Raw genomic sequence first — 72,089 nt, 5'->3', positions numbered from 1 at the left:
CACATCCAACCTGCTATAAATCCACTCACAAACTTATACCAATCGTTAAATTACCTTTAAACAACCCAACATATAATAAACGAAAACAAAAAGAACATGTAAAATAGCTTATGTGAGGTACGAGTATATGCGTATCATGGGTGTAGCGGGGAAAATCTGATATCGAAGCCATGGGACTGACTCGAATCAATATTCCGTTTTGAAATCGCCACCGCGCTTTATTTTTTCAAAGAAAAGGGAAAAGAACGAAAAACCCAAAGTTTTGTTTTTTAAAAAAACAAGAAAGAGAACTCAGGTTCGGGTGTTGATTATACAAGGGGAAGGTTTAAAGCACCCCTCATATCTGTGGTACTCCACAGGAACCTTTTTGAAAATCTGTGTTGTGTGTGTGCTAAAAAAAACGGTTTGTTTTATTTTTAAAATAAGCTCGGCAAAGCGTTAAGCTTTGGGCCTACATACCTCCTCGGTGCAATGGAGAAGTCAGAGCTAATGTAGTTCCGCTTTTGGGAAAAACGTTTTAAAACGAATAAACACTTTGTTGTCGTTAGAGAGAAATACTCAGCCATTGATCTTGAGCATGAGAACAAACAAGTTCTTTGCATCGCAAATGAAAGAAGGGCGCCAACTCGGATAAAATCAACGAGTATGCCACTAGCTCTCTCACGCGGAAAAGATCTCGTTATTATCAATCAATTTCAAAATCGTGGGGTATAACCACTCGTTTTGACAATTAACGGTGTCTAAACTTTTGAAGAAAAGCCACTAAGGGCGAAAGATATTTTTAAGAAAAGGTTTTGAAAAGGTTTGCAAACATAAGAATATTTTGGAAAAAGGGAGAAGATTTTGAAAATTTAAGAATGGGAGGAGATGAAGAGGCTAACCTAATGCATAAAATAAAAGCTAAGGAAAGAAACGGTCTAACCGAATAAGAAGCCAACACTTGACATTAAGAGCCAAGGTAGTTTTCCCATCCTTTGGATTTATCAATACCAACACATTAACACTTGGGGATCCAGATGAACTTATTGTCTTAGCACCATTTTTTCATTAAGCACATTAAGATTCTGACAAAAATTGGGCAGAGTAACGGCTGTTTTTGGGTAAAATCCTTATCTCAATGCCTTGGAATTAACCATCAAGGGCTTTCAAGGAAATACCTGCACACATAAACATACAACAGAACAATGCCAGACAGACAGAACAATCACAGGATAGTAATAGAATGAGTCCAAGGTACTAGGTCCATAAGTCCGAATCTCCAAATTGCTAGGGATAGTAACTGATAGTCCAAATAGAGCCTTATGTATTTTTTAGATTTTTGATTATTTATTAGTGTTTTAGCGAAAAAATAAAGTATGGTCCAAGTGGACAAAGAGAAAATGACAGAAAGTAAATATGATGAAATGATAAATTAAAGCGATAAAGCGAGAAATATAAAGAGCAGTAATATAAAGAGCGGTATAGTAAAGGTGCGGAAATTAAAGTTAGTTGTTAAATGTTAAAGATAACCATCTTGAAACTTATCAAGTATGTTATCAAAGTTAGTAGGAGATCGATGGTGAGTGAATGATGTACTCGGATTTAAATTCAATGGGGTTTATCAGAAGCTTGATAAAATCATAGCGACTACACGATAAAAACCTCCACAAGTCTTAAATCAACCGCATACAATTCTCTTCCATATTTGATCTTTTTTATTCGGGACACGAAATATTGCGCTATGTTAAGCAGATCGCCAAGTGATTTATATAGAAATCACCCTACAACGAGGCCGGTCAAAACTTTATGTGCTAATGCATGCGAGAAGAACGATATGTAGATCGTTTTCCGAAAGCAATACCGCACGAAAAGAAAAATGGTGAGTGATCTAGTCTTCACCAAGAATCCATAAGAATTCTCAAGGCATTAAGACTTTCATCGATCAAAATAAAGAGAAGTAAAAGATGGAACCACATTAAAAGCTCCTTTCATCCATAATTTCAATCACATAATTTTGCGGATTTGGATTCTCATCCTATCGACGCCCTAAGTCCATTGAAATTAGAGAGAAATTAGGCCTCTAACTTGTGATTCAAAGAAAATATCAAAAGAATGGAGTAGAAGATGAGTTAGAACCAAAAACAAGTCAAAAACCACAAAAATCAGCATTCTGCCCAGTGTAAATCGATTTGCACAGAGTGTAAATCGATTTGCACAACTCTGTTTTCAAAATCTGCGCAGTTTTCAGTTGTGTAAATCGATTTGCACAGGATGTAAATCGATTTGCACAACACAGTTTTCAAAAAAACAGCAAATAAAGAGAAGAAACTTGTTTAAACATAAAACCAAACACCTTGTGATCTTGGATCAATTTGTGCACGAAAATGTATCAATTAAGCAAGCAAATCTCATCAATGTAGCACCAAAGGTGCATCAAGCATAAACAACAATGGATCACATCTTGAATTATGGAATGGATCTAGAATTTTACCAAATCTTTCACAAACTTTGAATCTTCTTCAAGAACACACAACCACAAGCCTTGATCTCTCACAATTGATGAAGAAAAGTAGTGTTTATGTTGAGGTTTAGCTCTAAAGTAGTGAGGTTCAAGATGTGACTCACTAATTTGTGTGGAAGAAAAAGAGCTTTGAGTGATGGGTTTGGAAGAGGTGAGAAGAGAATTTGCAATAAGTTTCTTGGCTATCAAAGCTTCAAGAAATGAATTTGCAATAAGTTTCTTGGCTATCAAAGCTTGAAAAATGATGAGGGGAATGCCTCAATTTATAGGAGCTAGGCTTGGGAATTTTTGTGGCTTGGAGTTAGGATTGGAAAATAGAATTAGGCTTGGAAAATTGATTTGGAGCCAAAAATGAGATCCAATGGCCTTGATGCAATCACATGAGGGTACATGATTAGATGATGTAGGAAATCAAATGTAAGAACCAAGTCATGCTTCCCATGCTTGCAAATGATGTCAACACTTCAAAAAGCTGAAATTTGCCTTCATTTTTCCAAATTCGTGCTGGTGCAATCGATTTGCACATTATGCAAATCTATTTACATGGCTGAAAAAAGGCAAAATCTGGGGCAAAAACAGTTATGCAAATCGATTGCTGTCTTATGCAAATCGATTTGCACTGATGGCAGAAGCAAATCTGGTGCAGAAACAGTTGTGTAAATCGATTTACACCTTATGCAAATCGATTTGCACAGTGAAAATGTTGAAAAATGCTCCTTTGATGGGTATTTTGACTTGGTACCTACAAAACACAAACATACAAGAGCACAAGGCAATATTTTTGGTATTTTGGTTAGTAAAGGAATATATACAAACTAAAACATGGGTGCTCGATGATTCCTTTGCAGATGAATTGAGCACAGCATTGCAAGTAGAGATCTAGGTTAAAACTTCTTGATTGATGATTGGTATGCAAATGATGTGTGATCTTAGGGTCAAAAATTGGGGTATGACAGATGCCCCTATTTAAGTTTCTTCGATTTGGAGATACGATGATTGGAAATCTTCGTTTTGACAAAATCGAAGAGACTTAAATATATAAAACACAATTTTTGATCCTAAGATGCAATGCAATGTTTAATGAATGCATATGATGATAATAAAGCATGACAACACTGGGGAGTAACAGGTAATCCACTGGGGAAAACAAATATCTTGCTATAACTCCGCTGGGGAAACAAACGTCTTGCGAGTAGAAACTTCACTGGGGAAGGCAAGACTTTGTTGGAGAGACGGAACTTTGGTGGGAAAAGAAACTTCTCTGGGAAAAACACTTCGCGTCAGAGAGGTTATAGCATCACCTTTCGCGCCTCAATGGTTGACGATAGGCTACCAACTCAATAGTTGAAGGTAGAAGATAATTGAATTACCGCCTCAATGGTTGACGATAAGCTGCTAAGAACAATGAGTTGCCGCTGAGAATAGGGATCAACTTCTTCTTTAATCAAGGACATGGCTTGAGAAAAGGAACTGGATGCAAACTGTCACTTACACTGAAGCGACTTGCCATTTGCTGACTTTGCTGAGGAATCTTTAAGCAAAACGAACTGTCTTCGTGAAGAAGGCTGCCATTCGTTATCTCAAAGGGAACAAACTGTCTTCTGTTGAAAGAGACTGCCATTTGCCGACCCTGTCGAGAAATCCTTAAGCGGGACGAACTGTCTTCTGCTGAAAGAGACTGCCATTCGTTGACCCATCTTAGGAAAAAGTGAGCAAACTGTCTTCTAATGGAGGAGACTGCCATTTGCTGACTTTAAAATAAGAATTCTTAAACGAACTATCTTCATGAAGAAGACTGCCATCCGTTATCTCAAAAGGAACAAACTGTCTTCTGCTGAAAGAGACTGCCATTTGCCGACCCTGTCGAGAAATCCTTAAGCGGAACGAACTGTCTTCTGCTGAAAGAGACTGCCATTCGTTGGCCCATCTTAGGAAAAAGTGAGCAAACTGTCTTCTAATGGAGGAGACTACCATTTGCTGACTTTAAAATAAGAATTCTTAAACGAACTGTCTTCATGAAGAAGACTGCCATCCGTTATCTCAAAGGGAACAAACTGTCTTCTGCTGAAAGAGACTGCCATTTGCCGACCCTGTCGAGAAATCCTTAAGCGGAACGAACTGTCTTCTGCTGAAAGAGACTGCCATTCGTTGGCCCATCTTAGGAAAAAGTGAGCAAACTGTCTTCTAATGGAGGAGACTGCCATTTGCTGACTTTAAAATAAGAATTCTTAAACGAACTGTCTTCATGAAGAAGACTGCCATCCGTTATCTCAAAGGGAACAAACTGTCTTCTGCTGAAAGAGACTGCCATTTGCCGACCCTGTCGAGAAATCCTTAAGCGGAACGAACTGTCTTCTGCTGAAAGAGACTGCCATTCGTTGGCCCATCTTAGGAAAAAGTGAGCAAACTGTCTTCTAATGGAGGAGACTGCCATTTGCTGACTTTAAAATAAGAATTCTTAAACGAACTGTCTTCATGAAGAAGACTGCCATCCGTTATCTCAAAGGGAACAAACTGTCTTCTGCTGAAAGAGACTGCCATTTGCCGACCCTATCGAGAAATCCTTAAGCGGAACGAACTGTCTTCTGCTGAAAGAGACTGCCATTCGTTGAGCTTCTTCCATTTGGAATCAAGAAATTCATAAAGTATGAGAGATCACCACTTGATTTGAAGATAAGATTGATATGTGGAGACGCACAAACTTGCTCAAATAAAGAGGCTTCAATTTGTTTTCAACCAAAACATGATGGGGATAACACAAGTTGCTCAAAGTCAAAACCTGCCCCTTGCTTTTAAGCACAAATTCCAAGGGAGTGCAATAACATCACTGCTGGAAAATAAATCTTTCAATATCTGATAGGAACATCAATCACAAATTAATTTTCCATTGTTGAGGAAAGCAGAATCCTCAAGAGGTGCAAAATAAATGCCTTCTCAATCTAGGTTTCCCAGCCTAGAGAGGTTCAAAATAGTATTGTAAGAGACCAAAGTTCAACTCCAAGAACAAGCTGGATAGAAACGGTCAAACAAAGCTTTGCCCCTTGAGGAATAAACTCAACTGGGGATTAATTCCGTCCTGACAAATGAGCTGAGGAGGAACACTGAAGAAAAATTCTTCCACGAAGAACAAACTCAGTGGGGATTATCAATTTCTGCGAGGAATTTACAGATAATCTTCTTCTTATCAAAAAGGTTGGACAACACATCAAGCTCTAATATGGGAAATCAGAGAAAATTTCTTTGGAGAAAATCACCATTCCGAACTTGCAGAGGAACTAAGAAGTTAACATCAAAGCAAACAAGTTAACGTGCGGGGGATTTTAGTTCAAAACTCAACACAAGGTGAGAAAGAAAACCCAACAGTCAACCGTTGTCTCAAAACCTCTTGGTAGAGAGTGACATACTCTGGATTGATCATGGCAACAACCTTTGTACTTCAAGCTAGTGAGGTGATCAAGGTAACTTCTGATTCACAACTTGCCCCAGACTACGTGGTCTATGAAAGGAAACTACCTCAAAAAGGTTCATAGAGATCTTTGGCGTCATGCAGACTTGGAATAATCTGCCCCGGATAAACAGAATTTTTTGAGAGATTTGTCAAATCTTGACGTAACTGCCCCAGATTGACTAAACTTGGCACATTCTTTTACTCGACAAAGTCTTCGAGATTTGCCCCATGATGGTACTCAAACTTGCAAAAACATTATACTGGGAAAACAACATGCCCCTGGCAATGTTTTAGTTTTCTACTGATGATCAGATGTAAACTTCCTGGATGTCAAACAAATGTTTACAAGCAGAAAAAATGTTTATTCTGAGAATGATAATGAAAATGCAACAATTATGTAAGCCTTGAAGTTTCGAAAAGATGTCGCATAACTTTGTGAATGAATCACTAGTTAAGAGATGACATTGATTTTTTTTTATTTTTTATGCATATGATACCAACACAAGTTTTCAGCATAACCGATAGGAGTCAGGAACGCTTTCTTGTTTAAGTATGCTTTCGAAATAAACCCTGCTTCAATTAGGACTTTCAAGGGTTGTAACTTGGCCTGGTTCACGGTTTTCAGAAAAAAAGATTTTTAGGCTCAAAGTTTATTTAGCCCACCCCATCTTCATGATGTTCTCCAGTCCTATGTTCAGTTAACTCAACATGAGTATTCATCTCTCAAAAGGATTTTGTGTCATTAAGGACCTGATGAAGCTTTCTTGGAGTAGCAGTCACCCTTTTGTCTTCATTTTTTGTATTCACACAGATTTGTTCATTGTTGAGGACTTTTGCTTTGTAGTCCTTTCTTTTCACTTTTCACTCTTTTCTTTTCTCTTCTTTTTTTTTTCTTTTATTTCCCTAACTTTTGCCTGGACTGATTCTTTTGAATTGGTCGTCCAGCGGGATGCTCTAACTTTTGCCTAAGTCACTTGTTTTCAAGTTTTTGACTTAGCGAGCTTTTTCTTCTTCTTTCTTTCTTTTTTTTTTCTTTTTTTTTTATTCTTTTGATTTGAACAAATCGTGTGACATTGACTTTGTCTTGACTTGTTGAGAGGGTTGTGACTGCCTCGTTTCTTGGCGGATGAAGGATAACCATTGTGGTTTCACATTTTCCAGCCTTTTGATGCGCGGGGAATAACCATTGTGGTTTCCCATGATCCATCCTTTGATGTGGATATGACGTGCTTGACCTTTGGATGCACAATCCTTTTTGAAATATGAACACTCGGTCCAATTAACTGAAGACTACCCTGCCCCAGGTTAAAAATTAGGGTTTTTCGTTTAGAAAGAAAACTCCTACTTCAAGGCTCAAAGGGGTTAACAAGGGATTATCTTCCTTATATCTCCGATGTTTTGGAATTTGAAACAATGCCTGTACATCATCAGCATGGTCTTATTCAAAAGCATACAACCAGAAATTTTGCGTTTTCAGATCATCATCCTCCCTCCAATCTTTGCATAAGCAAGAGTTTGGCAAAAGCAATTGGTATCATAATGCATAAAAACAAATAAACATGAGTGAAACGAATGGATTACTTCAAGACAAACATTATCGTTGTGTTAGCATTAACATTCAAAAATAAACAAGTTTCTACATGCAAACAATGCATTGAAAAACAAGAAATATTACAAATGGCAATCAATAAGAATACTAAAAACTGAGAAAAACTCTCTCCATCTGGGCATATGCTGAACGAAACATCTTTCGAGCTTCAGTCTACCATCAATAGTGATTCAATCATGCTTTGGCAAAGAATTGGCTTGAACATCATAACCAACATCTTGGAAAGTCAAAATACCAGCATGGATTAATCTTTGAACTTCATTTTTTAGAGGCCAACAATTATCTAAGTCATGTCCAGGAGCATTCTGATGAAAAGCACAAGTGACATTAGCATTATACCACCAAGGAATCTTCTCGGGAATTGGAGGTGGTGACCTTGTCTGAACCAAATTCTTATGAACTAGAGCAGGGAACAATTCTGCGTAAGTCATGGGGATAGGATCAAAATTCCCCTTTTGAGGTTGATTTTGCTCGTTCGGTGGAGAATCTTGTTGACGAGTGCTCTGCTGATAATCTGGGATTGCATGAACTGAATTGGATACAGGAATGACATAGGAAACATTCTGATGTTGATGATGATTGTTTCCTCCCCTGATTATCTTCTTTGAAAAGTCATTACCAAACTTCTTCACACTACCAGCTGAGTTACCTTCTTCAAACAAACATTCCTTTCGGGCATCCTTTTCTAGAAGCGCTTTCATATCCACCTCTCTGTGGAAGTCAACAGGTGTACTGACTACTGTCCCTTTGGGAAAGAACGAGTTCAGAGTTTCAAGAAAGACCTTTGCCATCCTTTCTTCCATCATAGGAGGATTGACTTGGGCAGCAACTAGAGCCTCAACCAGAGTAGTCATATGCTCCATACCAGCCTTCAAAGTAACCACCTCTTCACGGAGCTCAAGAATCTCTTGTTTGATGCTTTCCATTTCTTCTTAGCACGAGCGTTGTACTGATGATACCAGGAGAAAGGAAATAAGGCTCTGGAAAAATTCTTTAGAAAGTAGGACCAAATGCAGAATGATGCATGAAATGCAATGATTTGTTTTTTTGTTTTTTATTTTTGAGTTTCAAGGAAATTAAGATATTAACTTGTAAACACTCAAACATTGGACTAAAGCTTTGATTAAGTTATCATCAAAATCAATCATCCATTTTGGTGGATTAGAGTTTTCACCCCATCAACACCCAAGATCCATTGAGTTTGATGAAACTTATGATGTTTACAAGAAAAGACCTCTAAGTTCCTTGAAAATCAAAAGAAAAAGAGTTTTCATGGATGCATGAATGCATGGTTTATGCACCAACCACAACCAAGAGTACGCAAGGTCACATAAGATCATAGTTCAAAGGTTCGACGTCACGAGCATGGAGCCATGGGTCCAACCATCCCAAAAGGTATGATCTAAGGAATTTTGTACCTGCCGATCGGGTTCTACAAAGGTTCCCAGAGTTTTCAATCTTCTATCGGATATTACCGGCACGCACAATTGCTCATGGGCGCCAATAATATGCCTAAAAAGACCTCGTCTGAGCGTAGTATCGCATGACAACAAGCTCAAATTGGTACTTGATCTTGTTTCTGCACTACATCCTAAAAAGGCTTAGATGTGTTAAAAAGGTTCTAGGCCATTCAGCTTCTACGGACACTCACTATTGAAAGTAATAGCGTTATCACGATGGTTCGTAACAACCTCTACTACCTTCCATGAGGCCTCCACTGATTGGGGTTCCACCATATGACGCTCATGGTAAGGATTGCTCCTGACATGCGACTATTGGTCTTACCACCTCCTATCTCAAGTTACTCACCAAAGTCCGGGTTAGAACTTTATCTCATCACAGAGGAACCATCGAGCACCAAAAAGAAAAAAAAAAGAAAATAAACAAACAAAGCACACAGCAATATATACAGATAAAAACACACAGATAAACAAAAATAGGCTTAACACACTTAAAACCGGGTCCCCAGTGAAGTCGCCATTTTTCTGTAGCGGGGAAAATCTGATATCGAAGCCATGGGACTGACTCGAATCAATATTCCGTTTTGAAATCGCCACCGCGCTTTATTTTTTCAAAGGAAAAGGGAAAAGAACGAAAAACCCAAAGTTTTGTTTTTTAAAAAAACAAGAAAGAGAACTCAGGTTCGGGTGTTGATTATACAAGGGGAAGGTTTAAAGCACCCCTCATATCTGTGGTACTCCACAGGAACCTTTTTGAAAATCTGTGTTGTGTGTGTGCTAAAAAAAACGGTTTGTTTTATTTTTAAAATAAGCTCGGCAAAGCGTTAAGCTTTGGGCCTACATACCTCCTCGGTGCAATGGAGAAGTCAGAGCTAATGTAGTTCCGCTTTTGGGAAAAACGTTTTAAAACGAATAAACACTTTGTTGTCGTTAGAGAGAAATACTCAGCCATTGATCTTGAGCATGAGAACAAACAAGTTCTTTGCATCGCAAATGAAAGAAGGGCGCCAACTCGGATAAAATCAACGAGTATGCCACTAGCTCTCTCACGCGGAAAAGATCTCGTTATTATCAATCAATTTCAAAATCGTGGGGTATAACCACTCGTTTTGACAATTAACGGTGTCTAAACTTTTGAAGAAAAGCCACTAAGGGCGAAAGATATTTTTAAGAAAAGGTTTTGAAAAGGTTTGCAAACATAAGAATATTTTGGAAAAAGGGAGAAGATTTTGAAAATTTAAGAATGGGAGGAGATGAAGAGGCTAACCTAATGCATAAAATAAAAGCTAAGGAAAGAAACGGTCTAACCGAATAAGAAGCCAACACTTGACATTAAGAGCCAAGGTAGTTTTCCCATCCTTTGGATTTATCAATACCAACACATTAACACTTGGGGATCCAGATGAACTTATTGTCTTAGCACCATTTTTTCATTAAGCACATTAAGATTCTGACAAAAATTGGGCAGAGTAACGGCTGTTTTTGGGTAAAATCCTTATCTCAATGCCTTGGAATTAACCATCAAGGGCTTTCAAGGAAATACCTGCACACATAAACATACAACAGAACAATGCCAGACAGACAGAACAATCACAGGATAGTAATAGAATGAGTCCAAGGTACTAGGTCCATAAGTCCGAATCTCCAAATTGCTAGGGATAGTAACTGATAGTCCAAATAGAACCTTATGTATTTTTTAGATTTTTGATTATTTATTAGTGTTTTAGCGAAAAAATAAAGTATGGTCCAAGTGGACAAAGAGAAAATGACAGAAAGTAAATATGATGAAATGATAAAGTAAAGCGATAAAGCGAGAAATATAAAGAGCAGTAATATAAAGAGCGGTATAGTAAAGGTGCGGAAATTAAAGTTAGTTGTTAAATGTTAAAGATAACCATCTTGAAACTTGTCAAGTATGTTATCAAAGTTAGTAGGAGATCGATGGTGAGTGAATGATGTACTCGGATTTAAATTCAATGGGGTTTATCAGAAGCTTGATAAAATCATAGCGACTACACGATAAAAACCTCCACAAGTCTTAAATCAACCGCATACAATTCTCTTCCATATTTGATCTTTTTTATTCGGGACACGAAATATTGCGCTATGTTAAGCAGATCGCCAAGTGATTTATATAGAAATCACCCTACAACGAGGCCGGTCAAAACTTTATGTGCTAATGCATGCGAGAAGAACGATATGTAGATCGTTTTCCGAAAGCAATACCGCACGAAAAGAAAAATGGTGAGTGATCTAGTCTTCACCAAGAATCCATAAGAATTCTCAAGGCATTAAGACTTTCATCGATCAAAATAAAGAGAAGTAAAAGATGGAACCACATTAAAAGCTCCTTTCATCCATAATTTCAATCACATAATTTTGCGGATTTGGATTCTCATCCTATCGACGCCCTAAGTCCATTGAAATTAGAGAGAAATTAGGCCTCTAACTTGCGATTCAAAGAAAATATCAAAAGAATGGAGTAGAAGATGAGTTAGAACCAAAAACAAGTCAAAAACCACAAAAATCAGCATTCTGCCCAGTGTAAATCGATTTGCACAGAGTGTAAATCGATTTGCACAACTCTGTTTTCAAAATCTGCGCAGTTTTCAGTTGTGTAAATCGATTTGCACAGGATGTAAATCGATTTGCACAACACAGTTTTCAAAAAAACAGCAAATAAAGAGAAGAAACTTGTTTAAACATAAAACCAAACACCTTGTGATCTTGGATCAATTTGTGCACGAAAATGTATCAATTAAGCAAGCAAATCTCATCAATGTAGCACCAAAGGTGCATCAAGCATAAACAACAATGGATCACATCTTGAATTATGGAATGGATCTAGAATTTTACCAAATCTTTCACAAACTTTGAATCTTCTTCAAGAACACACAACCACAAGCCTTGATCTCTCACAATTGATGAAGAAAAGTAGTGTTTATGTTGAGGTTTAGCTCTAAATTAGTGAGGTTCAAGATGTGACTCACTAATTTGTGTGGAAGAAAAAGAGCTTTGAGTGATGGGTTTGGAAGAGGTGAGAAGAGAATTTGCAATAAGTTTCTTGGCTATCAAAGCTTCAAGAAATGAATTTGCAATAAGTTTCTTGGCTATCAAAGCTTGAAAAATGATGAGGGGAATGCCTCAATTTATAGGAGCTAGGCTTGGGAATTTTTGTGGCTTGGAGTTAGGATTGGAAAATAGAATTAGGCTTGGAAAATTGATTTGGAGCCAAAAATGAGATCCAATGGCCTTGATGCAATCACATGAGGGTACATGATTAGATGATGTAGGAAATCAAATGTAAGAACCAAGTCATGCTTCCCATGCTTGCAAATGATGTCAACACTTCAAAAAGCTGAAATTTGCCTTCATTTTTCCAAATTCGTGCTGGTGCAATCGATTTGCACATTATGCAAATCTATTTACATGGCTGAAAAAAGGCAAAATCTGGGGCAAAAACAGTTATGCAAATCGATTGCTGTCTTATGCAAATCGATTTGCACTGATGACAGAAGCAAATCTGGTGCAGAAACAGTTGTGTAAATCGATTTACACCTTATGCAAATCGATTTGCACAGTGAAAATGTTGAAAAATGCTCCTTTGATGGGTATTTTGACTTGGTACCTACAAAACACAAACATACAAGAGCACAAGGCAATATTTTTGGTATTTTGGTTAGTAAAGGAATATATACAAACTAAAACATGGGTGCTCGATGATTCCTTTGCAGATGAATTGAGCACAGCATTGCAAGTAGAGATCTAGGTTAAAACTTCTTGATTGATGATTGGTATGCAAATGATGTGTGATCTTAGGGTCAAAAATTGGGGTATGGCCAGTCAAAGTTGAGTTGACTTTCTCCTAAAGAAACCCTAATTTGAACCTTTTTGCATTTGTTCATTTCTGAGTTTCTATTGATAGATCATGATCAACCTTTGATCAAATGATGGATATAACCTCACATACTTGATGTTGACCAAAAATCTTGAAGTTTGACTGTACTTTGACTATAGTTGACTTTTAAGTCAACATAGTCGATTATTGATCATCGGAGCCTTTGAATGGGAAAGCCTTGGGATTGAAGTTTGATAATTGACATGGAGATACTTTGATATATGAGAGAGTGACCTGAATAAGCCTTTGAAACTTGAGCCATTGATGATGCATAGAGGAACCTTTGATTGAATATAAGAGGGCAAATTTTGGGGTATGACACCATTGCTCTTCAGAAACAGACATAAGGCAAGTCACCTTGTGCTTCTCAAGATTAGAAAGATCAATCTTATAAATGTTGTTCTTTCTCTTGCTTGTAAATAGGATTGAGCCATCCTTCTGACTTACAGCCTTGCAATACTTTTGATTGAAGATTATGTCATAACCATTGTCACTTAATTGACTTATGGACAATAAGTTATGCACTAATCCTTCTACAAGAAGTACATTAGATGGAAGGAGAGTTACCCATACTTATGGTTCCAGAGCCAATTATCTTGCCCTTCTGATCTCCTCCAAACTTGACTTCTCCTCCAGACCTAAGCACCAGGTCTTGGAACATGGACCTTCTTCCCGCATGTGTCGCGAGCACCCAGAGTCCAGGTACCATGACATTTTTTGCTTTGTCTTCTTTGCTGTTAAGGATATCTGCAACAGAAATTATCTTCTCCTTAGGTACCCACAACTTCTTGGGTCCTTTCTTGTTAGTTTTCCTCAAGTTTTGATTGAACTTGGGTTTAGCATAATGAACAACAGGAGGAACAACATGATATTCTTTAGGTTTGGCAGCATGATATTTTCTATGTTGTGTCACATGTTTCTTTTTGTGTGTAGCATGAAAGCTTTTGGCATGTGAGGTGAGCCTAATATCATGTGAGTGGCCATATTTGAACTGATCATACAATGGCTTGTATGTGATTTTCATATCATCAATAGGTTCAAATTTGTGTGGGGTATCACCCTCATAGCCAACACCAATCCTTTTGTTTCCAGAAACTCCATATATCATAGAAGCAAGATGACTTCTGCCAATATTTCTAGATAAAAACTTTCTGAAGCTCGAGTCATATTCTTTCAGAATATGATTAAGACTAGGAATGGACTTTTATGATTCAGAAGGAGATCCAATATCTTTGGATAATTTTAAAACTTTTTCCTTCAGTTCAGAATTTTCCACTTCCAGCTTCTTAGTTTCAGAATCAAATAGCTTCTTCAGCTTTTTGTATTTGATACTAAGATGAGCCTTGAGTTCCAGAAGTTCAGTTAAACTGGAAAATAACTCTTCTCTAGATAGTTCAGAAAATACCTCTTCAGAATCTGATTCTGATGTAGATTCTGATCCATCATCCACTGTGGCCATTAGTGCAAGGTTTGCCTGCTCGCCTTCAGATTCAGATTCTGATTCTGATCCTGAATCATCCCATGTTGCCATAAGACCTTTCTTCTTATGAAACTTCTTCTTGGGATTCTCCTTCTGAAGTTTTGGACATTCATTCTTGAAGTGTCCATGCTCATTGCACTCATAACAAATGACCTTCTTCTTGTCAGATCTTCTGCCTCCAGAAGATTCTCCTCTTTCAGGCTTCTTTGAACTTCTGAAGCTCTTGAACTTCCTTTGCTTGCTCTTCCAGAGTTGGTTTACCCTTCTGGAGATCATGGATAGTTCATCTTCTTCTTCTGATTCTGATTCTTCAAAATCTACTTCTTCAGCCTGAAAAACGTTAGTGCATTTTTTATAATTAGATTTTAATGCAATTACCTTTCTTCTGAGGTTCATTAGCATCCAGCTTAATTTCATGACTACTCGGAGCACTGATCAATTCTTCAAGAGAGACTTCATTCAGATTCTTGGAAATTTTGAAAGCAGTAACCATAGGACCCCATCTTCTTGGCAAGCTTCTGATGATCTTCTTGACATGATCAGCCCTTGTGTATCCCTTATCAAGAACTCTTAATCCAGCAGTTAGCGTTTGAAATCTTGAGAACATCTTCTCAATATTTTCATCATCCTCCATCTTGAAGGCTTCATATTTCTGGATCAAGGCAAGAGCTTTAGTCTCCTTGACTTGGGCATTTACCTCATGAGTCATTTTCAATGATTCATATATGTCATAGGCAGTTTTCCTTTAAGATATCTTCTCATATTCAGCATGAGAGATAGCATTCAGCAAAACAGTCCTACACTTGTGATGATTTTTGAATTGCTTCTTTTGATCATCATTCATCTCTTGTCTTGTAAGCTTTACACCACTAGCTTTCACTAGATGTTTGTAACCATCCATCAGAAGATCCCATAAGTCACCATCTAGACCAAGAAAGTAACTTTCAAGTTTATCTTTCCAATATTCAAAGTTTTCACCATCAAATACTGGTGGTCTAGTATAACCATTGTCACCATTTCCATTGTATTGCTCAGCAGAGCCAGATGTGGATGTATGTGTTAGATCTTCACCAGCCATCTTGACTTAAGCGTTTTTCTCTTCCTGAATCTTTTCTAAACACGGTTAACTGCTTGCACCTTAGAACCGGCGCTCTGATGCCAATTGAAGGATAGAAAAACACTTAGAAAGGGGGGTTTGAATAAGTGTAGCTTTAAAAATTGTAAGATAAAAACAATTTGCACAACGATTTTTATCCTGGTTCGTTGTTAACTAAACTACTCCAGTCCACCCCCTTGGAGTGATTTACCTCACCTGAGGATTTAATCCACTAATCACACAAGATTACAATGGTTTTCCACTTATATAACTTCTAAGTCTTCTAGAGTATTCTGATCACAACCTAATCACTCTAGGAACAAACTGCTTAGATACTCTCTAAGACTTTCTAGAGTATACTAATGACAACCTGATCACTCTAGTTCTTACAAATTAATGTAAACAAATTCTTATAAGAGTTACAATGATTCTTTATAAGCTATTATCACAACTGTGATTTTTCTCTTAAGTTTAAGCTTAATCTCACTAAGATACTACAACAGCAATGTAGTGAGGTTGAAGATGAAGTTTTTGAGAGCTTTTGAATTTGACAGTGTTTCTGTATGTATGCGCAAAGTGTTCTATTCAGCTTCTCTTCAGAACTTCTATTTATAGGCGTTTGAAAAGATGACCGTTGGGAGCATTTAATGTATTGCGTGAACCGTACAGCATTGCATTTAATGTTTCACTCTTTTGTTAACTACCTCGAGCCTTGCTTTCGCTATGTCTACTGACGTTGCCTTTAATAGCTTCTAACGTTCCTTTTGTCAGTCAGCGTAGCCTGCCATCTTGTACTTGCTTCTGATCTGATGTTTGTGTAAACAACGTTTGAATATTAACAGAGTTAAACAGCTTGGTGCAGAGCATCTTCTTGTCTTCTGACCTTGAAGTGCTTCTTAGCGTGATACCATGAGAACTTCAGTGCTTCTGCTTCTGATCTTAAGTTCTTCGGATGCTTCCATAGACCATGTTCTGATTCTGCTTGACCATCTTCTGATGTCTTGCCAGACCATGTTCTGATGTTGCATGCTGAACCTTCTAAGTCAGTGCTTCTTGCGCTGATTTTGTGCATACTCTTTATATGATTCCTGAAATGGAAATTGCATAGGATTAGAGTACCACATTATCTCATACAAAATTCATATACATTGTTATCATCAAAACTAAGAATATTGATCAGAACAAATCTTGTTCTAACATTATTGAAGACCCACTTAGTTCTAATGATGTTAAATCCTTTAGGTCTTGGAAAAAGATCCCAAACATCATTCCTTGTAAACTGATTTAACTCTTCTTGCATGGCAATTATCAAGTCAGCATCTCACAGAGCTTGATCAACAGAAGTTGGCTCGATAAAAGATACTAGACCAAATTGACATTTTGCATTGTTCTTAAGGAATGCTCTTGTTCTGATGGGATCATCTTTCTTTCTAATGATAACATCTTCTTGATGAGCAGAGTTGAGTCTAGAAGATCTTCTGAGTGTTGGATCTTCAGATATTCTGAGATTTTCTAAAGAAGCTGCAACTTGATCTTCTGAAACTTCTTTACTCTTGGATTCTTCATGATCTGAGTTAGAGATATCTAAATCTGCAAAATTCTCAAACTGCTTTGGCTTTTCAAGACCAAGCTTATCATCAAATCTAATATTGATTGATTCTTCAACTACCAGAGTCTCAGTATTGTATACTCTGTAGCCTTTTGAGCGTTCAGAATATCCAAGTAGAAAACACTTCTGAGCTTTAGAATCAAACTTATGCAGATGATCTTTAGTATTCAGAATATAGCATACACATCCAAATGGATGGAAATAAGAAATGTTGGGCTTTCTGTTCTTCTACAATTCATAAGGAGTCTTATTTAGAATAGGTCTTATGGAGATTCTATTCTGAATATAACATGCAGTTTTAATTGCTTCTGCCCAAAAATGCTTAGCCATATTGGTTCCATTGATCATGGTTCTGGCCATTTCTTGTAGAGTCCTATTCTTTCGTTCTACAACTCCATTTTGCTGTGGAGTTCTAGGACAAGAGAAATCATGGGCAATACCATTTTCTTTGAAATAAATTTCAAAGAATATGTTCTCAAATTCACCACCATGATCACTTCTGACCTTTATGATTTTGCATTCCTTCTCAGATTGAATCTGAGTGCAGAAGTCAAAGAACACAGTATAAGACTCATCCTTGTGTTTCAAGAACTTTACCCATGTCCATCTACTATAGTCATCTACAATGACTAATCCATATTTCTTCCCTCTGATTGATGCTGTTTTAACTGGGCCAAAAAGATCAATGTGCAGAAGTTCTAGCAGCCTAGAGGAAGAGACAACATTTTTAGACTTGAATGCAGGTTTTGAAAACTTCCCTTTCTGACATGTTTCGCAAAGAGCATCTAATTTATATTTCAGATCAGGGATTCCTCTTACCAGATTGAGTTTGTTAATCTGAGAGATCTTTCTCAAACTAGCATGACCCAATCTTTTGTGCCAGACCCGCTGCTCTTCACTAACAGACATAAGGCAAGTAACCTTTTGATTCTTAAGATCTGAAAGATCAATCTTATAAATGTTGTTCTTTCTCTTGCCTGTAAATAGGATTGAGCCATCCTTCTGACTAATAGCTTTACAAGACTTTTGATTAAATATTATGTCATAACCATTGTCACTTAATTGACTTATGGATAATAAGTTATGAGCTAATCCATCTACTAAAAGAACATTAGTTATAGAGGGAGAGTTACCAATGCATATGGTTCCAGAACCAATGATGTTGCCCTTCTGGTTCCCTCCAAACTTTACTTCTCCAGCAGATTTAAGTTCCAGGTCTTGGAACATAGACCTTCTTTCCGTCATGTGTCGTGAGCACCTAGAGTCCAGTTACCATGACATGTTTGCCTTTGTCTTTTGAGCCTTGAAGGAGATCTGCAATCTTTTCCTTAGGTACCCACATTCTTTTGGGTCCTTTTGGGTTAGTCCTTCTCAAGTTCTGGTTGAACTAAGATTTAGCATGAGGTGTAACATAAGATTTTCTAGATTGTGTAGCAACAAATTTCTTGGTGTGTGTTATGTGGAAACTCTTAGAGTGAGATGTGTGCCTAATATCATGAGAATGGCCATACTTAAACTGATCATACAAAGGTTTGTATGTGATAATCATCTCATCAACAAGTTCAAGTTTATATGGGGTTTCACCCTCAAAGCCTATGTCAATTCTCTTGTTTCCACTTACACCATATATCATAGAGTCTACCTGACTTCTTCCTATACCTCTAGATAGAAACTTTCTAAAACTCAAGTCATATTCCTTCAGAATATTGTTCACACTTGGAATATATTTTTCTGAACTTGAAGATGATTCAACATCTTTAGATAGTTTTAAAACTTTTTCCTTAAGTTCAGAGTTTTCTATTTCAAGTCTCTTAGTTTCAGATGCAAAGAGCTTTTTCAGCTTTTTGTATTTGATACTAAGTTGACCCTTGATTTCCAGAAGTTCAGTTAAGCTGGAAACTAACTCGTCTCTAGAAAGTTCAGAAAATACCTCTTCAGAATTTGAGTCTGATGTAGATTCTGATTCTTCATCAACAGTGGCCATCAGTGCTATGTTTGCCTGATCATCTTCAGAGTCTGACTCTTGATCAGAAGAATCTGAGTCATCCCAGGTAGCCATTAAGCCTTTCTTCTTTTCAAATCTTTTCTTGGGCTTTTCTCTCTGAAGCTTTGGACATTCATTTTTGTAGTGTCCAGGCTCTTTACATTCATAGCACGTCACCTTCTTCTTGTCAGATCTTCTGTGCCCAAAAGATTCTCGTTTTTCAGGCCTTTTGAAGTTCTTGAAGTTCTTGAACTTTCTCTGCTTGCTCTTCCAGAGTTGATTTACTCTTCTGGATAAGAGAGATAGTTCATCTTCTTATTCCTCTAATTCTGACTCATCAGAATCTTATTCTTCTGCCTGAAAAGCGTTAGTGCATTTTTTATTACTAGATTTTAATGCAATAGACTTACCTTTCTTCTGAGGTTCATTTACATCCAGCTCAATCTCATGGCTCCTTAGGGCACTGATCAGCTCCTCAAGAGACACTTCATTCAGATTCTAAGCAATCTTGAATGCAGTCACCATGGGTCCCCATCTTCTGGGTAAGCTTCTGATGATCTTCTTTACATGATCAGCTTTGGTGTAGCCTTTATCTAGCACTCTCAATCCAGCAGTCAGAGTCTGGAATCTTGAAAACATAGCTTCAATGTTCTCATCTTCCTCCATCTTGAATGCTTCATACTTCTGGATTCGAGCTAAGGCCTTTGTCTCCTTTACTTGAGCATTCCCTTCATGAGACATATTTAGAGATTCAAAGATGTCATGAGTTGTTTCTCTGTTTGTTATCTTCTCATACTCAGCATGTGAGATAGCATTTAGCAATATGGTCCTTGACTTGTGATGATTCTTGAATTCTTTCTTTTGGTCATCACTCATAGCTTGCCTTATAATCTTGACTCCACGAGTGTTTACAGGATGTGTGTAACCATCCAACACTAAGTCCCATAAGTCACCATCTTGACAAAGAAAGTAACTTTCAAGTCTATCCTTCCAATACTCAAATTTTTCACCATCAAAGACTGGTGGTCTACTGTAACCATTGAAGCTACTACTTCCATTGTTACCATTGTTGTTTTGTTCAGGTGTAGGAGTAGATGAAGTTGTTTCAACCATTTTGACTTTGTGTTTTTCTCCCTGAATCTTTTGTCTAACACGGTTAAGTGCTTGCACCTAGAACCGACGCTCTGATGCCAATTGAAGGAGTGAAAAACACTTAGAAAGGGGGGATTGAATAAGTGTAACTCAAAAACTTGGAAGATAAAAACAATGAACACAATTATTTTTATCATGGATCGTTGTTAACCAAACTACTCTAGTCCACCCCTGACAAGGTGATTTACCTCACTGAGGATTTAATCCACTAATCCAACTGATTACAATGGTTTTCCACTTAGATAACCTCTAAGTCTTCTAGAGTCTACAGATCACAACTTGATCACTCTAGGAATCCTTTTACAATCAATGTAAAATACAAGTTTACAAGAGTTTGAATTACTTCTTATAAAGTTGTAATCACAACTGTGATATTTCTCTTAAGTCCTATTCTTAACACTCACTAAGATATTACAAAGTTTATGAGGTTGAAGATGAAGTTCTTTAGCTTTTAAATTTGACAGCGTTTCTGTAAGTTTTGCGCAAGTGTTGTGTTTTGCTTCTGATCAGAACTTCTATATAAAGGCGCTTGAGAGGAAATGACTGTTGGGATGCATTTAATGCTTTGCGTGAATAGTACAACGCTGCATTTAATGTTTCACACTTTTGTCAACTACCTTGAGCCTTGCTTTTGCTGCCTTTACTGACTTTGCCTTTTTTAGCTTCTAACGTTCCTTTTGTCAGTCATAGATTTGACGTTATAGCCTTTCATCTTGTACTTTCTTCTGGACTCAGATTTGTAGATAACAACGTTTCAATATCAAAGCCATCAGTTTGGTGCAGAGCATCTTCTGTCTTCTGACTTTGAAGAGCTTTGAGCGTGATACCATCAGAGCTTCAGAGCTTGTACTTCTGACTTTCATTCTTCTGATACTTTCCAGTTCATGTTCTGATTCTGCATGACCATCTTCTGATGTCTTGCCAGAGCATGTTCTGATGAAGCCATCCAGAACCTTCTGAGTCAGTGCTTCTGAACGCTGATTTGTGCATACTCTTTATATATTTCCTCAAATGGAAAATTTAAAGGATAAGAGTACCACATTGTCTTATACAAAATTCATACATAATGTTATCATCAAAATTAAGAATATTGATCAGAACATTTCTTGTTCTAACAAATCTGAGTCAAAAGAGCGAGAGTTTGAGACAAGGATTTTTAATTAAATAACGTCTGCATGAAATAGGCATTTTATCAAATATGATGTTTTCAGAAAGCGTTTCTAAATTTGGTGGGATGGCGAAAGCATACATTATGAGTTAGGATCGTAGTCTTAATCAATAGGGCGAGAGTTTGAGAGGAGGACTTTTAAATAACATAGTTAGTAAAGATTTTTGATTTAATTAGAATCTGGCCAATGGAACTTCGGATCACCTAAGTTAGACGAACTACATACTGATATCCGCTTATTATTATACTACCTAGATTTAAGATTTTAGTTTCCCCATTTATAAACAATCCAAATATTCTTAGCCTTAGCTTTACATAGTAACCTTAGATAACGGTAGATCGATTCATAGTCTCTGTGGATTCGATATCTTTTAAAACAACACGTCACGATTGTGTACTTGCAGTCATTAGATTAATAGACTCATAAAGTCGCGATCAATAAACTTCTTGAGAAGATTCATTTCTAACCTAAGTGGTCAAACTCAAGCCTTCTCCCCTCTCCTTTGTTTAAAACAAGGGAAATTCGAATGGAATCAAGAGCATCAAGAAGCGTTCGACAAAATCAAATAATACTTGATGCATCCTCCTATCTATCCCCCCCTTGTGGAAACAAGCCCATGAGATTATACATATATGCTTCTGATTTTACTATTGGTAGTATGTTAGCACTAGAAGACGAAAATGTCATCAAAAGAGCCATTTACTATCTAAGTAGAGTTCTAAATGTTGCAGAAACAAGTTATAATGCTATAGAAAGCTTTGTCTTTGTTTGTATTTCTCTTGTACAAAACTGAAATATTATATAAAACTTGTTGATGTGTATGTTTCTTCACATTTTGATGTTATCAAGCATATGTTGTCGAAACCAATATTACACAATCGAATTGGCAAATGGGCCTTAGCCCTTACTGAGTACTCCCTAGCCTTCTTGCCTTTAAAATCAATGAAAGGCCAAGTAGTCTCAGATTTAATTGTAGATCACGCAGTGGTTGAAAATCCTCAATGCTATGTGGAAGTAAAACCTTGGAAGTTATTCTTCGATGGTTCTACCCATAGAGAAGGTAATGGAGTTGGGGTTCTAATTATTTCTCTTGAAGGAATTCCAACAAAACCCAAGTATAAGATCGAAGGCCCTCTGTGCTTGAATAATGAGGCAGAATATGAAGCTTTGATAGACGGACTTGAAGCCTTGTTGGAATTGGGGGCAACTAGAGTCGAAATAAAAGGGGGTTCTGAGTTAGTAGTTAAACAATTAACAAAAGAATATAAAGCATAAAAGAAAATTTAGTTATGTATTTTGTTCTTGGTAATAGATTACTCAAAAAATTAGAATATGTAGACATTAAGCATATCCCTAGATTAAAAAATCGAGAGGCAAACGATTTAGCACAAATAATCTTAGGATACAAAGTATCGAACGAAAAATTAGAAGGGTTGATCAAAGTTAAAGGAAAAGCATTGGCTACCAAACTGTCACCACTAGATTTAGAAAGCACAAGGCTGGGATCCACTAACAAAAAAGAATTTGAAGTCTTAACTATTGATACTTTGGTAGATACGGATTGGCGAAGTCCAATCATAAATTATCTCAGAGACCCCACAATAGATACAGAAAGGAAGATCAAGTACAGGGCCCTGTCTTATGTGTTAATGGGAAAAAAATTGTTCAAGAAAACACCAGATGAGATCTTACTCAAATGCCTAGGAGAAAGTTAAGCATACCTAGCTTTATCTAGCGTACATAGTGGGGCATGCGGAGCACACCAAGCAGGACATTAGATGAAATGGTTACTACTTTGATATGGGATATATTGGCCCATTATGCTCAAGGACTGCATAGATTTTGCCAAAGGATTCCAAGAGTGTCAAGTCCATGCAGGTATTCAACATGTCCCTACAAGCGAAATCCATTCTATCATTAAGTTGTGGCCATTCAGAGGATGGGCATTGGATTAAGAAGCATGTGGGAAGAAAGCCCAAGAATTGGCATAGAACTTTGGATCAAGCTCTTTGGGCTTGTCGAGCGTCCCCTAAAGAAGCAACGAACGCCATACCTTTCCAACTCACGTTTGGTCATGATGCAGTCCTGCCAGTCGAAATTCACCTTCAGTCCGTGAGAATCTAGAGGCTGGAAGAAAATCCATCAGAACATTATTGGGAAATGATGATGAATGAATAACAGAATAGATGAGGAAAGTCTGCGAGCGTTGGAAGTCCTGAGAAGGCAGAAGGAAAGAATAGCTAAAGCCTACAATAAGAATGTTAAAAACAAAGTTTTTTCGATGAATGAATTAGTATGTTAGGTTATATTGCCTATGGATCGAAAGAATCAACCGTTGGGAAAGTGGTCTCCGCATTGGGAAGGTCCTTTTTGAGTATTGCGTGAATTTTTAAATAACGCTTATGAAATCGAAGAACTATCAAAAGATCAAATAATCCTTCGAGTAAATGGCAAATACTTGAAAAAAATATAAACCTTTCCTTCAAGAGATTAAAATCCTAACAAAATAATATATATAGTCGAATACATAGGAAGCCAAAATGGTGTGATTCAAATAGAACACGCCAAAATGGCACGGTTTTAACATTGTATAACCCAAAATAATATTCAAACTTAACATCCATGATCATTGTCAAACATAAAGGGGGACAAGGACAAAACAAATTCGCAACCCTCAAGATGGAAACCTAAAATTATTACAAAAATAGTCAAATATCGAAATCAGCAAGAAGGGAAGCATTCATCTGGGCATACTAAGAAGCAGATACGGCCAAGCGACACTCGATCACACTTTGTTGCTGTAACACCCCAAATTCTACCCGAAAATTATAATGCGGAAAGTATCAGAGTATTTAAAAATTTCTCGACAAACAAATGAGGCGTCACATATTCACTTCAACAATAAATCACTTCATCGCATTTAGCGAGTACATAGCACTTTCTAAAATAGAAACTTCTTTTATTAATAAAACAGCGGAGTCATGATTCTCAATTTCCGAATCAAGTAACATCTTAATCACATAAACAACATCATATTAATAAAGCAACTTCACTTAACATATCATCCTAATAAACCAGGATAGTCACAATAAACAACAACATCATAAACATTATAAATCGTCCCCCCCCCCCGAGTGCTACGTATCAGAGCGACAACCGACTCGATTAACGGAAACTAAATCTTCATACTCGAACACCTGCACGTTACCAATATAAAGGCAACGACGAACAAGAGAGAAGGGTGAGATATCAAATCATATAAGTGAGCGCATGATAAATTGTATATTAGGAGTCAGACATATAAAACCATTACATCGCAAGTATCAACAGTTACTATACACATCATACTTTCACAATTCATAGATCTCGCATACTTGTCATCGCACAACAATTCACAATACTTCACATTCACGTCATTCATATATCTCATTCATTTACTTCGTAAACCAAATCATAACACTTCACAACATCACAAAACATCACGTATAAGTCACTCATGTATTCACAAACATCGCATATAAGTCATACATATATTCACAAACATCGCATATAAGTCATACATATATTCACAGTCATCGCATCATAAACGTCGCAAATCAAATCACTAAACATCACAGCGTATACATCACAAAAGACATCATGAGACACGACTCGTGCATATGCATGTGGTACCAATCGGAGCTTCAGCCCCCGTCACCAATTGCCCAATTCTGAGGCACAAGGCATAAGCCTTCGTCACTAGTTTGCCAATCCAGGCCGTCATTGAGTATGCATATGCAATGTGACTCGACAAACAAGACATATGCAACATACTCATCACAATCACACGTCACTGCGAGGCATACGCCTACATCACTGGTAATTACCAATTATTAGAGGTAATTCAACGTCACAATTAATCATTCATCTTCACTTAGTCACAAAATTATCATCACAAATATATACAACGTCACACATTATCAATCACCACAAACATCGTCATGTTTCGACACTGTTATACCCCAAAATTTGCCCGCATCTTTTTTCAAGAAAACTTCAATCTAAAAATTAAGAGTTTCATATAATCTTGGATTTTCATATCCTGATTTATGAATACTTGGTTTTTAGAATTTTCTTATACAGTATTTTGGCTCGCTGTTGAATTTATTCTTACACAACTTCTCATATAAACAAGATCAGCACAATTATCATCATGTTCGGCACGTCATCACAAATACACACTTCATCAGGACTATCACAACTATCGTCTTAATCGACTAAACTAACGACAACTCGCTAGGGTTCATGCCATAAGGCTAATCACAGATGACGCATATTAATAAACATATTGGAAATCACAATATTATTCGCAACAAAGGCATTCAAATCGAAATCACAATTTTGGGTCGGTTCTTAGAGTAATCTCAACATGCTAATTTATCAAGTAAACCGAATCAACTTCCAATTAACATTTAACTAAATTAGATATCATCTTAAGTATCAAAACGACAACGTCATGCTTCGGTATATCACAATAATTCGACTCATTAAGTCAATTCAAATTAGTCTCATAATCCTCTATAAATTAGCCTTCTAATTAACTCACTAATCCACTATCAACTAACCAAAATTATTCACAAAGCATACTTCAATTAATTGTGTAAATTTTGCGTCGCTACCGGTTATCTAATTTTCGGTTATATTCTTAATATTCATGACTTTATGAGTCTTCGGGTTACACTTCCAAGTCACCAAAAACACAACTCAACCGGTTAATTCGGATACAATTCTATTCTATACCGGTTATTCGATTCGTTCGGTTAAATTCTCAAGATATAGTAATTTACCGATAAACCGAATAGTTAATCTAAGTTCACATTTATTCTAATTAAATATTCTTATTGAAAAGTAAATTCAACCATAAATTTAATCGACTGATTAATGTCATAATTTCGACAAAATAACACCACCACGTTAATGTACTAATTAAACTTAGCTACCACGTCAATTTTCATTAAATTCCGGTCAACTAATTATACCGCTTAATTCGACTATTTCGATCAAATGAGACTGTTTCGCATTTCATTAATCCTATTCTACTATTTCTAATATATAGTATTTCATTTTCACTTTATTAAAATATTATATTTGTTCCTTAAAAACTAACATAAAACATATCGAAACAGCATAGAATGTCATGGAACAGTAAGAAAAATACTATACAGCTCACGTGAGAATTGCATAAAAAAAAAACTAAAAGTTAACGGCACCCTCCTTCATCCACTATGCCGACGTCACCCGCTTAACAACAACAACATCTCGTTTTGTTTTTAACACAACCAGCAACGGGACACACAGCGACAACAATATCATTTCCCAACTTCAATTGTGTATGAACAACAACAATAAACACAAGATAATGCAATAAATTTATACACCCAATTCCCACATACAATTATTCATAAGCCCCATTATAGGAATAGAACCCCACCCTTACCTTAATCAATTTGAAGAAACTTGTTCCGATTCACACTTCCGATTGGGCACCATAGATGGAAATCTTCAAGCTTTGTTCATCTTCTCCAAAACTTGCCTCTTTCTCTTCTATTCTTGTTTTCTCCAAAAATGACAACTACCCATCCACATCTCTAAAACCCTAATTTTATTATTCTAATTGGGCTTAGTCTTTCACTTCTTTTTCACAACTAATTTAGGCTCAATAAGGATAATAACTCAAAATAACAATATATCACTTTTAATAATATTCCATTAATAATATTCCATCAATGTAATAATTCCGACTTATAAATAATATTATTCTTAATATTATTTTCCGACTTCAATTTAATAATTCCAAATATGCCCTTAAATAACAACGACAATCCAAATTCGACTAAATCGAATATTTCCGGTCTAATTTTATTTACTCAGAAAATTCCCAAAACTTCAAATATTATTCCAATAATATTTCTAATATTGAAAATATCAAAACTCTTGATTAAATATCGATCCGCTATCCCGAACTAATACCGACTAAATCGTCTCAAAATATGAAAACTTCACTAAACACTTCGAACGTCTAGATTAAGCAAATAATCGAATTTCCGGGCGTTACAGTTGCCTCTTCAACTCTTTGATTTCGGTCTTCAATTGTTGGGCCTTTTCGATATGTTGAATCCCTACTTGAATCTCTTCATTTAATTCTTGGCTATCGAGCTTGCGGATCTCATCCTTACAATCCTTCGCAGTCTTTATCTGTTGCTTTAGTTGTTCGATTTGTTGTTCCCATGCCTTGATATTTTGTTCACAAGTTGTGTATTCCTCTTCATACTTCGAACGTTGGGTTTCCATAGCTTCAACTTTGACGCTAGAAGCATTAGCATTGTCCCACGAAGAAGATTGAGCACTCATTGTAGCAGTGATCCTTTTAACGCTATCCTATTTATGAAATTGATATGATTGGAGTTGGTCAATCAAGAATCCCAACACTATCAGCACTTGGGATACTTCGCCAGAGACACTTAACACATCCACTTTTTTCATCAAATCTTTAAGGCCAAAACAGATATTGACATTGTCATTTATGGCTTGAACCAGATTGAAGTCGAACACTTTTTCCTTAATCTGACGAAGGAGACTGTGGCTAGTTGGCTCCACGGGTTTTTCCCCTGAAATGGTCGAAGATGTTCCACCCTTCTCAGACGAACTACTTCTTGCATTCATCATGGCCTTAAGGAACCTGCAGGGTATGTTGCTTAGAGATTAGCTAGTTCAGCCTGAGAAAAGTTTCGAGGGGTTGTGGTTGAGGTAGTTGTAGGGTGTCTGATCGTCCCAAAAGGTTGGTTCGATTTGTCTGTTCCCTCCGGTTTGCTCGAAGCCTCATTGATGGGTTCATCTTCGTTTATCGGCTCGGCTCCTCCATCCCCTTCAGATTATTCATCACCTTCATCAATGTTCGACGGCTGTTGATCTTCTTCCATTTCGACGTCTTGCCCTTGAGGTGAGATCTCAGGTGACGAGTCATCTGACTGTCGGTTCGTCGAATTTGGGCTTTTGAGTATTTTTCAATACTTTGTCACTTTCAGTATCTGAAAAAGTCACTAGGTTCACTATTTGATCCTTCGAGAGACCCTTTGGTAGATAAAACAGGGATCAAACGAGAGTCCGTACTCGTAGGTTTGTCAGATTTCAGGTTCGAAGTGGCAGTGCCAATAACTTCATCCTACACAAGTAAACAACATGAATCAGTCTAATCAAAAGCAAGTTACCAAAATATAGAGTTTAGAGGACTAGCGGTTGTTTGTCAGAAATCACTGCAAACAATATAATGTATCAAATGAGAATTTTAGTTATTTTAGGAGAACTGAAAAACTATATATTAGATCCAAAGATATTTTAAATATTATCAAAATCTAAAATTCACTTTTAATTTCAAAGTTCATAAATAAAACGATACGTCATTTATTAGTGTGTAAACATTTATTAGTACAATAATATACAAAATTAAAAATAGAAATAATATTCGATATTATTGCTCTGTAACTGAATCCCCTTTAATCTAAAGAACTTTTCCAATATGGTGAGGACCTACGTTATATTATATGCTTTGTATTAATTGTCACACTCAATAGCATCATAGCATTTTTATATTAGCCTTGTTTGTTTCTACTTATTTTTCAGCATAGCCCTAAAAGTATCCGATCCTAATCCATCTTTGTCTGAGAAAGATTTGTCAAGGAATTTGATTTGTATCTGCCTTCTGCATCCTCGTACATTTGCAGTTTGCTCGTTTATCTCTTAGAAACTGCAACAAGGAATTGAAAAATAAGTCATTTGACACGTCTTTTTTCATATCGTTTTTTTATAGGTGTCGGTGCTACAGAAGATTAAAACCAAATCCTAAAACCAAATCCAAATTAAATCTCCTTTATAGATTTACCTTGAATTGTTTTTGAAGTTCTTTAATGTAATCAACGGCCAAGTCCAGCATGTCTGATGTGTTAGTTTGCTGCCAAGAGCATGAACAAATGTCAAACAAATTATCCAATATGTTCCAAAGTCAAACAAAATTGATGTGTCGAATACCTTGTCCATGTTTGGAACAAGCTCTTGTAATTTCCTCATTCTTTCACTGATCCTAGTTCTTCTTACCCTTTCCGCAATGCTTCGAGGATGTGTAGCGCAACCTCGTTTCGCTCTGATTTTACAAGGAACGGAATCCGGAAACTGAAACAACTTCTCCATTGCAATCATCTCGGATGAAGTCTTCGGTAAACTCAAGTGATGTGATAATGTATGAACTTGATTTCCTAGTCCTCCACTCTGATAAATAAAACAAGATATTATTAGTATCAAGAATAAGAATCAAAACTCACTTGAAATCCAAAACAAGAGAAGTTAGCATATCCTACAAATACCTGAAAATCAGCAAACATTTTCTCGTTACCACTTCGCCCTCTTTTTAAGCCACTGAGATTTTCTGAGAATGATTGAGTATCATTCCATGAACTATAGGTAAATCCCAAACCATAATGCATAGTATCACCATTGCTGCCTCCGTCGTCAGGGCTAGTTGCTTCAATATCCTCGCTATCTATTTCAGAGATGTGTGATAACATTCCCAACGAAAAAGTGTTTCTTGAAGGGAAGCTAACTTGACTATTCAATGGGTTAATAGACGGACTAACTTCACCATTACTTCCATTCATGGCTGCATAGTTTCCAACACCCTTCATGGCAGCAAACCCTGCAATTTACAAATACTACCATCAATTGGCATTAAGAATAACCAAAATCGGCTTAAGATGCTCCTAGTCACATAATTCGCTTTAGTGACTAGAGAACCGCAAATTGATACCTGCATACCAATTCACAGATCTTTTGTGAGTTGGTTTGTCCCAATTCATGAACATTTTGCAGAAAATCGTGTAACCTAAGTCTAGATTTCAAATATTGATTCTCTAATCGACAAAAGAGAAATCAAATTGTTGAAATCATTCGTACCCATCAATGAAAATATAACATTAACAACAAAAAAAAACTACTTTCACCTTAAATATAAGATCCTCTAAATTCAAATTAAGCAACTAACATTAAATTTTTAAGTGAGACATGAAAAAGGGCATGTCATTTTATTTCATTTTCATCCCCAATTTGTTCATTAAATTCTAAACTACTACCTACCATAAAATTTACAAGTCCCCACCAGAACCATTATTATTTTTTCTCACGAACAGTAATAACCACTAAAAAATCACACTGGATACTAGGATTCAAACCCTGGTGATAGGATCAAACCTAGAGATACCGTTTTCTTCAAGTTGAGCTAGCATTTGCGGACAAAACCATTATTTTTTATTTACTTATAAACTACAATTTCTAAACTTATATGTGACTGCATTTAAGTTCAAGAGGAAAAAAAAAAACCTATTAACATTTACTGCAGAGATTCAATTCACGGAAGCAACTGAAAAAGCATAACCTTAAAATTTCCAAAAAAATAACCGAACTGAAACAACAAGATAAACGAAGAAAAACAAAATACCATCGTGAAATGAAATGTTGGAGAAAAGTCCAGCAGGGGAACTACCCTGCCTGAGAAGATTTGAACCAAAGCTCCTATGAGATGTTTCATGATTCATTCCCAATGAACCAGCCAATTCAAAAGAAGCATCCATAGCAGAACTTAAAGTAGCAGAAGAACCGTGTCTAGGATAGTGAGGTGGCAATCCACCAGCACCACCATAACCAGAATTCATTCCACTCACCTTCTTAGAACAAGAAGAACCAGACATATTATCGTTACTCACAAACCTTGAAACCAATCTCTCTGATTCAGAATCATCCCAAAAATCTTTAGTACCTTTAATATCATCAACAGAAGAAGAAGGTGTGAGATTTGAAAATAGTGAACTTGGTGCAGAACGAAAACGAAGCAACCCAGAATTGGGTTGTTGGTTCTGTTGGGTATTGGAATCCATTACTGTAAAAAGATGAAAAGGCTCACCATTATATGAGAAAAATATAGAATCTTGTAACATAAAAAAAAAAAAAATTCAGCTTAGGATCAAAGCTGGGGTGAGATAAGATCTTGTAAGAGAAGCAACGAGAGGAACAAAAGTAGCTAAGTTTGCACGCAATTCAAACAAGAGAAGTGGTTACGGTGGTGTTTGAGATGAAAAATGAAGATCGAGTGAAAGGGACAAGAAAAAGGGATGATGCTATCCTATAAGGGAAGCTTTTTTAGATTTGCTTTTGAAAGAAGTGAAAAGAAGAAAGATGTTATGTATGACGAGAGAGAAAGTGGAGAAGAAAGAAGAGAGAGAAAAAAGAGGAGGCAGTATTTATTTATCTTGTAATGTTTGTATGTTTGTGACTATATTTAGCCAATCACAAAATACAAAAGGTTATTGATTGGTCTCCTTCACCCAATATTCCAAATCAATTGAATTGCCAAAATGGGATATTTTTTTCCAGAAAAAATTTAAATCATATCATTAATAATAATTGTTGATATATTTTGGAAGATCGGTAAAAATGTGAAGACTAACAAGAGATGAAGCAGTCTTTGTCAAAGCATGAGCAACATCATTAGTTTATTTTTTTAATGAACTTAACATAAAAGTTCCTAGAAGATTGTGTCAATAAACCATAACATTCGCGAGAAATAACATTGAAATCCGAGTTATTTGGTTTTGGAGTGATCACACTATCCACAACATTTTTAGAATCCAACTCGAAATCCACATTTTCATAACCAAGATCAAGCACCCATTTGATAAAAGCCAAGAGACCTAAGGCTTCGCCAATGTTAACATCAGTACTAAGCAAAAACCATTTCGTCCCGCCTACAACAAAAAGACATTCGTCATTTCTAATACAAACACATATTTCAACCTTATTATTAGAAAAGGATGCATCAACGTTGCATTTTAACCGTCCAAACGATGGTTTATTCCACTTAGTATCAGTTGTCGGTTGCACTAGAGGAGTAATGTTGGTTCTAATCTGTTGGGAATCACTTTAGCCTAACAAAAAATGCGTACCTCGATAAGATTCCATAAAGTGTTGTTTCTACGTTTCCAAATGCTCCACAGAATAGTTGAGAAAACCGCCTGATGTTCTTGATAAAAAACTTGCAAAAAAGAAAAAAGAACACAAGCAAAGTCTCCTCCATTGTTGATCTGTTGTTGTAACTTAGGCCAAAGCTCCACTTTCTCCCATACAACACAATTCCATCCTTACATACAACACATCTAGACGGACACCCAACACATTTTGTCAAGAAGGCACATTCTAGTAGGCACACAAATCCTACATTAGCGCCATAGGAAATTCTTGACCCTTAAAGGGGTCTTTATCTTCCAAATCTAGTCTCATTTCTCATCAATTCTAAGATGAGAGGTGTCAATGGCTTCGTTAACGCAATAACAATAAGCACTACACACAGTAAATCTACCATTCTTTTTAAGATTTCATATTAATTTATCCATCTAAACAGCTTCAAATAAGAGAGTATTAATGATTTTTTGCATCGCTCCACCCTCATTAAAGGATATAAATTAAATTAAAATTCCATTGTTTATTATTCGAACTAAGGAGGTTTAAAACTTTAAAATTTGCCACAGCCAAATTATCTAACCAAAAATTAACGACCGAGGTGTTACAAAAATAGGAATTAGTAATCATTTTCTCTAAAAAATATAATAATATAGTTGAAGATTAAAAATATTTTTACTAAACTAATTTTAATAGAAAATTTTATCAGCTCATAAATCTAGAGTAAACTGATATTTTTAGAAATAGTGTATTAGTCATTAATAGAAAGTGAAATTGAAAAAAAATTACTAAAATATAAAAAATGATATTTATTTTGAAATAATTTATTTTTGGTTAAACTCACACATTGACACATTATAAAACAGAAATAGTACAAATCTCTAATATGACTATAATAATTAATATTAGAGACATATAATTTGATATATTTTAAATATGAATGTTTTTCCATAAAAAATATCAATGAGCGTTAAATTTTGCAATAAAATTGAATGCACATTCTTTAAATGGAACGTAGACAATATTATTCATCAAGAAAAAATAACATACACTCAAGGAATGGTTAAATTGTAATTCTTTGTGTCGAAGCAAGTTGCTCGATATATGGAAGATTGTGTCAAAATAATGTAGTCTAGTGTGTGTTGAAATATCGAAGGAGCTTCTTCGACAAGTATTTCGACTTAGGCCTAATTTTGTAGTGTTAGCAGAATTAGGTATTTTGGGCTTTTGTAGTTTTGGGTTTTGGGTTTTGGGTTAGGAAGAAAACAAACCTAAAACTATAAATAGAGGGAATAATCCATATTTTGTAATAAGTTGAGTGTTCGCATACTTTGCAATTGCAAGTGAATAAGAGGTTTTCCAGAGTTTGTGAACAAATAGACACTCTATAGAAAATCATCATCTTCTTTTGTAGTACGGTGGGAGAACTGACTTTTTGAAATATTGCGGATAGCAAGAGTCGCCAACGACTTTTATTTTATCCAAATTATCAGAAAGGCTAAAAGAACAGGAAAAACCTTTTAAATAAAAACTGAGTTCGGGGGGTAATTTATGCAAAGGGGAGGTGTAAGGCACCCTTTGCATCCATGGTTTTCCATGGGCTCTTAATTGCTTTACTCTTTTGAAAGAAAAGTGTAGAAAAGAAATAAGACTTTAGGTTGTAAATAAACGTAGCTTTTTGAAGATTTTTGAGAAAAGGGTAGAAAAAGATTTTAAACCAGAGCATGCAATTAAGGGCAAATTACCTGGTTAGATGAAAAATGTTCTTTTAGCCTTTCAGGGCTATCCATACCATAAGAGGGTAGGGAAGTCCTTTGATTTGGAGGTTGAAGGGTCGTCGAATTATCGTTCGCCACAAGACTGTCCCATGCCATAGAGGGGCAGGTAGTCTAAGAGAAGGATCAGAATAGCCTCTCGTTTAGGCAACCAGAGGATACCTCAGCACTTCAAAGGCAACTTCGAGGGATGAGATCATATTTAGCGAATCGAAGGCAGCATCATTAGGGACTTATGATCTTTCAATGAACTGAGGGCAACATTGCTGAGGTATCCTCGTATTCGAGAGACTTGGCTATTCTGCATTTTAAAACACAAGGCAACATGCAATAGGCAACAGGCAACAAGAGGGGTACCATAAAAGGTGCGTGGGTGCAACAATCACGTGACCAGATTCAGTTATATTATCTTGTAATTAATGACTCTAATTCAGTTCAAGGTTACACTCCCTAAGTTACTAACCACGCAGTTAATCAGAAAAGTTAAACCCTAATTACTATTACAACCTCGGAGCAATTACACAATAAAGCCAAAAGGGTTTATGGGCAAACCACAAAAAGAAATAATTAAGTAGATGATAAGTTCAGGGTTACCAAAGGTTTGAGCTTTAATCGATATGGTTAACCCTGAAAATTGGAAAAGGAAAAATAGACAGAAAAGGGGGTGAGTGTATGGCCAGTTCATCGATCAGAAAGGCAAAGATAAATAATTGAAATCAAAAAGGCAAAAATAATTAAATTAAATTAAAGACAAAAATAAATGTAAAAAGAAATAGAATCGGGGACTTAGCTTTGATCTGATATGGTTCGCAGTCGGAGGAAATCCAGGTGCTAACCTTGAAAACTGCACAAAGAAAAAACAAGAAGATCTTCAGTGTAGGAATGATCCTCGTAAACCCTGGTTAGGGCACAAGTTAACCATGGTTAATAGAATAAATAAAACTAAATTAATTAATTATTGGTTTTCAACTTAATTAATTAAATCGGTAAAAAAAAGCTTTCGATTAAATTATCTATCCCTAATATATGTTTTAATCAATTAATAAAAATCTTGATAATTAATTAAATAATTAACCAATTAGATTAATTTAATCATTTAATTACTTAAATCAAATAAAAAAATATTAATAATCAAATCAAACTAATTAATTGATTATGAAAAATAAATGATTTTATAAAGAATAAAATTTAAAAAAAGTTTTGATTAAAAGAAGATGTAAAAGGAAATTTATTAGACAAAACAAATTAGCAAAAGAAAACAAAATTATATAATTAAAATAATAAAAAAAATAAGAAAGGACTCAGCTTGGATTCAGTGTGGCATGGTCATGAGGTTCCATGGTGTGCCAGCGTCTCCAGGACGTTGGATCTGATGGGGAACAGGATCTGATAGTGGTGGCTGACGGTATACTGTAGGCGTCCCTTGGTCATACGCACCTGATCTACAACCTTATAAGAAGAAGAAAATAAACAAAAAACTTTTGCAAGAAGCCAGGCTCGAACCCTGGTCCTTGCGTATGTCAACCCTTTGGCCGCACGCTCTCTCCACTAAGCCAATTTCATTACGTTGTTAACAAGACAAACAACACATATAATATAAGAAATTTGTTTGTTCAGAAATTCAAAAAAAACACGCGCCTCAACTTCTTCTTCTTCGTTGGACTGCTGAAGCAATGGGAACGTTTTTTGCCACGGTTTTGCAATGTTGCCAAAGCCCTGCAAAATACAAACTCACCAAATACCGTGAATAAACTCCAATTAAGCATATGGAATCGAATTGAAACAAAAGGAATGCAAACCGTGAGTTGTTTGTGATAATTTCAGATTCTTTGATTAATGGAAGCGATATGGTCAACCTCAGAAAGCCACGAGGAAGCGTTTTGGATGTGTGGGAGAGCTTGAATTGGTCTCAAACTTTTTCTGCCATGGCACTTGAATTTACAGTTTTTTGAAGCTCTCCTATGGTTCTTGATGCGGCCAATCCTTCTGAATTTCGTCTGAATTACTTTAGGTATATATAGAGTGTGAATTAAGTTGAAAATCTTGATCAAAATCCAATGATTTAGATGATTGAGCCTTTGATTGAAATAAGGATATTCTTTGATTGAAATCTTCCTATTTTGGTCTCAACTTTCTCATATTTCTCCAATCAAGCCTTGTACGGATTTTTTAATCAAATATATGAGATTTGGCCATTTGATATGAATGGAAAACTAATTTCATGAATAAAATCTAATTATCTTATATTTACTTAATTTATTTATTATTTAAAAGAATAAAAATTCAAATAAATAAAAAATAAATGTCACAAAAATAAAATGATTGATTTAAAAGTCTTTATTCAGCTCATGGGCTTGTTTGGAATCCAAAAAAAAAAGGCCCAATGGTTTAAAACATCAAAATTCACCATTTTGTATTAGGTGCATTTTCTCAAGATCGACCAACTTGCGCAAGCCATAACTCCTTCAAATTTTATCATATGGAAGTGTTCTAGGACTTTTTGGAAAGCCCAAGATGTCTTCTACAAGCCTCTTTGGAACATATTTTTCATTTGAACATATTTCATTTGGAACACATATAATATAAGAAATTTGTTTGTTCAGAAATTCAAAAAAAACACGCACCTCAACTTCTTCTTCTTCGTTGGACTGCTGAAGCAATGGGAACGTTTTTGGCCACGGTTTTGCAATGTTTCCAAAGCCCTGCAAAATACAAACTCACCAAATACCGTGAATAAACTCCAATTAAGCATATGGTTCGTTCCAAAATCCTCTTCTAAACATGTTAGGGGCATCGATTTGGCCTAATTACGCTTACAGTCGAAATCCCCAATTCAAACCGCAGAAACCCTAACTATGGTGGGTCTCCAATACTGCAACGAAACACCAATTAAACGGCACAGGAAGCTTCTAAACATTATCATGATGCATAATATACGTTCATATGTTATTTATGATGAGTACAAGAATGGAATCGAATTGAAACAAAAGGAATGCAAACCGTGAGTTGTTTGTGATAATTTCAGATTCTTCGATTAATGGAAGCGATATGGTCAACCTCAGAAAGCCACGAGGAAGTGTTTTAGATGTGTGGGAGAGCTTGAATTGGTCTCAAACTTTTTCTGCCATGGCACTTGAATTTACAGTTTTTTGAAGCTCTCCCATGGTTCTTGATGCGGCCAATCCTTCTGAATTTCGTCTGAATTACTTTAGGTATATATAGAGTGTGAATTAGGTTGAAAATCTTGATCAAAATCCAATGATTCAGATGATTGAGCCTTTGATTGAAATAAGGATATTCTTTGATTGAAATCTCCCTATTTTGGTCTCAACTTGCTCATATTTCTCCAATCAAGCCTTGTACGAATTTTTTAATCAAATATATGAGATTTGGCCCTTTGATATGAATGGAAAACTAATTTCAAGAATAAAATCTAATTATCTTATATTTAGTTAATTTATTTATTATTTAAAAGAATAAAAATTCAAATAAATAAAAAATAAATGTTACAAAAATAAAATAATTGATTTAAAAGTCTATATTCAGCTCATGGGCTTGTTTGGAATCCAAAAAAAAAAGGCCCAATGGTTTAAAACATAAAAATTCACCACTTTGTATTAGGTGCATTTTCTCAAGATCGACCAACTTGCGCAAGCCATAACTCCTTCAAATTTTATCATATGGAAGTGTTCTAGGACTTTTTGGAAAGCCCAAGATGTCTTCTACAAGCCTCTTTGTAACATATTTTTCATTTGGAGATTTTATCATGATAATACTACTCCTGACAAAAAACAGCTTTTTGCGAGCTTCTAGAAGGACCTATAATCTTTTGATCCATATCTCTCAAATGAAGCATTCTTAGACTTGGCATGTGAGAGACAAAGTTGTAGAGAATTCAATTTCCTTCAAAATGAGCTTTGGATGGGAAATTTATGATATTCCATGTAGGAGTTATGGCTGGTCAAAGTTCAGTTGACATTCTCCTATGAAAACCCTAATTTAGAAACTTTTGAATTTGTTGATTTTTGATCTTTTCTTGATGAACCATGATCAACTCTTGATCAAATGGTGAATGATACTTCATAATAAGGATGTTGACTAAAAATCAGGAATTTTGACTGTACTTTGACCACAGTTGACTTTTAGGTCAAACTAGTCGACTGTTGATTTCTGAACAATTGACTGAGCAATCTTTTGAATTGAAGCTTGTACTTTGCCATATAGATAATTTGAAATATCATAAGCCATATGAGATCCATTGGAGACTATGATTCATTGATTTTCTTCAGGGAAGTCAAAACCTTAGTTCATTGAGCCCTTGTCTAGGAGAGTGTGTCTTTGAGTCTTGAATTTTGAAAGGAGAAATGAGATGGGCAAATTTTGGGGTATGACATCTTTCTTTTAAATTTTTGTAAACCTTCCTTTTCTTCCCAAATTTTCATTCTTGTTTTCTTCATTGTAATTGTGTAGCGATAAAGAGTTACTCAAAGGTTTGAGTTTAATTCCAATAGGAATATGGGTGGCAAACGGAAATGTTTGTCCCGTTTAGGCCCGACCCGCAAAAACCCATGAAAAAACTGTGGAGCAGGGCGGGCACATTTTAGAGTGCGGGCCTAAAACCTTGGTCTGTCCTATAAAAAGGTGAGGACAGAGGCGGATCCGCATGCATTAAACCTTTTAGGTCTAAAAATTGTAAAATTTAAAATAAATAAAAAATCTGGTGGTTGTAAAAGCCTGCAAAAAACGTGGCAAGGAGGATGGAGAGGACACAATAAAGGGATCAGGTGTGAGGGAAAAGCTCTAATGAGGTGTTTCAATGATGTCAAAACATGTCTTCTGAGTTTGGAAGTGGTGCTAGTTGATAGGATGAACAATGAAGCATGAAGGATCCCAAAATTGGCATTTTTGGACTTTTCAGGTGCATAGGTCGACTCATGCCAAAAGCAAGATTTTTGGATCAGCCTCGGGAATGCTCAGGTCAACCTATAGGTCGACGCATCCTGGAAAACAAATTTGCAAAGCATGCGTCGACGCATGGCCCTGTTTAGGTTGAAGCATGTCAAATTGGGAAACCCTCGGAAATGCTCAAGTCGACCCATAGGTCGACGCATGGCTTGATTATTTTCCCTCCTGTCACTCTCGGGTATGCTCAGGTCGACTGCCTTAGTTGTTCAGTTGGACCTGCCGCTTAGAAAACCAGTTTTTAGCTTTTCAATTGATGCTTGGCCTTGGATAACACATATAAGTCATGTTTGGTTCTATCATTTGGTTTTTCAACAAGAAAAGTGAAATAGATACACAAGTCTCTCATCATCTTTAACCTCTCACTCATCCATTAACAACTACACATAACAATTTTTGTCGATCAAGGTGAGGAACGTGTGTTGATAACGTCCGATAGTAGAAGATTGCGATCTTGTTCGGGTTAAGAGATTGTGGGTTTCTCTTGGATAAAATCTGTGGGATTTTCTCCTCCAAGATCTTGAAAATTTAGGGGGTTTTTGCACAAATCGAAGCTTCATCAGATTCAGCCGAGTGAAGAGATTGAGGAATTGTGGGTTAGCTCAATCATATCACGGTAACCGGAGGATTCTGAAGATTGATTTAGGGTAAATTCTAGAGATCGAAATTGGCCGAGTGAAAGGTTTGCGGAACGTTGATAACATGCAAACGGGTAGCGTTAAACGAAGGTTTGTTCTAAGGATTTGACACACTTGGTTCAGCTCGAATCAAGGGAAGAGAAGAGTATTAGATCAATTTTCTGCAATTGTAAACACTTTGCATCTTAATATCAAATATCCTAATTCTAATTTTAGAATTAGGGGCAGACGTACCCTACACGAGGAGGACAAGGGGAACTTCCTAAAAAAATCGTATGTTGTTTTTCTTTCTCGCATTTTACTTTCATTTAGCATAATTTGTGTTATTGTGAGCTGTTAGAATTTGGTGTATTTTGCACACCAAGTTTTTGAAAAATTAACAAACACACAAATTATTGTCGTTACTTTGATATAGTACATTGGTAGTAATAAAAACTAAGTGACAAAGTTAAGCAAATTGATAAAATAAAGTATTGATTCACTTTTCATCAATCAGTTGGTTTCGCATATCCGGTATTCCAATAGCGGATTGTTTATAGACGATTTCAAATCTAGGGTACGTTCGTTTGAAATTTAAAAAGCGCTGAAAATAAAATAAGGGATCTATTCAACCCTCCCCTTCTAGATCTGTCATATCGTCTAATAATTGGTATCACGAACACCGATTTATCTAGTGCTTTGCATATAACTTTTTAGAAAATGGAGAACGATCCTAAAGGGGCGTACAATAGAGCGCCTGTTTTCACCAGTGAAAACTATAGTTATTCGAAAGACTGTATGCGTGTGCATATCAACTCCATTGATAGAAAAATATGGAAAGTCAATCTCGAAGGTCCTATGGCAATAACCATAACAAATGAGGTTGGCGTCACCAGACCCAAATCTGAAGCACAATGGGATGAAAAAGATGAAAAGAATTATGCCTATGACTGGAAAGCTAGAAACATGATTATAGCTTCCCTAGGGGTTGATGAGTACTTTCGTGTCTCACATTGCGAAACTGCTAAGACAATGTGGGACGCGTTTCAAATCACTTATGAGGTAACAATTGATGTTAAACTAGATAGAATCAATACTTTAACGCAAGAGTTTGATCTCTTTCACATGAAGCAAGGTGAAACCATTGCGGAGATGCAAACGAGATTTTCTCATATTATCCATCGCTTACACACTCTAGGACATATTACTCCCAATGTTGTTGCTACTAATAAAGTTTTGAGATGTCTTAGTAGGGAATGGCAACTGAAGGTCACAACAATCAAGGAAGCCAACTATCTCACTACTTTGGATCTTACGGCACTGTTTGGTAAGCTTGAAGAACATGAGCAAGATATCATGAATCTAAATAACCATGAAAAGAAAAAAAAGAAAGAAAAGTCAAAATACACCGAAAAGAAGTCAATCGAGTTAAAGGCTTCAAGCTCAAAGTTATTCACCAAGGATTCGTGTGAAAGTGACTCTAGTGATGAAGGTAATAGTCCGAATGAAGATATGGTCTTACTCGTAAGAAAGTGTAATAGATATCTACGCAAAAATGAAATAAAACATTCGGACAACAACCTCGTTGACTATAGAAGTCAAGCCAAGCCCAACAAGCAAGATGAATGTAAGAAATCTAACTCAAAAGGATCATGCTACAATTTTGGTAAACCTGTTCACTACAAGTCGAAATGTCTGTCGCTCAAGAAAGACAAGACAAAGAATTGATAACACAAATTTATATAGTATACTTGACTTAATTGTCATAAATAATGTTATCATTTTCATTCAATTAAATTACTTTATTTTAGTATTATGCTGGTATTTTTGTTGTTTCAGGCGTTATGTTCATGCAAGAACCATTTGGCAAAAGAAGAAGAAATAGCCCAAGAATCGACCCAGAAAGGAAAGATAACGTAGAAAATGGGAAATAGAGGTGCAAAAGGAAGAAAAGGAGAGACGACCATCTTAGGCCCAATGTTGAAGGCCCACGTCTCCATGTGAGACGCCCTTCTCACAAGGCTGGAGACGCCCGTCTCACTAGTCCACAAGTGGAGACGCCCGTCTCACACGTTCAAACCACAATTCTACGTCACCATGAAGGAGTCGTCCGTCTCCAATAGAATAGCGTTTGAGACGCCCGTCTCAAGACCCATACAAAGTTTGAAGACCCATGTCATTCGTTTCCTATTTTCGTTTATTTTTCCTCACATAAATTTCTACACCGGAAATTGTTGTGAACTTTTAACTGGTCTAACCTTACGTTAGATTCAAGTTCTTTTTAATTCCTTGCTTTACTTTTCTCGTTGAATAATTAATTGAAGAGCAATCCAACTGACTTGTGGTGGAAGTTCCAGTACTTCAAGATTTAAATATAATTCAAGTACCTTCTGATTTCAGGTTTCTTATTTATAGCATTTATTTATTTATGCAGACTATTGCATGATGATCTATTGTATGCCAATTAATATGCCTGGAATTATGAACCGAAATTGTTTATGCATGTTTAATTTAAAAAGTATGTCTGGCTAAATTAATCATATATCGGTATGTAAATTAATCTAACCAAGGGATCCGAAATAAATTGGCCTAAATAATATTTTATTGAAAATCACCTTTTTCTGGTTTAATATCTAATTAACAATATTAAATGTTTGTTACGGGAGTAAAAACGGACTAAGGTTTAAAATCAACAGAGCTAGAGTTTGAGATTTAAAACCAGATAGTGGATACTAGACATAAGTTTTAAGGACAGGGAGAGCGTATTAAAACTGATTAGATATTTATTTATTTTCAAAAAGTTTTTTTAAACTCGGTGGGACAGCGATAGCGTATGTTAGAGATTACTAGCATAATCTAAATCAATAGAGCTAGAGTTTGAGACAAAGGTTTTTAAATAGATATTATTTACATGAAAAAGGAATTTTATTACTTTTGTTTTCAAAAAGTACTTCTAAATCTAATGGGACAGCGAGAGCGTACGTTACGAGTTAGGACTATAGTCTGAGTCAATAGAGCGAGAGTTTGAGATGAGGACTTTTAAACTGACTTAGTTAGTAAAGGATTTTTGTTAGATTAAAAACCAGGCCAATGGAACTTCGGATTCCCTAAGTTCGACGAATTACATACTGTCATACCCCAAAATTTGCCCATCATATTTCAAAATATTTTGGCTCAAGCCTGGTTATCTCTCTCCTAAGCAATCAACCCACAATTAGGGTTTAGCTTCTCTCAAAGGTCAAATCAAGTTCCAAGACCTCAAATGGATCCCATGGCCACTCATATGCTTCAAAGGATCCTCATGCCAAGTTTCAAGCTCTAATTCACCAGACTGCTCAATCAATTGCTCAAATGGTCAACAGTCGACTAGTTTGACCTAAATGTCAACTGTGGTCAAAGTATAGTCAAAATAACCTAATTCCATCCAATATATATAGACATTGTTCCCAGATGCTAGGGCACGAAAAGGAGAAGGATTGGCAGCCTCCAAGAACACACTCAAAATCTCAAAAATCTTCACAAACTAGGGCACGAGTGAATTAATTTTCCAGTCATTCTCAAAGCAAGCCAATCGTTCTATTCTCTCCCTGAGGAGTCAAAGAAGAGGTAAGGATGGTAAGATAGGATTTGAATAGCCTTAAACGCACACCTTTCACCATTCATGTTCAAGAGCATATGAGTTTCGTTTTCCATATTCTCTCGTGTGTTGATTCTAACTAACGATTTATGTAAATTCTTAACGTGTATTAGAGCAGGGTTGATGCATAGCATGGGAGATTCAAGCCCTATATACGCACTTGCCATTGTTAGGGCTTCAAGAGTGAGGATTTTCGTTTTCTATATTCCAGGCCTTATCCGCGAAAAACGATGGTTCCATCAGACTTGTAACCTGCTAATTAGTAGGCCTGGTCATTAGATTTGTTGTTTGATTCTTTTTTTGCAGAAATTTGTAGTGCAGTACTAGCTGCGAAAGATTTGTAGCAAATGCGCAGCAAATACCCAAGCGAATTCGTAGCGAAAGGTGGAGGAAGAAGGTGAACAGTAAGGTTGACATGCTGACCGTACGTGGATTGCTGCCATTCGCTGGTCAAAAAGTCCACATCTTCTCTCAGTGTGTGATTGGATCTTTCAGGGAGACCGGGACCCATGCGCTTCTTATTTTGTTTTTCTGTTTTATTATATGATAATTTAGTGGAGAATGATAAACGACTTCACAAGCGCAGCACACTTGGCAACTAGCAGTTGTTAACAACTCTTAAGACTGGGGTTCAAACCCAATGCAATACTTTTTTTTCTTATAAGTTATATGTTATGGTTTTCCTGCAGATTCAGCGCTATTCACTCGCAGGCGACCACAATAGACCTTCATTCTCCTCCGCAAGATCTCCGTCAATAAGGATCTGACGCCCCAAGATGCAAAGTGCACCATAGACCATCAGGACGCTTCCTCACAGAATCACAGCGCCAGGTTCTTTTGATTTTATTTTAAATTTTATTATTTATTCCTTTTAATTGATTTTAACCCTTTTCTTTTTTTATTAAAAACCCTTTTACTTAACTCTTTTAAAAAATTATTATTATTTTTTAAATTAACAAAATTTATTCGAATTAATAAAATTAAGTTTTTGTGTTTTATTTAATAATTTTAATTAGATTTAATAACTAGGTTTTAATTTAAGTTTTGTAGATTAATAAGTTAATTTAGTTTTTTAGGTTAATATTTTAATTTAGGTTTTCTAATTTAGATTAATTATTTAAATTTAATTAAATTAATTTTAGGTTAATTAAACCACGTTTAGGTAATTTAATCAGATTAGGTTTTTTTAAATGATTAAGGTTCGTGATCAAAATAAATTTTAAACACTAACCCTAGTTTAGGTTTTTAACCTGCTTCGTTCTATTAATCATGGTTAACTTGTCCCCGTTTGGGGTTTGCCTTCTTGCCTTATTTATTTTCATCGTCTGTCTAAACTGCGAGGTTTACAATTTTAATTTTTCATCTATAATGTATCTGCCCCAAAGCCTTGTAAAAAGTTTTCTACCTTTCAGCCTTTATTTTCTGTTACCCTCAGGGTTTTATTGTAATAGTTTAGGTTTTCTTTTCCGCCTTTATTTTTTTTGCCCACAGGTGTTTATTGTACTAGCGTATGAACTTTTAAATTCTGCCTTTATTTATAATTGCCGTGGTTAGTAATAATAGGGAGTGACAAGCCTGCTAATAAATTTAGTTTGCCTAAATTATAAGATAAAATATCCGAACTGAATCACCTGATTGTGCCACACACACACCTTTAGGGTAACCCTTCTTGTTGCCTGTTGCCTGCTGCCTTAATTTGTGAAAATAGTCAAGTCCCTCGAAGACGAGGATACCTAAAGCAAATGTCGCTCTCAGTTCATAAATCATCATAAGATCATAGTCCCTTCGAAGTTTCCTAACAAAAAAATGATCTTGTCCCTCGATGTTGCCTCGGAATATGATGATTGTCCCAATTGCTAAGGTATCCTCGCCTGTTGCCTAAAATGACTATTTTATCCTTTCCTAGATTACCTGCCCACTTTATGGCAGGGATAGTCTTATGGCGAACGATAACTCCGATGACCCTTTTTAAATCCAATGAAAGGACTACCTGCCCTCTTTATGGTATGGATAGCCCTTTCCCATTAAAGTCTAAAAGAACAAAAATTCTAAACTTAAGGGTATCTTGTCCCTCGATGTTGCCTCGGAATATGATGATTGTCCCAATTGCTAAGGTATCCTCGCCTGTTGCCTAAAATGACTATTTTATCCTTTCCTAGATTACCTGCCCACTTTATGGCAGGGACAGTCTTATGGCGAACGATAACTCCGATGACCCTTTTTAAATCCAATGAAAGGACTACCTGCCCTCTTTATGGTATGGATAGCCCTTTCCCATTAAAGTCTAAAAGAACAAAAATTCTAAACTTAAGGGTAATTGCTTTTTAATTGTTTGCTCTTTTTCAAATTCAAATCAAAATCTTTTCCCACTCCTTTTCAAAATCAAATTCAAAAAGACTACGCTTATTTACAAGCTAAAGTTCTTCTACAAAATCGTTCCTCATTCACACACTACAAACATTTTTGAAAACAAAGTGAGCAAAGCAATTAAGAGCCCATGGATAAACATGGATACAAAGGGTGCTTACACCTTCCCTTTGTATAACTTACCCCCCGAACTCAAAATCTTTTTAAGGTCTTTTCCTGTTCTTTTAGCCTTTCTATAAATTGGATAAAATAAAAGTCGCTGGCGACTCTTGCTTAACCGCGACATTTAAAAAAGTCAGTTCTCCCACCGTGCTACACATACCGATATCCGCCCATTTTAATATTTTATTTAGATCTAAGTTTTATTTCCCCCAAAAAGCATTATTAATATCACTAGCCTTAGCTTTACATAGTAACCTTTGATAACGGTAGATCGATTCATGGTCCCTGTGGATTCGATATCTTTTAAGACTACCCGAAACGATTGTGCACTTGCAGTCCTCCGATTAATAGACACATAAAGTCGCGATCAAGTTTTTGGCTCCATTGCCGAGAACTATTTAAGTCGATATCGTAACTCGCTGTTACACCGTAGAGACTAGGGAAATTTTTTTCCTTTTCTTTGAACGATTGTATGCCAAATACTCGTTTACAAGGAGGGGAATCAGTACAACGAATCAACGAAATTGAACACTTTATTAACATAAGGCGTCGAATACATCATCTTCGCAAAGTAGAACCAATTCCAGTTTCCCAGGAATTGATTCCTACCCCTGAAAATATAATTCAGAAATAAGAAATGGCCCAAAACCGTCCGCTTCGAGATTATGCTGCCCCCTCTCGAGCTGAACCGCACTCAAGTATCATACCTCCCGCGATTGAGGCGAACAACTTTGAACGGAAACCTTTGTTAGTGCAAGCTATGCAACAAAACCAATTTTCTGGAAGCCCTATGGACGATCCTAATCTCCATTTATCCGTGTTCGTGCAATATGCAGACACAGTCAAAGCTAATAATGTCATTCCTGAGGCGATCCGATTACGCCTTTTTCCTTTTTCCTTGAGAGATAGAGCTAGAGCATGGCTTCAATATTTACCCTATAACTCCATAGCTACCTGGGACAAACTAAAGAGAGTTTTCTTAGCGAGATACTTCCCGCCAAGTAAAATCGCAATGCTAAGAGGTCAAATCAACGAATTTACCCAAAAAGACAATGAATCTCTCTTCGAAGCTTGGGAGCGATACAAGGATATGCTGAGACTTTGCCCGCATCAAGGACTTGAGCCATGGTTGATCATCCATACTTTCTATTGTGGTTGTTATATAACACCAAAATGACTATATATGTCGCTGCAGACGGAGCTCTTATGGATAAACCTCATAACGAAGCCTATAACCTCATTGAGAACATGGCACAAAACCATTACCAATGGGGAGGAGAACGAACCGCTGCAGAAAAATCTTAAACCAAAGGAGGAATGTGCGAAGTCAGTGGTATAGACCGCGTTAACGCCAAAGTGGATGCCTTGACTCAAAAGATAAAAAACCTAACCATAATTCCTGCAGCCATCGCGACTGCTGTAGCTCCTAATTGCGAGATATGCTGATTAACTGGACATGTCATTTCTGAATGCCAACTGTTGACAGGTATTCCACCTGATCAAGTGAACTACGCTCAGGGAAACCCTTACTCAAACACGTACAACCCTGGATGGAAGAATCATCCTAACTTTTCGTATAAGAACAACAATGCATTGTACACACCTGGACAAGCACCTGCTGTACCACCTGGATATCAAAAAGCACCCGTAGCTTCTCCGAACTCCCCTGGGAAATCGAACCTAAAAGTCTTGGTGGAAAATTTCATAGCTACTCAAACTCAAACCAACAAAGACTTCCTTAATCAAAACTTCCACATTAGTGAGAAACTAAAACAATTAGGGAATAAGGTAGACGCTTTAGCTACACATAACAAAATGCTCGAAAAACAGATTTCTCAAGTACCACAACAACAAGTGTCTACTGCTGCCCCTACTGGCACATTTCCCGCTCAACCATAACCAAATCTAAAAGGACATGCGAATGCTATTACACTACGAAGGGGAACAAACTACGAAGGACCAACTGATCCTAGAACTCAAAACACACCCATGTCACAGCAAGAAATGAAAGAATCTAAAAAGGCATCAACTGATGACCAACCTGCTAAGAATAGTGAAAACGAAATAGAAGTGGAGGCTGAAAAAGAGAAACCCTACGTACCTCCACCACCATATAAGCCACCCATCCCATATCCTCAAAGATTAGCAAAATCCAAAACTGAGGCACAATTTAAGAAATTTGTAGAGCTTCTAAAACAATTAAATATCACAATACCATTTACAGAAGCCATAACTCAAATGCCTTCTTATGCTAAGTTCCTAAAAGAATTTCTTTCTAATAAGAAGAAACTCGAGGATAACGAAATCGTTATGCTTACCACAGAATGTAATGCCATCATCCAAAACAACATGCCTCCCAAATTAAAAGATCCTGGTAGTTTCTCCATGCCCTGGGTAATAGGAAAGACTGTTATAGACAAAGCCTTGTGCGATTTAGGAGCCAGTGTTAGTCTGATATACCTTTCATTTTGTAAAAAGCTAAACTCAGGTAAGCTAAAACCTTCAAGAATGTCCCTTCAACTTGCAGACCGCTCAATCAAGTATCCGATAGGAATGTTAGAAAATATCCCTGTACGAGTAGATCAATTCTATATCCCCACTGATTTCATCATCATGGACATCCAAGAGGACTCTAGCATCGCCATCATATTAGGGAGACCCTTCTTAGAAACCGCCGGTGCAATCATAGATGTTAAACATGGAAAACTAACCTTCGAAGTAGGAGAAGAGAAAATTGAGTTTATTCTTCAGATTAGGGAGTCCTCTGACCAGATTGAGTTTGTTAATCTGAGAAATTTTTCTCATGCTAACATGACCCAATCTTCTGTGGCAGACCCACTGCTCTTCGTTAACAGAAAGAAGGCAAGTAACCTGCTGTTTTTTAAGATCTGAAAGATCAATCTTATAAATGTTATTCTTTCTTTTGCCTGTAAATAGGATTGAGCCATCCTTTTGACTAACAGCTCTACCAGACTTTTGATTAAAGATTATGTCATAACCATTGTCACTTAATTGACTTATGGACAATAAGTTATGAGCTAATCCATCTACAAGTAGAACATTAGTTATAGAGGGAGAGTTACCAATACCAATGGTTCTAGAGCCTATGATCTTGCCCTTCTGGTTCCCTCCAAACTTTACGTCTCCTCCAGATTTAACTTCCAAACTTTGGAACATAGACCTTTTTCCCGTCATGTGACGTGAGCATCCAGAGTCCAGGTACCATGACATGTTTGTCTTTTGTGTTGTTAAGGAGATCTGCAACAGGGATAGTTTTATCCTTAGGTACCCACATTCTTTTGGATCCTTTGAGGTTAGTTTTTCTCATGTTCTGATTGAACTGAGATTTAACATGGGGAGTATCAGAGTGTGCAACATGATGTTTCCTAGTGTGTGTGACATGGAAATTCTTAGGATGTGATGTGTATTTAATATCATGTGAATGACCATACTGGAATTGTTTATACAGAGGTTTATATTCAATAACCATCTTGTCAACAGGTTCTAGTTTATAAGGGATATCTCCCTCATATCCTATACCAATTCTCTTGTTTCCACTCACTCCATATATCATAGATGCCACCTGGCTTCTACCTATACTTCTGGATAGGAACTTTCTGAAACTCAAGTCATATTCTTTAAGAATATTGTTTGTGCTTGGAATCGAAGCATCTGGACTAGAAAATGTTTTTAGACTTTCAACATCTTTTGTTAGTTTTAAAACGTTCTCCTTGAGTCCAGAGTTTTCAATCTCAAGTCTCTTAGTTTAAGATGCAAAGGTCTTTTTGAGACTTTTGTATTTGATACTAAGTTTACTCTTGATTTCCAGAAGTTCTGAGAGACTAGAAATATGTTCTTCTATAGATAGTTCAGAAAATACCTCTTCAGAATCTGAGTCAGATGCAGATTCTTCTTCACCATCTATAGTTGCCATGATGCAATGTTCGCTTGCTCATCTTCAGAGTCTGACCCTTGATCGGTGGAATCTGAGTCATCCCAAGTGTCCATCATGCCTTTCTTCTTCTCAAATATTTTCTTGTGATTTTCTCTCCGAAGCTTAGGACATTCATTCTTGAAGTGTCCTGGTTCTTTGCATTCATAGCATACTATGCCTTTCTTTCCAGATCTTCTGGGTCCAGAAGATTCTCCCTTTTCAGGTTTCTTGAAGCTTTTAAATCTTCTCAGCTTGCTTTTCCAGAGTTAACTTACTCTTCTAGAAATAAGAGATATCTCATCTTCTTCTTCAGATTCTGAGTCATCAGATCTTCCTTCTCTTGCCTGAAAAGCGTTAGTACAGTTTTTATTATTTAACTTTAAAGCAATAGATTTACCTTTCTTCTGAGGTTCATTTGCGTCAAGCTCAATTTCATGGCTCCTTAGGGATCTTATGAGCTCCTCAAGAAATACTTCATTCAGATTTTTAGCAATCTTGAACGCTGTAACCATTGGTCCCCGTCTTCTAGGCAGACTTCTGATTATCTTCTTGACATGATCAGCTTTGGTGTATCCTTTGTCTAGCACTCTCAATCCAGCTGTCAGAGTCTGGAATGTTGAGAACATTGCTTCAATGTTTTCATCATCTTCCATCTTGAAAGCCTCATATTTTTGGATGAGAGCCAGAGCTTTTGTCTCATTGACTTGAGCATTCCCTTCATGAGTCATCTTTAAAGATTCAAAAATATCATGGGCTGTTTCCCTGTTTGTTATCTTCTCATACTCAGCATGAGATATAGCATTCAGCAATATAATTCTTGCTTTATGATGAATTTTGAAATCTTTCTTTTGAGCATCACTCATAGTCTGTCTACTGATCTTGACTCCACTAGCTTCAGGATGTTTCTAACCATCCAACACCAAGTCCCAAAGGTCACCATCTTGACATAGAAAGCAGCTCTCTAGCCTATCTTTCCAATACTCAAAATTTTCACCATCAAAGACTGGTGGTCTGTTGTATCCATTTGAAACTGTTACTACCATTGTTGTTTTGTTCAGCAGGAGGTGGTACTGCAGCTGCCATTTGCGTGTGTTTTCCTCCTGAATCTTTTATCTAACACTGTTAAGTGCTTGCACCTAGAACCAAGGCGCTCTAATGCCAATTGAAGGAGTGAAAAACACTTAGAAAGGGGGGATTGAATAAGGGTTTTTTCTTTTTGGCAGATAAAAACAAGGAACACAATTATTTTTATCCTGGTTTGTTTGAACTCAAACTACCTCCAGTCCACCCTCACAAGTGATTTACATCTACTGAGGATTTAATCCACTATTAAAAAAATGATTACAATGGTTCTCCACTTAGATCAACCTCTAAGTCTTCTTGAGTCTACAGATCACAACTTGATCACTTAAGGAATTTTGGTTTACAAAGATATAATCAAATACAAGAGATTAATGTTGCTTCTAATAAAGCTGTAATCAACAAATGATATTTCTCTTAAGCTTAAGTTCTAAATCTCACTAAGTATACAAAAGTATGTGAGCTTGAAGATGAAGATTGCTTCTTTGTTCTTTGGCTTTTAGCGTGAGAAAGGTTCAGAGTCAGATGATGAGAATATGAAAAATGGACGTAAGCTTTCTAACGTTTCTCCTTGCTAACTTCTTCCTTTTATAGGCATGAGAATATGACCGTTGAACAGTACTGCATTAAATGCTTTGTGTGTACAGTACAACGTTGCATTTAATGTTTCACACTTTTGTCAACTACCTCGAGCCTTGCAATAACTGCTACTTCTGACTTTGCTTTTTGTAGCCATACTTCCAACGTTCCTTTTGTCAGAGACACAGACTAGTCTAGTTAGTCTTTTCATCATTTGCTTTCTTCTGGACTCAGACTTTATGTATTTCTTTGATCATCAGAGTTTCCAGCGTTTGGTGCAGAACAAAACTTTAGTGCTTCAGCCTTTAGAAGTTCTTTAGAGCGTGATACCTTTAGAGCTTCAGAACTTGCTTTTGATGTCTTCAAGACCCTGTTCTGATGAGAGCATTTGAAAGCTAATGTAGTGCATACTCTTTTATATTTTTCCTGAAATGGAAAACACAATTTATTAGAGTACCACATTGTCTTCAAAACTAGAAAATATAATGTTATCATCAAAACTAGAAAATATGATCAGAACATTTCATGTTCTAACAAGAACGTCTAGCCAAACACTCTTATTTTTGCTACTTAGACAGTTACTCAGGTTTCTTCCAAATGCCAATCCATCCTGAGACCAATCAAGAAATCTTGGCTAAGGTAAAGGGGGACTCTCCGGTTAGCATTTCTCATGTGTTTTGGACGATAACATTGATTAGGAATATTGTCGAGGTCAATTGGATTATATGTTAGGTTTAGGGAGGTTATAATTGATGAAATTGAATAGATTATTGGTTAATAATGAGTTATTTTGATGTATAATGATGTATGATGATGCAAATGATGATTACTTGGCTGTATATGATGTTTAGAATTGATTTTGGACTTAGAATGTGTGAGATCGCAGGGTCTGTCGCAGACCTGAGAATCTGCAAAATCGTACGTCTGCTAAGCGGAGGGGGTCTGATAAGTGGAGGACCCGACCTAGTTAGCTTCTGTCTAAGGTCGCTAGTGGTCCACTGAGCGAAGATCTGAAGGTAGTTCGCTTCTGTCACGAGTCAATAGTGGTCCGCTGAGCGGACCTTGCTGTGGAGAAATTTTCCAAACTTGAAAATGATGTATCTTTTAAACCGTTGGCCAGCTTTGAGTGCCGTTTTGAGTATGATGAACCTCATAAAATAACCTATGTGTTGAAATGATGAAATGAGGTGTAACTTTTGATTATTTTAAACCATGATTTGCTTGTTTTTATGAATGATGTGTTGTGGACATATACGATGAGATATGACGATACATGCTATGTTTAAAATATGAGTCGTGTGATGATTTGTTTGATTTTATGATGAAGCTTATGAGACACTCTATGCGAGGATATGAGTATGATGTGAATATTTTTTTTGTTTGATGGATGATGTATTGTTGACATATATGATGGAATGTGACAATATAAGATGCGTTGAAAATATGATTATGTGATGATTGTTGAGAATTGTATAATGATGATTGATTTGTTTTGGAAGATGTGAATACATGTATGTTCTTTATGGGTGATGATGATGAGGATTGATGCGGATATATGTATGTTCTTAATGATGATGATCATTGATTGTATTTGAATGATGCTAATGTATATAAACATACTTTGATGATGATGATGATGGTTGAGTATTGGATGATGTTATTCATAGACTTGACGATGGTATAAGTATGTTTCATATGTGTTAGCATTCATTCATAAGCATATGTTAAGGGCTGAATCTAGATGATGTTGTGGATTCAGTGAAGGGCATAATTCCCATTGTGCGGAATTTGTGCTGGCAGGGCCGTATCGTGATGATGTTTGATCGGTTGGTGGGTTATTCCCATTGATGATGTTTGGTACCACATGCATAGTGTCAGTTCATTCATATGCAGGATTTCATAACATGATTGAATGTGTTTCAGTGTTATGAATTGATGATGTGTTGGTTGCGTGTTTTGTTGAATTGCCTGAATATAATATGATTGGGTGAACGATATAACTATGATGTGTTATTATTTATGATGCGATATTATTTGTTAATTGTGATGAGACTCACCCTTAGATGTTGTCATTTTCAGATTGAGGATAGCGACTTTTACGACTTGGTGAGGATTAGCTCATGAGTCAGTGCGTTTAGTTTAGCGTCAGTTGTCATGCTCTGATATTGAATCACTGGGGGGAATGCTAGTTTAGAGTCTATGATTATACTCTATTCTGTTTTTATTGTATTAATTTTGTGGGATATTGCATAGATGATGTTATGCTTACACGAAAATGAATATTCCGATGTGTAGAAACATGATTTTATAAAATTGATGATTGTCCCTTAGTGTGACATGACAATTGACTTATGATAAATTGATTTATTTTAATTGTGGCACCCTTGTTTTTATGTTTTACTCTGAATTTTTATTTAATTGTCGCGGGGTTTAGAAGGGTGTTACAATAGTGGTATTAGAGCAGGTCGGTCCTTCCGACCAATTGTCGAGTCAGTTGAGTTACGCGGCAGTTGAATACTGTCGGTGTATTATCCCTTGGTATGCGACATGTGAGTGAGTCACTGTCGGTACCAGTTGTTTTGTTGCAAGATTTGGTTTGAGCGAAGTGGGGAAGGAGCCTTGCTTCTCGGAAGAGGTTCATTTACAAGTTTGCAAAGAGGATTGATGTCGTGATGTTTCAGATATGGAACTTTGGCGATGGAATGTGTTGCTCAAGTTATAAGAATGTTTGGAAGCGAAGAGATATGATAAGGGGATGTTTAGAATGTGATTGATTTGAAGAGGACGAGTCTCGGAGTGGAATCTCCATAAGCAAAACACAAGAAAGTTGCTGAACTGTTATGAAACTTCGAAAAATCATAATTGGAGTTCTGGACATTCGTTTTGAGTTCCGTTTGAAGCATAGGAAAGCTAGAGAGATGAACTTTGTTATCAAAATGGTTGCAGCAGCTGTAACTTATTTAATTGTGACAGGATGATGTTGGAAAGAGGTGCAGTTACGGTTACATTTGTCCTTAGAACTAGACTTGTTCATTGTTACCGCACGAAGCGTCAGTGTCAGAGTTGAACGGATTGAAGGAATAATTAAGAGGTTTGTTGAGAATTAATTTTAGGAATTAAATGTACCATTTGAGAAGTTTTGGAGATACCGTAGAGAGTGTCGATGCATGGTGACGATGATGCATTTTGGATGACGTTGCAAAATTCATATCTTGAGTTCCGAGTGTCGGATTAATGTGCCGTTTGAACCTACGTAAAGGAGAGATTATGTTCTACCTTATGGGAAGGTTATAAATACAATAGAGGTGATCCTATGAGGAGAGAGTCTGAGGTCAGTTATGGAAGCGTGAAACTTGTTGAATAGGAATGGTTATTACCGCAATTGTTTGAAACGAAGTTGAGTAGATCATGTTGGTGATGAATAAGTTGATGAGGTGTTCGGTAATAAAGATGATTTGAGTTACGATGGATTTTAGTGAGGAGAGAATTAGTAGTAAAGGTGAAATAAACTTTGGAATAGTAGAAGTCGTATTTGTGATGCCAAAGACACGACAAGTGTAAAAGAAGAATTGCAGAGGATTTATGACACGTATTGATGTGAGGAAGACTTTGTTGAGATTCCAAGTGGAATGATACTTGTACGCGAAAGATGTCATGGGATTTAGAGTGAAACCACGAGTTATGAATGTTGTCGCGGTCTTTTGCTAAGATGAGGATTTTGATTTGGAACGAGATAAATAGTAATGTACGAGTATATTAGTGATCATGAAGTTTGGAACTACTTAACAAGTGTGTGATGCTAAGTTACTATGAAGGGGATTGTGTAAAATGTTTAGACGTTGGTGTCTCACCGACAAGATCCAATAAGAGGGAAGTGTGCGAGTTGTAAAGACTCAAAGTGAATTATTGGGCCATGACGATGTTAATGAGTTTGAGTGCAAACTCGGAAAGGGACACTATTATGTAGTAACGACGGTTTGTACTTAAATATGGTTGTCGACTATCTATTGACAAATTTAGGACTTGATCACCCTAAATCTCTTGTTGGTAGTAGATGGAATCATATAAATGGGATGAACTTGTTTTGTTACCTTAATGGTATAAGTTGTGATGGATATTAAACCGTGAGAATAATCACCCACCATGTTGTGTGAACTTATGAAGAAGTGAATATGAAGGAGTGTAACATAATGGACAATGACTTAAGACGGGTAATCAGAGTCGCGGAGCGAAAGTGTGATGTGGAGTAGTCTTATGAGTACTACTTGTGAGCAGTGACGAATTAATATGTCGGAAGCCTACGTAGAGTATATGTATTGATCTATATGTTGGACTTAGAATCTAGTGGATGTAAGGATTCCGTGCCAGAGGATTAGAACTCTTTTGAATAATTGCCGAGATGATGAGCATGTTATTATGGTTGTACGTGGTTGACGAGTATGCATTCGGCGGAGTTAAGACGATGAGTTGATACTATATGATGCTATAATAATTTTGTGTCGTTGTTAAGGTGTTATTGTAGATTCCAGATAAAATGAGGAATTATACTCTATGAAGGACGAAGTTGATTTAATTCTTAGAGAAGAGTGGGACTCGGTTTGAGCTATTTTGTAAGCAATGGTATATTGAGGCTGATGAGTGTGATTATAATTACTTGTGTGTACTTGTTCCGATGGTTAGAATGTTTTAATAGAGGAAGTAAATTAGGAATTTGTTTTTGAGTGCGAGTAAGTATTGCTAAGTGGTAGATTAGTACCACGTATGATAAAGAATGATTCTCGAACGAATGAGTAAAGAGAGCCAGAATTGGGTAAAACTCGGAAATCTAATTGGTAAGGATGGTTGTAATGAGTAATCAGAATGGTGCATCGAAAGCGGAATGTAACGTGTTGGATAATTGCTTGTGTGACTTGAGAGGAGTCAAATAGTTGAAATTCAATGGTATAGGAATATGATTATTGAGTTTTTTTTGAAGGAAGCAGTTAGTGAAAAGTGTAAGTATTATTTTATTGCTCATATGGGAAAGTATATTTAAGGTCGGTACGTTTGGTAGATGGAATGCATTACTACAGTGTTGATCAGGTGTGGTCATATCATGGTTGTGTAATTATATTATTCAGTTATTGGACGCATTGTATGGGTTGTACCTCAATGTTCTATTGTTCTTAACCTTTTGGAGACATAACGAGTGGTACTCCTTTGGAGGGTCAAATTTGACGTAAGAGTTAAGATTTGAGTGCATGAGGCATGCTTTCTGTTGGTAATATCAGGTGGACTTTTGAGGATCGACTAATGGGAATGTTACCTGGGAACTGGAGGGTTAGACGAAAGACTCCTATCCGGAACTTTTCACTGGAGGTATGTTTTCAGGACGAAAACTCTTTTAGTGGGGAAGAGTTGTAACCCCTGTATATTTTAAATTCTAATTTAATTGAAAATTTAATTAATAATTAGAATTATTGGTGGTTTGTGGAATTTAATTGGAAAAGAATGGTTTATGGTGTTGGGCCATGTGTGATGTTAAGGAATGAGGGGGCTGTTATGTTAGTAAACGCTCTATTCTAATTAAAGGTTATTTTATAAAATAATAAGGAATTGGGAAGAAAGGAAGGGAACGTGAAAAGAGTTTGGAAAAAGGGAGAACATGAAAGAACTGGAGGATTTGGAACACGAAGAACGTGAAAGAGGAAATGTAGAGGGAGAGACCAATCAAGAACTCTTGGCTAAGGTAAGGGGGGACTCTCCGGTTAACATTTGTTATCGTGTTTTGGATGATAACATTGATTAGGAATATTGTCTAGGTCAATTGGATTATATGTTAGGATTAGGGAGGTTATAATTGTTGAAATTGCATAGATTATAGGTTAATAATGTGTTGTTTTGAGCTATAATGTGTCATACCCCAAAATTTGCCCTCCTCTTTTCATCTCCAATAACGCAAGGCTCAGGGGTTCTTCTCAAGCAACTCTCTCCTAACCGAGGGTCTCAAAACTAGGGTTTGCAGGTTATCAAAGGAATTTGAGTGTCTAAAGTCTCAAATGGATCCCAAGGTGTCTCACATGTATCAAGGCGCCTCCATGTCAAAATTCAAGCTTATATTCCAAGAATTGCTCATTCAATGGCTTAGATGATCAAAGATCGACTATGTTGACCTAAAAGTCAACTATAGTCAAAATACAGTCAAGCATCAAGATTTTTGGTCAACATCAGGTATGTGAGGCTATATCCATCAATTGATCAAAGGTTGATCATGATCCGTTAATAAAAACTCAGAGATGAACAAATGCAAAGGTTCAAATTAGGGTTTTTCATAGGAAAAGTCAACTCAACTTTGACTGGCCATAACTTCTACATGGAGTATCAGAAATTCTTCACTCAAAGCCTATTCTGAAGGAAATTTGATTCTCTAAAACTTTGTCTCTCACAAGCCAAGGCCAGAAAGGTTTCATTTGAGAGATATAGTCCAATACATTATAGGTCCTCCACAAAGGTCAACAAAAACACCTTTTGGATCAAAGCTCATAACTTGAACATGGAAACTCCGATTGAGATGAAACCAAAAGGGTCATTTAAAGGACTCTTTAAGCTTTCTAAAAAGTCCTAGAATGCTTCCATGTGATAAAAATTGAGAGAGATATGTGTGGTAGAAGTTGGTTGATATTTGAGAAAAGCTTAAAACCCTAAGTGATGGAAATTGCATTTTTTAACTCATGGGCCTATATTTCTTGAATTTAAAAACTTATTTCTAAAGAATCCAAGAATCCCTCAAGCCCAATGACACGTCCTCTCCCATTTTATTTTAATTATTTTGGATTAATTCAATTTAATTCAACTTTAATTAGAATAAAATGTGAAATAAAAAAAATAAGTGCATGGCTTATTATTTAGCATTCTTATGCCCAAGATATTCATTAATAAAAGCCAAAATCAGAATATTTGATTGGGATAAAGATTGATGCAAAAGTGGAAGCTTTAGATGCAAGTTTGGAAAGTTTTATATCACTTCCAAATCAAATAAGATTCATGCAATTTATGAAGATTGGATGCAGTGTTATAAACCTAATTCGTTCCTTATAAATAGAGAAAGAGACTCTGATGCAAGGGGTTGGAAATTCTGGCTGAGAAACCCTTATTCAAGAACAAAAAAATTGTGAACCAAAGGTGAGGATGGATCGAATTACAGCTTGTTGCAGACCAAATAGGGGTTTCGTTCATGGTTTGTTAACTTCTTTCCAAGTTCGGTTTACATAATTCATACGTTTTTAATGCAATTTGATTCCACATATGCGTTAATATTGAGGTTCAAGGCCTTCGAAAAAGTGGGGTTTCGTTCATGGTTTGTTAACTTCTTTCCAAGTTCGGTTTACATAATTCATACGTTTTTAATGCAATTTGATTACACATATGCGTTAATATTGAGGTTCACATCGTGCCTGGGTTGTTTGATTTGAATTTCAACGCATACATGGCAAGATGCCATTATTAGGTTTTCGTGGTCATAATTTACGGCCGGTAGGTTAGAGGAACAATTAGCCAGAATCGATGGTACCAATGCATTCGTAGGAACATATATATTCGATCTGGATTCTTCTTTTTTGTTTATTGATGATCAAGTGCAGGTTTTAAGATGGAGGGTATACAGCCACGTTTGAAAACTGTGGCCTAAAGGTTCTGTATTCCAAGACAAAAAGCGTTGCCTTTCTCCAATGAAGAAGACGACTCAAAGGCGCGCGTCCCTTTGTTTTTTTGAATTCTGGATTTGTTTATTATTTTACTTATGGATTTGTCACTCAGCATTAAAGCGTGGTACAGATGGTGAGAGGAAGCGCTTTCAACTTTGGTGTCTTGGGTTCGATCCACACCTGGGGAACTTCTATGTTTTTTGGACGTTTTGTGTTATTTGCAGCAAGATCCAATGCATCCCACCAGCACAAGTTCACAATACACCTCCAGCATCTAACCATTAGATCGCGCCCAGATCAGATCTAACGCATCAAGGCTGATGACGCATCATGGACATTCATCAATGCGCCACGTGGGATAATGCGCCCAGGTTTTCTTAAATTCTTATTTATTTACTTGTTTTTTTATCTTATTTGAAAATTAAATCAATTTATGTTCATTGTTTTTTTTCTTTTCTTCTTTCTTTTTAATTATTGTATATAATTTGTTTTAAGTTAAGAATATGATCAATATTAGGATTTTACTTTATAATTCGATTATTTCGATTATTCGAATTAATTGATTTGATTAAATTCAATGGTTAAAAAAATCACAAAAAACCCGGAAAATTGTTATCAAGGCATTAGGGTTTGTCCAATCCCATTAGTTTTCTAGCCATAATAATAAGATTTAATTTATTATTCGCTTCGATTAAATCAATTGATCGCGGTGGATAATAATCAAATAATTAGTTAATTCTTAAATATAAATTAAAATAACATTCATTTGGCTAAAGGGTTTCAACCATCTTATTGGTTGCGATGATTAGCCTATTTCCCTTATTCTAATTCATTATTATTTTTAATCGAATCAATCGATTATGAGGGATAATGATACAAATTAAATAATAGAAACTATAAATATTATTTTGCTAAAAGGTTTTAACCAAAGCTATTGGTTACGATGATTAGCATTTCCCCGTGGTCAAATTCGTTATTATTTGTAATCGAATCTATCAATTATGAGGAGTAACGATAATTAAAATACACACATTTGCTATTCGTGATAATCGAATCTATCGATTATAGTGGTTAGCAATCCTCCCTTCAACCCGTTAGCCATGGTAATCAAACCTATCGATTATCGCGACTAACGGTAATAAATTAAAATCAGGGTTGTACGCCCAAATCCTAAAACACTTCCCAAACCTTTTCAAACTACTAATACCAAACTACGGATTTTCATCCTTTTCGATCAGGCAACTCAAAATGCCTTTCAAAGCACAAAACAACTTCAAACACCTTCATATCAAATTCTAAGGTGTACAACCCTCCCCGAACTACGTTGACTCTGATTCTCCCTAAGGAGATACGTATGCACTTGGATAACCAAGGCGAGTCCCCTTCCCTCTAAATCTCATTTTTCCCCGTTTCATTTCCCTTAATTATTTAACCCTCGAAAGCATAAACCTTACCTTAATACTCTTAGCTATAAAACTGTTGACCTTAGATTCAAATTCATAGGAAAGGGTTGAGGGTGCCTAACACCTTCCCTCGACCTGAATATAGTATCTTACCCTGATCTCTTAACTGCGTAGGTTTCCTATTCGCCTTGGTAGAATAGGTGGAGACTCTAATCTTAAATTTTTAGGGCAGGTTGCTACAACTGGCGACTCTGCTGGGGACAACTTAATAGTGAATACTATGCTCCTATAGGTTTTGGCAGGGTTTAGGTTTGGCAAGTTTTTTTAGGGTTTGGCAAACTTGCCATTTTTAGGGTTGGGGGAGGTTCATCTTTTAATAAATATTAAATTATTTATTTATTTATTTGTTTTTGTTTTTCTTAAATGTTTATCTATCTGCCTTAAAATGTTTACCTATATTATTATATGCATTGTTGTTTTTTATGTTGTGTTAAACCCTAAGTGTGGGAGTTAACTTTGAGATCAATAGGGGACATGAATCGCCTACGAGTCTCATTGATAACTCCACTCGGAGTGGGTTGAGTATTCAGAAATATCCAAAACGAGGCTTGACTTTGTTGAGGGCAGGACTGGATGCTTGGCTGATCTCTCCGAGAACCTACCCCAAAAATTCGAACCTCATGGATAAAATGAGTTGTTCTAAAATCCGAAGAGACAAAAAGTCTCGGAGGCTACGAACGACCCCATGAGACCTTCTAGAACCCCCCTATAAAAAGGTTGGCTCCCAAGAGCCGCTACGTCGGACCTATGAACCTAGGACTTTTGGGCTTATGCGCTTATTATATGTTTGCAATTTATATGCTTCGAGTATCTATGCGTTTCAATTTTGCAGGTATTTCTACGCACTCCCTAGCTTGTAGGGATTTTCTTTCTTGCCTTTGTATTTTACGACTACGCGTCCTTCGTACGGAGGGCATTTTCATTAACACACGTCGATTGGCCTCTCGATGGCCATGAGACCAAATGACTGTCTCGAACGGTCACCCCATGCTTACTCCTACGTACTCCCTAGCCTATAGGGATTCTCTTTTTTCGTCCATTTGTCTTTACAAATGACATGTCCTTCCCCTGAAGGACGTCCTCATTAACGCACGTCGATTGGCCTCTCGATGGCCATGAGAGCTGGTAACTGTCTTGAACGGTCAACCAGTGCTTGCTCCCGCACACCCTCTAACTTGTAGGATTTGGATTTCCATCTATACATCCTTCATTCCCTAGCATGTAGGGATTTCTTTTCATTCGATATCGTCCTTAGATAGGTTGCGTTCCGCATAGAGAACCTTCCCACGAGGGACAACTTTATTGGTACACGTCTATCGGCCTCTCGATGGCCATGAGACTTGGCGACTATCTTGAACGGTCACCAGCCGCTACCTTCTGCATACTCCCTAATCTAAGGGATTTCCATTGGCATGTCATAACATTTATCCTACAAAGATCCCACGAGGGTCCAATGTCGCCTCTAAGGTTATCCCTAGGATCACATGTCACCCGCCTGCATTGCATGCTGTTGCACCCCAAAATTTGCCCATATTTATTCCTGACTGGCTTTCACATCACATTCATATACATGTGTCATATAGGCCATTCATCCAATACATTCATTCATATCATTGTTACTGTTTGAGAAAACCGGTGAAAAAGAGGTTCAATGTGTGGGGTATCTGTGAGCAAAACAAGAAAGATTGAGGACTTGACTGCACAATACTGTTCTCATGGAGGATCCCCTAAAGATCAGGATTTCACTCTCTCCAAGGCAGGGCTCTGATTAAATGATACATGCTTCAGATTCATCAAGATCGTCAAATTAGGGTTTTCTGACCAACGTCAACTCTACTGAATTTTTGGTCAATATTTAATCGGGGAAGTGGTTATGGATGTGAAATATGGCTTCCTGGAAGAAATATTCATTGAAGCCTCTTTGGTTGAAGATTGATTGAGAAGTGGGTCAGAAACGATTTAATCGGGATATTCATCTGGAATCGGAGAAAATCAAAGCAGGTGACTTTTTGGTCAAAGTCAAGGTCAAACTGTCAAATATTGACTTTTGGTGGAAGATCGGTCAAAGAAAGTCAATGAAATGAATAAAATCAAGTTTTAACTAAAATTTACCATTTTGGGAAAGTTAGTTAAGATGAGAAAATCCTAAAATAGAAACTTCTACACTTAGTAAAATTTCTAAAATTTTGAGAATGGTTGACCAGTTCACTTCCCAGCTTGATTTCACGTGGATCTATGCATTATTTCAGAAAATGTTCAACACCAATATTGTTCATCTCATGGAGATGAACAAATTTGTAGTTGAGTATTTTTCCATTGGAAGCATGGTTCGTGAGTTACAGAGATGCAAAGTCTGAAGATTTTCACTGAGTCAAGTCAAGCTTCCAGACAAATTGTCATGCTAGCGCAAGCATTTGCTCAAACATGTAGTGTGCCATTTTCCAATTGAGTTTCAGGAAATTCTAAAGATCTTTTTTAGGAATTATTGAGGTCTCTATCTTCCTTGCCATGTGTTCTTCCCAATGGGCTATGGGTTGTGTTGATTGAATACGTATTGATCAAAATATAAGGGCTCAAAGTCATCTCTTCATCAAATCGCGCGTTGACAAGTACAGGAGTCAAAACCCATGGCATGCATGAGACATTACGTCGAACACTTGGCAGACTACTTTTAATGCTAATTATTAAAGTCTACAAAAGTCCATTGAGAATGAGTGTGGAGCCATATTACTCTTTGCCACGTCTCCTTTCCATTAAGCCATATGCTATATCAATTGAACAAGTGATAGGCGAGATATATGGTCTGGAAGTCGTGTCCTGATCAAGTTAACTTTTGCCAAAGAATAAGGGCCAGAAGCTAGGTCACGGATGCCCTGGGTATACAGTGGGGAATCATTCGGTTTGCAAGCTGGTTTTGAATGTGTTACACTTGTTTTCTCTCCAAAGCATCAACATGAAAAAGGCTCTATCCCATGTCCCCTGCGTTATGAGCCCTTATTTGTGTCAAATGATGAGTCATGAAAGGATCTATGAGCCCACAAAGAGGGCTGTGTAGTTTGTTTTGCGAAAGGCTTGGCATGAGATAAGTGGCAGCAGTGTATACGTAAGCAGCATCCGGTACTTCCATAACGAACCATGCATCAGTCTGAGCCATCCAAAAGCGTGAGAGAGTTTACCAAAAAGAAACTTGTGTGTTCCCTAAGTTTTGTAGAGAAAAGATCCACTTTTTCTCACCACACCATAGCCAACAATGCACACTCATATTATAAATACCAAAATCATACACATAGTTCAGGGACTTCATTTTTTTCACCCGTTTTCAATCTGAATCTTCTTCTTCTCTCGTTCTCTCTCCATTTGCTCACATAAGAAAGTTTGTTACACACCCAACAAACTATTCCACCAACCATCATCTTCACCATCCACCACCTCTCATCACCGCAACCACCTCTCTTCACCGCAACCACCTCCATCAACTTCCATCGTCGTTTCCGCCACCACTCGCTTCTACCTTGACAAGCATCATCTTCATCTACGATTCAGAATCATCCGCAAATGGCAAAAGCTGGTGGATCTTCGCCATATTACTGAGAACTTCAAGAGTCTTGCAAATCTGAGTTTATTTCTCAGATCGAAGTCACACGGTCAGGAGTGATTATCTTCGTTATCAAGGAGCTCGGAAACTTGCAGAGTTCTTCTTTCATTCTTCTTTGATTCAAGATCCAAACAGGTAAGCTTCTAGATCCTCTTAGCATAATAAATCGCATGCCATAGACTCTTGCACCGATATTCAGTTATGGATTCGTGAGGTTTGATTTCTGTTTGTGTGAAAATGATGCTTGTTTAAACGTTAACTCCTATATTTGAAGTGTGTGCGTGACGATGATTGGACGAATGTGCGTGTTGTTGATTTTGGTGAGCTTGGTAGAAATTAGGGCTTTACGTTTTGGTTCGAATAAGAAATTGGAAGGATTATTAGAGAAAAAGAAGCTCGGATTTAGACTCAGCATCAAAAACCGAGTCGAATCATGTGTGAATCTGTATTGTCCGGGTGTTTTCATGGAGGGACGGTGGCCGTATGACCGGAGAAGACGACCGGAGGTGGTTCTCCGGCGTCTATGTGTGCATGGTGGTTGACACTCCGTCTGCTTACGTGGCAGGCGTCCATTGGACCCGTCTCTTTTAAATTGTTTCCTTTTTGTCCTTTACTAAATGATTGGAAATGACGTGTTGCATTCTGGTTGGTTCTGGCTTTTATTTTGGCTTATTTGACTTAAGTGAAAGAGGGCCCAATTGATTCCATGTTGCGTTATGTCGTTACTGATAAAAATCATGTGATATAAAAAAAAGCTGCATGCATAATGATGACAAATAAATGCTGATAATCAAAAAGTGGAATAGCATGTGTATTGATTGGGCCACGAATCTATTGGGCTCAAGGTTGTTTTCTGGGTTACACACCCCAATTGCTAATGCTGTCACGAATTTGAGGTAGTGGGCCAAGAAGATTTATTCTTTCACCCCCCAGTTCTGGCCCAATGCGCCTTTAGTATAGATCTTAGTTCATTTGGTTTTTTTTTTTTTGCTGATTCACCCCCTTTGCTGATAATAAAAAAAAAACAAATAAAATAGTTTTTTTTCTTCTCGTGCTTGCTAATTGATTTTTGTTCAAATAAAAATGACAAAAATATATTTTTCACCCAATTAGAATTTTTAGAAATATTTGTTTTAATTGTTGATTTTCTTTTAATTTTGATTGGTCCTTAAAAAAAAATATAGATAAATAGTGCTTTTAGTTTTAATTCATAAAAAATAGTTCTAAACATGAATAAAAGTGGTATGGTGCTTGTGTATTTTCCTTTTTAATATAGATTTTAATTCTTTTGGTTTGTGAATATTTTCAATCCTTTGTGAAATGACTAAAATACCCCTAGTTGTTAAAGGTTGATTTTGGTCAACTTAAACAACTTTCTCCTTTTCTTCTCCTTAGTCAAATCCCCTTAGATTTTAGGGTAGATTTTAAATAGGTTTTAGTGTATAACATTAGATTAGAGAATAGGTTAGTGCCCCTCTTTCATTTCTTTTCCTTTTTCAACTCTAAAATACTTAATAAACAAAAACCTGACAAAGATCACACTGTGACTTTTCTGATGTATAGTGAGAAAGAAATGATTGGGGTGTAGGCCCCGATGTACGTTCTTTCTCACCTAGTAGAAAAGAAATGATTGGGGTGTAGGCCCCGATGTACGTTCTTTTCTACTAAACGGAAAAGAAATGATTGGAATGTAGATTTCGATGTATCTCTTATCCGTTATTTAGAGAATCGATTGTGGTGTAGACCTCGATGTGCATTCTCTAAATAGTCAAAAACAAAACTCTTTTTCTTGGTGTGATCTAAGTCGCAAAGTAAATCTCCCTTAAAAAATACTCAACCAGAAAACATTCAAAATGATTAATAAAGGCTTTGGCTTAAAACAGAGTAAGGAAGCGATGCGAAGCCCTGTAGAGGGTCTTCGTCATCGTGGAATTACAATAAAAGACACAAACCAAACTTTTGCTTTTCTTTTGCCTTGTTAGGCGCTTAAGAACAAGTTAAGTCCTTTCCAAAAGTAGGCGTATAAGTCTCCAAAGGTCGAGCATCGTGGATTGTGACCTTAACCGCTGTTCAACTAAAAAACACAAAACAAATGGAAACTATGGAGCCGAACTACGGTCGCTCTGATTCCTTGTAAGGGATACGTAGGCATTGGGTCGCGGGGCCTAAGCGAGCACACTTGTAAATGATTCCTTCTTTTCCCCGTATTTCTTTTGCATTCATTCGCATTTAGGTTTAGACATTAGATACACCCTTTAGATAGAAACAAACATAGGTGGATACCATCGAGTACGATGGGCGTGAGGGGTGCTAACACCTTCCCCTCGCGTAACCGACTCCCGTGCCCTATTCTCTGGTCGAAAGACCTTGTTCTTGTTATGAGTTAGGTTTCCTGGTATTCCTTTCCCTTATGGGATAAATATATTAGTGGCGACTCTGATCCATTTTTCGCGGTAGCGACAGCTGGCGACTCTGCTGGGGATGTTGCTAGACCTATTGCTGGTCCATTCCTAGCGAGTCGATCCTAGCCTTTGTTAGTTTCTTTTACTGGGTGTTTACTTGTTTTATATCTATACCTTGTATATATGTTTGCATGTTTATTTTTCTGCTTGCATATCATGTTTATTTCTGTTTGCACATCATGCATATGGATTATATTCTGTGTTCCTTGGGGTCTTCTGTTCTGTTTTGCAGGTTGGGTGGGATGTTCTATGAGGTAAAAGGCCCAATACCCAGGCCAGAGTGACACATAGGATACCTAGGATAGAGTGGATAGTCATGACGCCGATGAGATGTCAGGTCTTGTCTAGTGCGATCATGAGACCCACGCCCAGTCGAGGTCCAAATGGGGTATCATTGTTGGCATGTAGATGCAACAACATTGGTGCCTCAGGAGGACTGATAACGCTGGTTGCCATTTTAACCTACCCTGACCTAGACTACACCCGTGAGTGGGGAGGGATATACATGACAGGTACCGTTGGTGACTATTTGGTTCTATTGATGATTATGGTTCTTCTGGTTCTCTGATCTATGCCGGACCTTTGATCCTATGATATCTTCTTGCTCAGAATTATTGCCTTGGTCCCTCTATGTCGTGGGGACCCAATCTGCATCATTTTCATCATAGCATGTTTAAATTTCAAAAAAAAAGAAAAAAGAAAGAAAAGAAAAAAGTTAATTCTCATGTGCATGTCATTTTTCAGGGTATCCAGAAAATATCAATCTCTGTCAAGAATGGATAACAACGTGACCGTCAATCAAGGAGCTACAAGGCGCACACACACTTATACTTTCCATCGCGAGGGTATGGTTCAACTGGGACAATTGGGTGAATTGGTCACTGGTCATAATGAAACAGTGTTCAGCGACAATTATGGCAACATATTATCTCTTCTGTACTCGCGTGTCGACGAATGGGCCTTATCCACTCTTCTTCAGTTCTACGACCCAGATATCCGTTGTTTCACATTTTCAGATTATCAGCTAGCTCCCACTCTCGAAGAGTACTCTTACCTCCTCAACATCAAGATTCAACACAGAGTGCCTTTTGTTTGTGTCCCGGAGAAACCTAGGTTGGATTACATTGCCAACGCTCTTTATTTGAGCTTGGGAGATGTTCATGATAACTGGAAGAAGAATGGTGATACTCATGGCTTCTACATGAGTTTCCTGGTTGAAAAAGCTCAAGAATTTGCTGACAAAGGAATATGGGAGGCTTTCAATGCTATTTTGGCCGCTCTGATCTATGGAATTGTGATGTTTCCCAACATTCACAAGTTCGTTGATTTGGCTGCTATATGTCTTTTTATGGACAAAAATCCAATACCCACCCTATTGGCTGACACATATTATTCCATTCACTCTCGGCATGGTAAAAGGGGGGCTATTCGAGGTTGCTTGCCGCTGTTATATAAATGGTTCAAATCTCACTTGCCTGCTAGTGGTCCGTTTGTTACCTCTACTCAGAAATGGTCTCAGAGAATCATGGGACTTACTGCAAACGACATCGTATGGTATCAATTCCGAACAGGCATATCTGAAGTCATTATTAGGTGTGGAAACTTTGGTAACGTCCCGCTCATTGGGACAAGAGGATGTATTAACTACAACCCAGTTCTAGCTCTTCGTCAGTTGTGCTATACCATGAAGAATGGGCCTTCGGATAGGGAGATTTACCAATCCGTGTACTTTGAAAAGGGAGCTGACCCTGTAGCGCTTGAGGAAATCAGGAAGGCCTGGAATAACATTCATGTAGGTGAGAGATCCACTCTGGGAGCCAAGAATGCCATTGCTATGGAGCCCTACACTGTTTGGGTTAAGGAGAGAGTCAAGACACTTTTGTTGCCATTCCCGGAAGTTCCTCTCTTGTATGCACAACCTCCGAAGATATCAGAAACTATGGTATCAAGGGAACGTTTTGACCAGGTCCGCGTCGCCAATTTGAGACTGAAAGAGAAAGATAGAGATATGGATTTGAAGCGCTATTTCCTTAAACAGACAAAGAATGAACTAGCCCGTGAACTTAAAACTCTCAAAGGAGAGTCTTCTCAAGCCAGGAAGAGGGTTAGAACTGAAAAAGACGGAATAGCTGTTGCTGCTCCTACTGAAGACCCTCAAAAGGTTATAGAAAAGACTATAAAGGAAGAAAAAGAGAAGCTCAGACGAGAGTACCAAGAAGACCTGAAAGCCCACAAGCTCCGACTGGAGAAAGAAACCAAATATGAGTTGAGGACCATGAAGAAGAAACTGGAAGAAGAGACCACTCAGAGAATAGCAGTTGAGACCCAACTGAAAGGAAGTCACCTCCGCACCGCCCGACTAGCTGAAGAGAATGTCAAGCTCAGAGATCAAATGATGAGTGAAGCAAATGCACTTGAGAAGACTTATATCCCAGAATGCAAAGGGTGTGACGAACTTAGGGATTGCTGCAAGAATCTAGACACGCAGTTATTCCGAAAGGATGAAGTGATCCAAAGCCTTGTCAAAGGAAGAGATCGGGAGGCGACTAAGAAGCTGTTTGACGAAACAAAGAAGTGGAGTGACGCCCATTCCAGACAAGGAGGACCTTTGTTCTACATTGAGATGAATTGATAATTGAATTTGTTTGTAGATCACCACCAGATTTGTTGGATGGGGTCTCTAATGTTCTTTATATTGAAACATTATTATTTGTGTATGAACCTACTCGCCTTAGGGAGCTGTTATGAATGAAATGAATTGCTTTCCGTTTTCACTTGATATCTCTCTCATCACGTTGTTATTTGTTCTTGACCATCAATTCGATTTTGGATACTCTGAAAATGGCACCTCACATCATATGCACACATGCACCTCATGCACATCATGCACAAACAGGTACATCAGATGGTGTTCTTATTTGACTGAATAGGTTTTCTCTTTCAGCAATTGCACCTCCACCTACACATCGCTACTACACAAGGGCTAATCATTCACTGCAAATGGATCAGTTAAGGGATGATCTTATCCAGATGAGAACTCAGGTTACTGCTCAGATGGCTCAGTTCATGGAAGTCATGCAAAACATGGCTGATCGCCAAGAAGAACTCAGAATCAGGATGGACACAGTTGCTCAGGTTATCGCGGATCCCCCACAAAGAAATCCTGCTGATATTCGTGTCAATGGTGAGCCTGTGATCGGAGGACCTGGTGTGATTCCCCCTGCTGCTAATCAAGGTAATCCCCGTGGGCCTCCCCAGCCTACCCTTGAAGGACATACCACACAACAAATCAGAAGGGCTGCTGCTATCCCCGTGTTGGAAGAGGACCGACACGAGGATTTGTTTCCTGAAAGTGAATGGGGATTCCCACAGGATGCTGGAAGGATGTTTAGAGGTCTGGAGGAAAGGATGAGGGCAATGGAAGGCCAAGGATTGGGTATGGATATCAATGACTTGGGTTTAGTTCCTGGCGTCCGTGTGCCACCGAAATTCAAGGTACCCGACTTCGAGAAATACAAGGGGAACACGTGTCCTAAGACGCATGTCCGAGCTTACTATCGCAAAATGCATGTGTACTCTGAGGATGAAGGATTGTTGATGCACTTCTTCCAAGATAGCCTGACTGGGGCATCCTTGGAATGGTATATGAGGTTGGAGAGAGCTAATATCCGAAGTTGGAGGGACCTGGTTGATGCTTTCATAATGCAGTATCAGTATAATGTGGACATGGCACCAAATCGCACTCAGTTACAGAATCTATCCCAGAAAGCTAATGAGTCCTTCAAAGAATATGCACAGAAATGGCGCGAGTTGGCAGCTAGAGTCCAGCCACCTATGTTGGAAAGAGAAATGATGGATTTGTTCACCAACACTCTGGAGGGCCAATACTACTCCGCCTGCTCTGCATCCTCAAGTTTTGCCGAGTTGGTTATGATTGGTGAGCGAATTGAAAGTGGGATTAAGGCTGGTAGAATACAGAATCCAAGTGCTGCTAGTTCCTCTTCTGGGGCAGGAGGGAAGAAACCATATAACGGATTTGCTAAGAAGAGAGAAGGTGAAACAAGTGCTGCTTACAATGGTAAAGGTAAAGGCCATGTTTATCAACAGGTAGCCGCTGTTACTATACCGAGTACTCCTCTTCAACAACAACCACAACAACAGCAGAGGCATCCCCCACGTCAGTATCAGCAAAAGTCGAGGCCACCAAGAATTTTTGATCCCATACCTATGACATATGCACAATTACTCGCTCATCTCTTACATGGGGACTTGGTGCAACTTCGTACCATGGGCCCTCCACCTGCTAAGCTTCCTCCTAACTATGATGCTAATGCCCACTGTGAGTTTCATTCTGGGGCTGCTGGGCATGATATTGAACATTGCATAGGATTCATGCATAAAGTACAGGATCTGCTCGATTCAAAAGCTATTGAGTTCACCCCTACTCAAGGACCTAACGTTGTACAGAATCCTATGCCTTCCCATGGAACTCATGCCGCAAATGCCATCGATATTGTTGAAGACATTTACTTGGTCAAGGATGTTATCGAATTGGGATCGTTGTTGCCATTATTGAAAAAGGAATTATTGAGGATGAGACTATACGCTGGTTGTGGAGAATTCTGTACTGATTGCATGGTCACCACCTCGGTTTGTGACAAGGTGAAAGATGGGATTCAACAGTTGATAGATAGTGGGTATCTACAGTTTGAGCATGTGCGACATCCAAAGTCAGTCAAGAATGAAATCAATGTGCTATCCATCCCGTATACTCCTACTAAGATCCCGATTCCTGCCAGAGCGCCGCCTTTGGTCATCACGTTGCCTGGTCCCATCCCATATACTAGTGAGAAAGCAATCCCATGGAATTATGGCGGAGAAGTTTTCTACCAAGGGGCCAAGTATGAGATTAAAGCACCGGTTGAGAAAGAAGATGTTGATGATGTTGTCGGCATTGGAAGAATGACGAGAAGTGGCCGTATTTTCAATCCTCCCCAGAATACTCGCGATGACAATGCAGAAGCTCTAGCTCAAGCAAAAGGGAAAAGAGTGGTAGAAGATACGGTAGATCCGGGGCAAAGCTCTAACTCTGAAGATACTGTGGCCAAAGAGATGGGAGAGTTCCTAAAGATCATCAAGAAAAGTGAGTATAAAGTGGTTGACCAATTGAGTCAAACTCAATCAAAGATTTCGATCTTGCAGTTGCTCTTGTGTTCGGAGACACATCGAAACGCTTTGCTGAGACTTTTAAGTACTGCTTTCGTCCCTCCAGAGATCTCAGTGAATCAACTTGAAGGGGTGGTGTCAAACATCAATGCTGGTAATGGATTGG

The 72,089-nt window shown here is 37.2% G+C and overlaps 2 protein-coding genes and 1 non-coding gene across 4 annotated transcripts; 1 reads left to right on the top strand and 2 right to left on the bottom strand.

Annotated features, from left to right (window-relative positions):
• Window positions 1–28,825: 28,825 nt before the first annotated feature.
• LOC131644778 (transcription factor bHLH130) lies at window positions 28,826–31,727 on the bottom strand. 2 transcript variants are annotated; one of them, XM_058915369.1, is made up of 6 exons: window positions 31,391–31,726; window positions 30,929–31,246; window positions 29,802–30,130; window positions 29,470–29,706; window positions 29,324–29,392; window positions 28,826–29,188 (listed from the first exon to the last, which is right to left on the bottom strand). In XM_058915369.1, the coding sequence occupies exons 1-6, from the start codon at window positions 31,422–31,424 to the stop codon at window positions 29,117–29,119; spliced, it is 1,059 nt and encodes a 352-aa protein (XP_058771352.1). In that variant the 5' UTR covers window positions 31,425–31,726; the 3' UTR covers window positions 28,826–29,116. The 2 variants fall into 2 exon arrangements, with proteins under 2 accessions (XP_058771352.1, XP_058771351.1); XM_058915368.1 differs by having other exon boundaries at window positions 30,929–31,727.
• Window positions 31,728–46,974: 15,247 nt separating this feature from the next.
• Window positions 46,975–47,081, bottom strand: LOC131645412 (small nucleolar RNA R71). The gene has a single exon (XR_009297036.1). It is a non-coding gene; the product is annotated as a small nucleolar RNA R71 (small nucleolar RNA).
• Window positions 47,082–47,951: 870 nt separating this feature from the next.
• On the top strand, window positions 47,952–49,470 carry LOC131662512 (uncharacterized). The gene is made up of 2 exons (XM_058932321.1): window positions 47,952–48,680; window positions 49,432–49,470. The coding sequence occupies exons 1-2, from the start codon at window positions 47,952–47,954 to the stop codon at window positions 49,468–49,470; spliced, it is 768 nt and encodes a 255-aa protein (XP_058788304.1).
• Window positions 49,471–72,089: the final 22,619 nt, after the last annotated feature.

The sequence above is a fragment of the Vicia villosa genome, linkage group LG1, assembly GCF_029867415.1.
Source record: "Vicia villosa cultivar HV-30 ecotype Madison, WI linkage group LG1, Vvil1.0, whole genome shotgun sequence".
NCBI classification, from domain to species: Eukaryota; Viridiplantae; Streptophyta; class Magnoliopsida; order Fabales; family Fabaceae; genus Vicia; species Vicia villosa.
This window is presented reverse-complemented; position numbering and strand designations above follow the sequence as displayed.

Bases quoted from the DNA above. Each gene is read 5' to 3' on its own strand.
- LOC131644778 (XM_058915368.1), bottom strand. From the start codon at position 31,424: ATGTTACAAGATTCTATATTTTTCTCATATAATGGTGAGCCTTTTCAT. The intron at 29,707-29,801 runs GTATTTGTAGGA...TTTATTTATCAG, and splicing joins AAATGTTTGCTGATTTTCAG to AGTGGAGGACTAGGAAATCA. The intron at 29,393-29,469 runs GTATTCGACACA...TGCTCTTGGCAG, and splicing joins TTGTTCCAAACATGGACAAG to CAAACTAACACATCAGACAT.
- LOC131662512 (XM_058932321.1), top strand. From the start codon at position 47,952: ATGTCACAGCAAGAAATGAAAGAATCTAAAAAGGCATCAACTGATGAC. The intron at 48,681-49,431 runs GTAGGAGAAGAG...TTGTTTATACAG, and splicing joins ATGGAAAACTAACCTTCGAA to AGGTTTATATTCAATAACCA.